This window comes from Eleutherodactylus coqui, chromosome 12 (genome assembly GCF_035609145.1).
Source record: "Eleutherodactylus coqui strain aEleCoq1 chromosome 12, aEleCoq1.hap1, whole genome shotgun sequence".
NCBI lineage: Eukaryota > Metazoa > Chordata > Amphibia > Anura > Eleutherodactylidae > Eleutherodactylus > Eleutherodactylus coqui.
The window spans coordinates 115,112,380-115,184,468 of NC_089848.1; the positions used below are offsets into that span (position 1 = coordinate 115,112,380).

The 72,089-nt window shown below is 42.7% G+C and overlaps 4 protein-coding genes across 8 annotated transcripts; 2 read left to right on the forward strand and 2 right to left on the reverse strand.

Moving 5' to 3' along the window:
- Positions 1-216: 216 nt before the first annotated feature.
- On the forward strand, positions 217-12,554 carry LOC136586778 (retinoic acid receptor responder protein 2-like). 2 transcript variants are annotated; one of them, XM_066584996.1, is made up of 6 exons: positions 217-479; positions 5,931-6,160; positions 7,342-7,449; positions 8,432-8,530; positions 9,923-10,044; positions 12,157-12,554. In XM_066584996.1, exons 2-5 carry the CDS (start codon positions 5,975-5,977, stop codon positions 10,031-10,033), a joined length of 504 nt encoding a protein of 167 aa, XP_066441093.1. In that variant the 5' UTR covers positions 217-479; positions 5,931-5,974; the 3' UTR covers positions 10,034-10,044; positions 12,157-12,554. The 2 variants fall into 2 exon arrangements, with proteins under 2 accessions (XP_066441093.1, XP_066441092.1); XM_066584995.1 differs by having other exon boundaries at positions 219-479; positions 9,923-10,029.
- Positions 12,555-15,047: 2,493 nt separating this feature from the next.
- Positions 15,048-23,932, forward strand: LOC136586660 (retinoic acid receptor responder protein 2-like). 2 transcript variants are annotated; one of them, XM_066584822.1, is made up of 6 exons: positions 15,048-15,204; positions 17,375-17,629; positions 20,382-20,486; positions 22,324-22,422; positions 22,836-22,952; positions 23,615-23,932. In XM_066584822.1, exons 2-5 carry the CDS (start codon positions 17,441-17,443, stop codon positions 22,929-22,931), a joined length of 489 nt encoding a protein of 162 aa, XP_066440919.1. In that variant the 5' UTR covers positions 15,048-15,204; positions 17,375-17,440; the 3' UTR covers positions 22,932-22,952; positions 23,615-23,932. The 2 variants fall into 2 exon arrangements, with proteins under 2 accessions (XP_066440919.1, XP_066440920.1); XM_066584823.1 differs by having other exon boundaries at positions 15,132-15,200.
- Positions 23,933-46,792: 22,860 nt separating this feature from the next.
- LRRC61 (leucine rich repeat containing 61) lies at positions 46,793-50,202 on the reverse strand. 3 transcript variants are annotated; one of them, XM_066584479.1, is made up of 2 exons: positions 50,112-50,202; positions 46,793-48,215 (listed from the first exon to the last, which is right to left on the reverse strand). In XM_066584479.1, exon 2 carries the CDS (start codon positions 48,036-48,038, stop codon positions 47,256-47,258), a length of 783 nt encoding a protein of 260 aa, XP_066440576.1. In that variant the 5' UTR covers positions 48,039-48,215; positions 50,112-50,202; the 3' UTR covers positions 46,793-47,255. The 3 variants fall into 3 exon arrangements, with proteins under 3 accessions (XP_066440576.1, XP_066440575.1, XP_066440574.1); XM_066584478.1 differs by having other exon boundaries at positions 50,079-50,149; XM_066584477.1 differs by lacking the exon at positions 50,112-50,202 and adding an exon at positions 49,828-49,925.
- A 13,303-nt stretch (positions 50,203-63,505) lies between these two features.
- LOC136586456 (zinc finger BED domain-containing protein 6-like) lies at positions 63,506-70,229 on the reverse strand. Its single transcript, XM_066584548.1, has 2 exons — positions 70,102-70,229; positions 63,506-67,039 (listed from the first exon to the last, which is right to left on the reverse strand). Exon 2 carries the CDS (start codon positions 66,847-66,849, stop codon positions 63,583-63,585), a length of 3,267 nt encoding a protein of 1,088 aa, XP_066440645.1. The 5' UTR covers positions 66,850-67,039; positions 70,102-70,229; the 3' UTR covers positions 63,506-63,582.
- Between the last annotated feature and the right edge of the window lie 1,860 nt (positions 70,230-72,089).

Below are 72,089 nucleotides of genomic sequence, written 5' to 3' on the forward strand. Positions count from 1 at the left end.
CGCAAATGAACATTCCCTGCAAGTGTAAAAGTACAGCAAAATACAACGATATGCACACATAAAAGACTCGTTCACAGCGCAAATACGTTGTTGCTGAGTTGCCTACAGTTGTGGATACGCCGTGTGAAGGAGCCCTAAGTGAATGCAGTCAAGGTGCTTTGTCAGAGACAAACAATGACTTCATTCTCACTTGATTTAACCCCTGCAGTGCCTGGGTCCACAGACTCTGCCAGTGACTCTACATGCTGCACAGGGGTGTCAAGATCTTCAGGGTTTGGCCTGATGCTACTTTCATTTGATCCTTCTTTCACTTTCTTGAGAATTCCCCCTCCTCCAGGTACTTTCCAGGAAGTCAGGTGGCTTCTTGGATTATATGTATCTGCGGTCCCTTATAAGTGCTATAAATATACCGAAGTCTCCACATATTAGAAAGTGACCCCAAGTCCTGATCATTGCACAGGAGGTTCTGCAGCTGCCAGGTAAGTTGACGGTCTTTATCTGTGATATTGATCTATGCTGTGTATATCCAGATCCACTTCTATATGATGCAGCCATGTCAGTGCCCTCTCTCAAGTTGTTAGTGAATAGAACCTATAGAGAGAGAAGGAGTGGGAAGGGTTGGGGACCCCAATAAGATTTTCATGGAATCAGAAAACCTGTTTAAAATCAGTATCTTCCCCTCGTCTTGTGATACTATATAATAGAGTTCCCTTCACAGATATAGATTAAAATTAAAATGAATAACTTTTTATTAATAACTAGTTAAAATTGGGGCCACATAAATCATATAACAAACAAAAACAGACGTGGACTAACAACATGGATCATATAACAAGACCCAGTGATCAGATGATATGAGGGTATCGATTCCCTTCTAACAGCCAGTCAGGTTAACCCCTATTGACAATATTAGGGGACTGGGTCACTGGTTTGTAGCGGTACGTCACGAAGCAAAAAGTTGGTCAGAATGTATCCGGTTTCCGGTTAGGGAGAATAGGGTACCTCCATTTATGATTAGAGGCTGGAAATCAGCTGACCTTATTTTTTGTCGCCGCTTTCAGTATATCTGAATACAGTAGGGATTCATGTATTTGATCAGATGTATATGTTACACAGTATGAAGTCCGTAGTCACTCAGGGTTTGGGTATTACAGCGTTGGTACTGGAAGAATTGGTTTATATGGTAAACACCCACTCAGATACTATTATGTGTAATCCACCGTTGACAATAGAGTGAATTGCTAAGCAGTCGCTCATGTGTGTTACGTCTATTGACGTTTAGAGATAAAGTAATTGCTCCAGACGTGGGCGACTGCTTAAAGTGTCTTAGCATATGACGACTTTTTACTGTGTTTCAACTTTTAAAGAATAGGATATTTTGCTTGCTCAATAGGGTAATTGCTTGCTCAACGCGTTTCTCCGCCTCTGTCTGGGGCGGTTCCTCAGGAGCAGGGCCAAGGGTTGCCCTAGGATTTACGTGATTATCCCTATTAGTCCTATCGTAGTAGATAAGACCCTTGTTGATAGTCCTTTCGATTAAGAGGGAATAAGACTATATCCCTGATAAAGATGGGGTTCTCCTATTGCTACTTCCCTCTTTCTCTTGGCTCAGAGACTTAGTTTAGAGAGTCGCTTTGCTATAAAGGTTCGCAAAGAGACCAGTGATAGCCTACAAGTATTAATCTGAGACCATTTTTCAATGCATCGAGACCGGTTAACATATATGAGTCTCGAGGCGAGAAAGTGAGAGTTAGATGTACCAATTCCCTTCCCCCCGGAGGAACCTAGGAAACCGATTCTCTCCTATGGCGCAGTATGTATCATGCCCAGAAATACTACAGGGCTAGTGGGATAGATCTGTTGGTTCACACCCACAGATACTGGACCAATGTCCTATTACAGCCTGCCGCCTGTAAAGGACTGTCTGTTACTTGGTCCCTAAAACAGGGATGGATAAATAAACCAATGCGCCTAATTGGGTTGGCAGCAATGCCCCAAGTGCCGGACAGAGCTGCTCAGCCCTAGTAGTAAGGGGGGGGGGGGGGGGGTATGTAGCGGATGGAAAAGAGGAGAAAAAGTATAGCGCCTGCGGCTCTGATGGTGAGCGGCTGGCAATGAAGTCCCAGAGCTCACAGCAAGGATTAAATAGAGGTGTGGCTCCTCCCATTTCCGGGGGCCTGTCCACAATTAACCAATGGGTTCCCTTTTGGGGCGGGTTCCACTTATCTAGCTGAATAGCAAATTAATCCATTCATCTTTGTACTTACCAGATCACTATTCTGGTATAGACTAAAGTCCAGACAATAGCGCTGTTCCAGATATGTGCAAAGCACCTAGCCGATCGTCACATGGGGTGCCGTGATCGGCCGTACCTACTCTCATATGTTACTTCCGCGTTCCACGCTGGAACGCATCCGTCGCTGCCGGGTGAAGTCACCGCGCTACTTGCGTAGGTAGCGCATTCAGTAGTGTGATACTACCGCGTTCCACGCTGGAACGCATCGCCGCACTGCCGAGTGACGTCACCGCGCTCCGTACGTCCCGAATGGACGGGCGGATGGCAGCGCGATGTCGTCAGTTGGCGGCTGTAACTATGGGCGGGGACGGAGTAAGGTAAGTCAGGAAGGCAGCATGGGAGTGGCTACATTGCTGTCTGAACGCCCCCTTCTCCACGGTCTGTATTACCAGTTACAGAGGGGGCCGTTCGTGCTCAAAAGAGTTTGAGTCTTATGATATCTATGTTCATATCCCTGACTGGGAAATATCACGGCCGAGTTTGCACAAAGTTGCTATGGGCAACGGACTATTATTAGTGGGGAGCCCAAACTATATTACCTATACAGTGATGATCTCTGGGATGTATATTATATAACATATGTATCCCCCAGGTCTTGATCAAATATAATTGTTTGCATGTAAGTAAGAAGAGTCGGTGTAAACCGGCAAGGTGTCTCAATATATACATGCTAATCGTAGCCAGATGCGGAGGTAATTATGAACAGTTATTCTATAAAGGGTTAATCCCATGTAATTCAATAGAAATATGTACTCTGAAGGATGCACAAATACTGTTGTATTCAATGCTCAGGTTGAACCCCTGTTCCTCCCATAATAGGGCGGGGATAGATCCGACATAAAGCAGGAATAAAATGGGTAGTGTGGTAGATGTTAAAAGACTCATATGGGTATTTGTGAATTCATCAGTACCAGAGGGTTTAGAGGAAGCAGTTGAAGTTAAGTGTTGCGTTTAGGCCAGCGGGGGTTACCGTATTTAGCCTAAAGATCCAGGCTGCTTCTTTTCTAAGAAGCATCTTGTCAATGTTGCCCCGTCTGACATTGGTTCGTAAATTTTCAATTCCTTGGAATTTCAAATCCGTCAGATTTCCGTTATGGACCGTTAGGAAGTGATCCGCCAGTGGTGTCTTTTCCCGGCGTCGGATATTTCCTACATGCCCCAGGATACGACGCCGGAACTCCTGAATAGTTTTCCCGACGTAGTTCCTGGGGCATGGACAGGACGCCATGTAAACGATGTTGCGTGTTTTACAGTTGATAAAACTCCTATTGGAGTAGGTTCTGTTGGTACTAGCACTGGTAAATGTATTGCTCTTCAATATAAAGGTACACGCCTCACAATCGTGACATGGGAATGTCCCACACGGTTTTAGGCTACCCAACCAGTTTTCCTTCAGGCAGGGGGTTAGGTGGCTCTTGACAAGATGATCCCTGAGGTTATGGCCCCTCCGGAATGTTATCATCGGGTATGCTGGTATAGTGTCACTCAGATCTGGGTCATTCGAAAGAATGGTCCAGTAGTGTTCCAGGATGTGCCGTACCTCCTTGGTTCCTGTATCAAACGTCCCGATGATCCTCGAAGTTCTTGTATTATCGCGTTGTCGGGGGGTTAGGAGGTTTTGTCTTGGTTGTGATTCTGCATGTTTCTGTGCGTCCTCAATTATGTTGCTCGGGTAATCCCTCTCTTGAAAACGTTGCTTAAGTTTTGCACTTTCTCTTTGGAAATCTTCGTCATTAGAGCAGTTCCGTTTAACTCTAAGGAACTGCCCTTTTGGGATTCCTTTCTTTAAAGTAAAGGGATGATGACTATCCCATTTAAGAAGGCTATTTGTAGCCGTTGCTTTACGATGGAGAGTAGATGTAATAGATCCATCAGTATTTTTCTGAATGAGTAAATCAAGGAAGGCAATGGATTTTCTGTTGATTTCCGATGTAAGTTTGAGATTCAAATTATTAGTGTTAAGCGTTTCAACGAATCTATGGAATGATGCCTCGGAACCTCTCCAGAGGACCAAGATATCATCAATGAAACGTAACCAAAGGGTGATATTTTCAGACCAATCTTCGTTCGGGTAAATGTACTTTTCCTCCCACCAGCCCAGGTAGAGATTGGCGTACGATGGGGCACAAGATGTCCCCATCGCCGTCCCCCTGAGCTGGTGGAAGTACTGGGTATCGAACAAAAAGAAATTGTGGGTCAGAATAAACGATAGAAAATTAAGGACGCACTGATTATGTTGTAAACATTGTGTCCCCCTTTGCTCCAAGAAGAACAATAGAGTTGTGTGACGCAATGTGCGACAATAGGAGTGTACGTAGAGTAAGTGGGCCCATTACAAAGATTAAATGGCACCCCCAACAGGTGCTGGCTATCACTACCTGAGGCAGGTATTTGGAAGAAAACACTGTATCCCTAGAGATATCTGGATTGTTTCTCCCCAGGAAGATTGAACCGTGAGCCGCATTGTAGTCATTATGGGAAAATTTATGAAGCGATTTACGTCAGCTTTCTGGCATAGAAAAGTCGCATATTTTCATAAATTTTGTGATTGAACGGGGTTAGGTGGGAGGGTGTCGGGTCACAGTAAGGGTGCATTCACACGAACGTATATCGGCTGGGTTTTCACTCCCAGCCTATATACGTCGTCTCTCTCTGCAGGGGGGGAGGCTGGAAGAGCCAGGAGCAGTGCTCTGAGCCCCCACCCCCTCTCTGTCTCCTCTCCGCCTCTCTGTACTATTTGCAATGAGAAGAGGCGGGATGGGGGCGGGGCTAATTCTCAGAACTTAGCCCCACCCCCTTTCATTGCAAATAGTGCAGAGGGGCGGAGAGGGGGTGGAGAGGGGTCGGGAGCTCAGTTCCTGCTCCTGGCTCTTCCATCCTCCCCCCCTGCAGATGAGGACATCGTATATAGGCTTGGCGTGAAAACCCAGCCGATATACGTTCGTCTGAAACCACCCGGGGGCTGCATTCAGACGAACGTATATCGGCTCGGTTTTCACCCCAAGCCGATATACATTGTCCTCGTATGCAGGGGGGGGGAGGATGGAAGAGCCAGGAGCAGTAACTGAGCTCCCGCCCCCTCTCTGCCTCCTCTCTGCCCCTCTGCACTATTTGCAATGAAAGGAGGCGGTATGGGGGCAGGGCTAAGTTGTGCAAATTAGCCCCGCCCCTGGCCCGCCTCTCCCCATTGCGAATAGTGCAGAGGGGCGGAGAGGGGGCGGGAGCTCAGAGCACTGCTCCTGGCTCTTCCATCCTCCCCCCCCCCCTGCACACGAGGACAACGTATATCGGCTCAACGTGAAAACCGAGCCGATATACGTTCGTCTGAATGCAGCCATAGTACAACAGATTTATTATAATTTATGCCAGAAATTAGTGTAAATTATAGCACAAATCTTTATATTCCGGGCATGCAGACGGCCAAAGATGCACCAGATTTATTAAGAGGTATGTGTGCCTCTTAATAAATTTGGTGCGTCCTACTCCACTGCACATCGGTTTAAGACTGCAGCATGAAACACCAGTCTCAGTAAATCTCTTCCTCTGTGATAACAATAAGGACGAAGCTCTAGAAGGACCTGGGATGGACTCTCCTTGGATTTCATACTTTTTGTACCTTGTTCAATTCTTCCAGAGTTACATGAAGATTTGGACCATTGTTGACTGGTGAGAACAACCATGAACATGAAGACAACCCAGAGAAGGTGGTGGATCTCCAGTCTTCTGGTGATGGCCATGATGGGGATTGTCTCCATGGATTCACTCACAGACCTTGGAAAAGAGGCAGTCAGATTAGTGAGGAAGAACTTCCACGAGACCAACAAGATGAAAAATGCTTTCCAAGTGTCCTCCACAGTGTATGAGGTAAGTGTTGACCATGCGAATGAACAGAGGGAGTCAAAGGCTCTTAGTCCAAGGGCCTCATCCTGGAGGACATAGAAATAGTGAGAAGTGACTCCCAGGCTAATATTTACTGGGAACGGGTAGAAATAGTGTCCATTAGGGCTTATTCAGACAAACATATATCTGCCGGGTATTCACGCCGGCCGATATACGGGGTCTCTCTCTGCAGGGGGAGGAGGCTGGAAGAGCCAGGAGCAGTGCACCGAGCTCCCGCCCCCTCTCCACCCCTCGGCACTCTTTGCAATGCGAGGAGGTGGGGTGGGGGCGGATCTAAGGCCTCATGTCCACGGGGAAAATCAGGCCCGCTACGGATTCTACATAGAGAATCCGTAGCGGGTCCCTCCTGCCCCGCGGACATGAGCGCTGAAAATAGGAATAAATGAGAATAAACTCACCTCCCATCCGCTCCATTTCTTCTCTTCGCCGCGGCGTCATCTTCTCTGCGTCGCGGCCGGATCTTCTGTCTTCGGCTCGGCGGATGCGCATGATGACGTCGGTGACGTGCCCCGCACATGCGCCGTCCCGAAGAAAAAAGATCCGGCCGCGACGGAGAGAAGATGGCACCGCGCGAAGAGAAGAAACGGAGCGTGTGAGTAAATCCCGATTTTTGTCTCCCGCGGATCCGGACGGCTTCCATAGGCTTCAATAGAAGCCCGCGGGAGACCCGCATAAAAATGGAGCATGGTCCAGATTTTTTCATGCTCCATTTTTAAAAAAATCCCTTTTATTGACCATCCGCGGGTATTTATCTACCCCGCGGGTGGTCAATGCATCCCTATGGGGTGCGGATCCGCGGGCAGGAGAAGAGTTAAAATCTGCTGCGGATTTTAATTCTTATTTTGCCCGTGGACATGAGGCCTTAGTCCTGGGAGTTGGATCTGCCCCATCCCACCCCCTCCCTTTGCAAATAGTGCTGAGGGGTGGAGAGGGGGCGGTAGCTCAGTGCACTGCTCCTGGCTCTTCCAGCCTCCTCCCCCAGCAGAGAGGGACGCTGTATATCAGCCGGCGTGAATACGCGACCGATATACGGTCGTCTGAATAAGCCCTTAGGTTGATAGAAAATTCAACATAAGATTCTTTCAGTCTTATTATTATCTCCCAGATCTTGGAGAATTTTCTATCATTATTTCTTCAACTTGCAGGAACTTTCTAATGAGACATTTGTTAAAGTAAAATTCAGAATGAAACAGACAAACTGCAAAAGGCGCGAATGGAAGAACCCAGACTGCACCCCCATTAAGAAAATTAAGGTGAGAGGCTCATATATTTATGTGAGTGTATTTATATGTATGTTAGTGCATGTACTTATAGGTGTGTTTCGGGCTATATTTATATGTACATTGGATCTGGAAAGTCTGCAGACCTTTTCACTTTTTCAACAACTTTTTGAACATTGTTATGCTATGCCTTATGCAAATTTTAAAAAATTCCAGTTTTCCCCATCATTCTGCACTCAATACCTCATTATGACAAACTAAGAACAGAATGTTAGAAATCTTTGTCATTTTTTTCTTTAATAAAAAACTAACATTTTGCATTGACATAAGTATTCACACCCTGCACTCCGTACTTAGTTGAAACACCTCTCCAGTCTTCTTGAGTATGCACCGCTGGATTTGGGAATTTTCTACCATTGCTCTCTGCAGATCTTCTCAAGCTGTCAGGTTGGATGGGGGCCGTCTGTGAACAGCTATTTTCAGGTCTCTCTAGAAATGCTCAATTGGGCTCAAGTCAGGGCTCTGGTTGGGCCACTCAAGGACATTCAGCAAGTTGCCCCTAAGCCACTCCTCTGTTCCCTTGGCTGTGTGCTTAGGGTCAAAGTCTTGTTGGAAGGTTAGCCTTCTGCCCAGTCTGAGGTCCCTTGCACTCAGGTTTTGATTAAGAATATCTTTGTACATTCCTCCATACAGCTTTCCATCAATCCTGATCAGTCTCCTCGACCCAACTGGATGCAGAATGATGGGGAAAATCTGATTTTTTTAAAATTTGTATAAGGCCACAACATAACCAAATGAAAGAAAGTGAAAGTGTCTGAAGGCTTTCCGAACCCACTGTAAGTGCATGTACAGTATATATGTATGTCAGTGTGTGTACTAATAGGTATATTTATAACTGTATGGATATACACGTATCTGTCTGTGTAAATCCGTCCCAGACAGTCGCAGCGTCAGCGCGTACCTGCTTTCTTGAATCTCTGTATACATTATTGTGTACATTGTATCTTTTTATCAGAGAGCGTTCAACTGCGTTGGATGCTTCAAGTTTAATTCCAGTGGAGATCTACTTAAGACAGGATATCAGAAATGTGTGCGCCAAAGTCGTGCAAACACGGTGAGTGATTCTGTAAAGCTAAAAAAATATTTGCATTGTAACCAGTGGACAGAGCTGACATAAATTGTGGTACAGTAACATTTCTTTACTCCAACTTTTGATAGCCTAGAAACTCTAATACTACAGGTGTTATTTCTATCACACAACTGCTAGATGGTCTTGAAGTTCTCTCCTGATATGGCTCTCTGTGACATCCAATAATTGCATAGTATTTGATAATCTGTTAGGTCTCTCTTATTCATATTAAGGCAACTCTCTGGTCATCCCAGAAATGAGGAGTACTATTACCTGCTGCCCTCCGTTTGCATTGCTCTATTGCAGATCAGTTGGCTTGCAGGCTTGCACTACTCTGACTACCTGATGCACATTGTGCATTGGTAGTGCATCAGTAGTCTAAGCCAATACACCTGCTCTCTGATTGGCCAGCCCTGTTCACATGAGCATTGCTGGCTACTCAGGTAGCAATGTGTAGTATCTTAAACTATGATGCACAGTGTACACCGGGTAGTGATAGGAGCCATCTCAGAATCAATGGAACAGAGGCCACAGATTCATTCTAGAGGGCCCCAGAGGGTGGCAGGTAAAATTACTCCCACCCCATCTATGGGCAAACACAAGATTTCCAACTTGATCCTCTTCTTATTTAAAAAGATTTAGAGGCTGAGTAGGAGAGACACAGGTGGACAACACTAAGACCGGCCATACTCATTATTATCAGGCTTTCTCTGACTTTGTACTGCAGTCCACCGTGGTGTGCTACTCATCTTCAGGCTCCTAAATACAGACTCAGAGCAGACCACCTAACTAAATTCAGACTCCATACCCTCTAAAAATAGATCCAGAGTAGACCAGTAAGAAAATTTCAGACCCCAGACCCCCAAAATACAAACCTAGACCAAACCCTGTAAATAAATTCAGACCCCAGACCCACTAAATACCCACTGAAAATAAATTCGGACCCCAAAATACACACCCAAACCAACCCCCCTAAGTAAATGTAAACCCCAGACCAACTAAATACAGACCCCAAGATCCAGATCATTGTGCTTGAAGTCATGTGACCTTTCTTTTAAAGATCCTTCTGCAGTTTCTGGGATCATTGCACAATGCGGTATTTTCAGCAAAACTCACAATACTGCTATGAGCTTCAAGTCTTTGGGTCAGGGGTCATCTTCACAGTAAAAACCTCAATAAACCTGCATTGTGCAATCTTGCAGGGCAAATACGGTCCTGTCTGCAGGGGGAAAGGGGATTCAGAGCAACTGGAAAACTTCCACCCCCAAAGTCCACCCCTGCAGCTAGACGCTGGACAAATCTTGTCTACAGGGCCATAGGGTTGCTTTAGTTGAATGTACTGCATGTGGATAATTTGTGCCCACCAACTCACTATAGAAAGAAGTTACAGAACAGAGACGGAAGGCATGCTCTAGACTGAGAGACAAAAAAGAGAAAAAAGAGAAAAAAACGGTCTACGATGTGGGTGTCTACAGCTTCCGAAGGTGAGCCCCCAGGATGTAAGTACGTGCATGGGGAGTGGGAGCAGGACTTCTGACTTTCCCTTCTTGACTCTCCAAATATTACTAATTCAGATGAAAAACAAAGTAATCTTGTAGATATGATACCTTTTCAATGGATAACAAAAAGAGATGTTACAGCAAGCTTTCGAATCTACTTAGGATTCTTCATCAGGTGTATATAGGTTATATCTGAAAAGGTAAATATACACATAAAAGGACGCAGACATGGTGTCATTAGTTCCCAGCAGGAGAAACCAAGTAATTTTGTGGAAATTATATCTTTTAATGATCGAGCCGGCGCTCGATCATTCACAGCCATGTAGTGGATGACATCACTGAAAGGCTGTGATTGGTTTATTGAGCGCCAGCTGTGATTCGCTGGCGCTTGATCCAATCACAGCGCTTACCTACACAGCGCTGACGGCGGAGGAATTCAAAGCAGAGCAGGGAGATGACAGCGGGGAGAATTCTCAAACAGCTTGCCCCACCACCGGGGACACAGACGCCGGCTGGTAGGTGAGTATTGCATTTTTTCTTTACCTAGTATATACTCAAGTATAGCTAGGCTTATAGTCGAGTCAATAAGTTTTACCAGTTTTTTGTGGTAAAACTTATTGACTCGGCTTATTCTCAGGTCGGCTAAAACTCGAGTATATACGGTAATGAGTCCACAGATAAGAATGTAAAAGTGTTATGGTCTCTAATTTGATGTCAGGGGGTGCCAAGGCCAGCGTGTTATCTCTGCTATCCATTTCTCACATTCTCCAATGATGCATGAAGCTACTTGCGATGTTGATTCCTGTTTTGACAGTGTCAAAGATGGTTATATACTTGTACTCCCAAATTATTCTAAGATGTTGAGATTTGAGGTTGCCTTTTAATATAGTAACTTTCATATATTCTATGTTGTGTCCGTGACTAGAAAAATGCTCAGCCACAGGTAACTCAGCTTTTCTTTCTTTAACTGTATGACGATGAGATCTCATCCTTGCTTTGCGTTTTTGTCCTGTTTCTCCAACATAAAGGGTCCCCAACAGGACATTTACTGCACAGGATCAGATGTAGAACATGTGACTGTCCCCGGGATCTTATAGTCCTGCTGTATGTTGGGTATTTGTATCCTGTCTGCGGTCAGTATATGTGAGCAGGTATTGCAGCTCCTTACCTTGCAGGGATAAGTTCCTTTTTGTGCAACAGAGTGCAATGCACTCCTGATTATAAAGTTTCTCAAATTTGGAGGTTGCCTGTAACATAGAAGGGGAGGGTTCGGGAATATTGTTTTCAGGTGGTCATCTTTGTGTAGGGTACCATGGAGTTTCACTGCAGTTTTCCTCACTACCTCTGGTTGTGGGTTTTAGGTTACTACTAGGGGTACACAATTCTTCTATTCCTTTTTTTTGGATTGGCGCAGTTGACTTCTGGGTATCCTGGTGGCTCTGGTGATTTGATCATCAACTGGATTGGGATGGTAACCCTGATTCATCAATTAAGGTGGGATGGTAGCCCTGATTAAGTAGATCCTATGAATCCTAGATTTGAAAGCTTGCTATAACATCATTGAAAGCTATCATATCTACAAGATTAGTCTGTTACTGTGAAAAATCCCATTTTGCTCAACTGGCTAAACAGGTGCCAAACTTTTTTCTTTTAATTCAGATGACCGTTGCTCATCCTGATCACAGGGGAAAAAGTGGCTCTCAAAGTACTAGGACACTAAATCACTAGTCACCTGTGACTATGGCATTAAACCACTGTGACTGGAAGACTAAACCTCTGACCAACAGGGATTGGGACACTAAACCACTAGAAACCAGGGTCAGAGACACTAAGCCACCAGACAACAGCAACTAATAGACTCCCAAAATTGGGACACTGAATCATTGAATACCATGGACTAGGTCATGAAACCGGTAGATGTGAATAGTTGGAACACAGAACCACTTTACGCCAGGGCCCGAAACACCTAGCCACTAGACACCAGGAACTGAAAGACTTCACAACTTCATAACAGGGACTGGGAGACTAAACCCGTGGACATAAGGGACTTAGGCACAAGTGATGGTGATAGAGATGATGATGCAGCCTCTGTCTCTTTCTTTCCTGTTTCAGAGCCCCTGAAGGACAATATGAATACTAACCCCAACCTCCACATGAGAATGTATATCTGGCTTCATCATATTATGACATATACACATATATGTTATCACCTGGACACTGTTACATACTTCTGTTAGCCGTTTAGTAACATTCATGGATATAACAGTTATAAGGAGTCAGAAGTGGAAGACATGGCCAAGGACCGTGGTGGGAATCCATCCAGAGCTCCATCTTCATGAAGTTTATATGATCTTCTCCTCGCATTCACCTGGGATTCACTCATAGTTACAAACTGGTAGATGAACTGCTTACCCTTGAATATTCTAGGTCTAATGTAGATTGTAAGCTCTGATCTCTCAGCAGGATATTCTCTGCACAGTGTAATAACAATAAAAGCTATTTGTATGAAATGATGGGAATGGCTGAAATACTGTATCTTGGACTCTAAATGAAGGAGAAATGAGAAAGCTAAGTAACAAACCAGTAGACTCTGCTTCATGAAGGACACCCCATATACATTCACTGTAAAAAAAAAAAATCCCTCCGCTATAAGGAGTTGTCGGAATCGAATGACACTTTGTATGTGTGATTGTAACGGTGATATAAGTAAGTGATTACAATATCAGAGCAAAAGGCAAATTTACAGAATATTGATCCCATGAAGGGAGGCTCTAGTACCCTGTTGTATTGCCTCTAGCTTGGATACAAGATGTGATACAGGTGGGCATGGAGGCTCTAGTACCCTGTTGTACCACCTCTAGCTTGGATACAAGATGTGATACGGTTGGGCATAGTGGTTGTAGTACCCTGTTGTACCACCTCTAGCTTATATACCCTAGACAGGGTCTTATATTAATTTTGTTCAAAAAGGTTTAACTTTTTTACATGTATAGCTGCCTGGACACTATTTAAATTGACTTTTTTAATTAACTGTTAGCAGGGCTTAATTTTGGAGTAGGGCTTATATTTCAAGCATCCTCAAAAAGCCTGAAAAATCATTCTGCATCCTCAAAAATTGTGGAAAGTCATGCTATGTCTTATTTTCAGGGTATGTCTTATTTTCAGGGAAACAGGGTATCATTAGTGGTTCTCAATCAGCATATGGGCTCATTTTATGCAGGACGAGGCAGCCAAAGTTATAAAAAACACATGCAATTCAAATAAGGTAAAAAAAAACAAGCAATGACTCATCTCACACCAGGGAAAACAAGGAGTGGCTGGAAACAAAGAACAGTGATGGGAAAAGGAGAAGAGGTAAGTTCATGAGAACATCTAGTATCACTACATTGTGTATTGGAATTTCTAAATTTCTAGAATATTCCTTGAAGACCAAAAATATTCTGGGCCTTAAGGTAGTTAAAGTAAAAAAAAAATAAAGGTTTGCCAACAGTTTAATTAAAAAATGCTCTGGAGTATAATACAGAATATAATTTAGGATTAGTACAGGATAAATGATGTAATGCATGTACACAGTGACTCCACCACCAGAATAGTGAGTACAGCTCTGGGGTATAATACAGGATGTAACTCAGGATCAGTACAGGATAAGTAATGTATGTACACAGTGACTCCACCACCAGAATAGTGATTACAGCTCTGGAGTATAATACAGGATGTAACTCAGGATCAGTACAGGATAAGTAATGTAATGTATGTACACAGTGATTCCACCAGCAGAATAGTGAGTGCAGCTCTGGAGTATAATACAAGATGTAACTCAGTATCAGTACAGGATAAGTAATGTAATGTATGTACAGAGTGACTCCACCAGCAGAATAGAGAGTGCAGCTCTGCAGTATAATACAGGATGTAACTCAGGATCAGTACAGGATAAGTAATGTAATGTATGTACACAGTGATTCCACCAGCAGAATAGTGAGTGCAGCTCTGGAGTATAATACAAGATGTAACTCAGTATCAGTACAGGATAAGTAATGTAATGTATGTACAGAGTGACTCTACCAGCAGAATAGTGAGTGCAGCTCTGCAGTATAATACAGGATGTAACTCAGGATCAGTACAGGATAAGTAATGTACTGTATGTACACAGTGACTCCACCAACGGAATAGTGAGTGCAGCTCTGGAGTATAATATAGGCTGCAACTCAGGATCAGTACAGGATAAGTAATGTAATGTATGCACACAGTGACTCCACCAGCAGAATAGTGAGTGCAGCTCTGGAGTATAATACAGGATGTAACTCAGGATCAGTACAGGATAAGTAATGTAATGTATGTACACAGTGACTCCACTAGCAGAATAGCGAGTGCAGCTCTGGTGTATAATACAGGATGTAACTCAGGAACAGTACAGGATAAGTAATGTATGTACACAGCGACTCCACCAGCAGAATAGTGAGTACAGATCTGGAGTATAATACAGGATGTAACGCAGGATCAGTACAGGATAAGTAATGTAATGTATGTACACAGTGACTTCACCAGCAGAATAGTGAGTGCAGCTCTGGGGTATAATACAGGATGTAACTCAGGATCAGTACAGGATAAGTAATGTAATGTATGTACACAGTGACTCCACCAGCAGAATAGTGAGTGCAGCTCTGAAGATTAACACAGGATGTAAGTCAGGATAAGTAAGTGGTGACTCTGCTGTTTATGTAGGTTTATGTATCCATTTAGTACTAAGATCCTGTCCTACAGTCTTCCATATTGTCAAATGTCTCCATGCTGGGAGTTGTAGTACAATAACAGCTTGATGGAGGTTACTGGTTTATTAACTGCAGGGTTCCAAGACAGTTTGTGTGATGCAAAGTATTATCGAGTGGAATTTCCCCATATTATTCAGCTTCCTCGGATATGTAGAACTTCTGCAATGCTCCTGATCAGCATACACTGCAGAGACCTTACAGATCTGGGGCTCCTCAGCGCACAGTCCTACCCTGGCTGCTGCTGTTGTTGTGAGGTCCCCGCTGCAGCTTCCTCTACCTCCCCAATCCCCTCCTATCGCCTGTTTCCTATTGTTATAACCCCCCCACCCCCTAGTCCAGACACAGAGGGTCCCCGGTACAGGCGAGAGCAGCGCTGCGAGGAGCTGTGTATGTATGTATTACATCTTTGTCTTGTCCTGATTCTCTACTACTCAGTTACTGATTCTGGAATATTCACTTTTGGATTATTTCCATCACTTCGGCAACTTTTCAGTTGTTTTTCCACGAAAACGAAAGTTGCTCTTTGCTGACAGCAACTGTATTACGTCCCTTGCCATAATTAAAGGGCCAGTGATTCTAAAGTATTCCGCTCATAACGGTGCAGGAGCGTTATAAGAGGAGGGACTGATATCAATCACATATGATGTAAATGTCTCTGTAGGTTCTAACACTATGTGACATAAAGTAGCAATCATGGGGGGGGGATTGCTACACTTCTTGTCACTCGTTCCACTGAAGAACACTGGAAGCCTGAAATGTCTGATAACAGGGAGCAATAGATTGTATTAATCTACCCTACATTCAGCCTGATCCTGCGTGTTATAGGTCAGTCAATCACAGTGTCATGGTTTCCATTATAGCCTATTCATATAATATTTGTAATGAAATGCTGACATCGCACTCCATTATACATGTAGATTGGCGCTGGTGGGCATGTCATATGTAGACTACCTCACTGCACCATCGCAACAACCATTTATATTCTGCTTGCTGTTACTGGAAACAGTCAGCAAGTTTGTGGGATGACATTTGCACTAGATGGTGCGTATTTTGGTGCAGATCTTGCTTTTTCCTCTACAAGAAAATCTACAGCAAATCCATCAGGTGTGAATGCATCCTAACAGGCCACACGGAGACATTTTCCCTCCCCTTTACACCCTCAATATTACCCACAAGGGGCTGATTTACGACAATCGCATTGAAGAAAATTGATCTTATTTGTCCCTATTAACCAATCACAGAGCAGCTTTCATTTTTCAAGAGCAGAGTATAAAACGAAAGCTGAGCTGTGATTGTTTGCTGGGGGCAACAAAGGCAGTTGTTCTTTTAGGCCGTTTCATATATGTCCCCCATATATGGTAGATTCTATATCATCCGCTCCATATTACACGCATATATTGCACAAACACAGGGTACGATGATCCCAGAAATGTTTGCACTCTACTGCCAAATCTGATCAAGCAGTTTCATGTTTAGAAGTTTAATGACGCGGCGCCCCTCGCTGCTGGAATGTGATCACTTCCTGTAAACAGCGACTAATTATGAGAAATGTTTCCTCACACCCCAACTCCACAGGCAACTGAAACAGTCCAGAGGCAGAGAAAAAAAAATGGTTTGAGCTGTTTGGGGATAAACAACTTTTTAACACTTTGTATCAAGATTTACAAAGACCCCAATCAAGCAAATATTTTATAATGCTTAGCATAGTTCTTGATGTTCTAGCACAATCCTGAATGCAGATCTGGGTGTAACTGGAGTATAAGACATTGGATAGCATGAGCACCCCTTAGGAATTGAGGGTTTTAGCTATTACCACTATGCTTCTAGTGTATGAGCATCAAGTACACTCATTGACAAAAGAAAATAATGCACCCAGATAGAAATGTCGGATTTCTGCGAAACTCGGCAAGCGGTTGCATCTCAGGCAGATACAAAGGCGATGACAGTTGTGGTGTGATTAAATGAATGGTCTTGCCACCAGAGGCAGTAAAAGTGCTTCCCTTGTTGCCCTATAAGAGGCTCTCGGAGGCTACTTATGTGTAGTGACTAGAAATGAGCGACCATACTTGCTAAGGCAAACTACTCGAGCGAGTAGTGCCTTATTCGAGTACCTGCTCGCTCGTCTCTAAAGATTCGGCTGCCGGTGCGGGTGAGCGGTGAGATGCGAGAGTGAGCAGGGGGGAGCGGGGGGGAGAGAGGAAGAGAGAGATCTCCCCTCCATTCCTCCCCGCCGCAACCCCGCCGCAACCCCGCCCCCTGCCGACTGCCGAATCTTTAGAGACAAGCGGGCAGGTACTCAAATAAGGCACTACTCGCTCGAGGAGTTTGCCTTAGCGAGTATACTCGCTCATTTCTAGTAGTGGCCTCTTCTTCTGCTTGTGTGGAGCTTGTTGACCACTAGACGTCTCTACAACGCAGAGAAGACATTTTGCCCAGTGAAAATGCTTTTGTTCAGGTTGTTTATTTTTGCACATTGAAAATCGAAACTGAACATCAAAAGGGAATCTTGTGTCTTCTGAAGAATCAGAACAAATAATCAATTTAATTTCTTCTTCTAAAAGACATAAAGAGAAAAAATCCTGATATCTTACCTGGAGCATCGGACACCGACCCAACCACTCATCACCATGAAAACAGTGGCCATAACATGGTGGATTATATCTGCTCTGATAGTTGTCAGGAGTGAAGGTGAAATCACAAGTGACTTCTCAGAGAACCAGAACAAATCGCTCCAACTGATCCTGGAACATTTCCATAACAAAGATCATATTAAGAATGGATTTAAAGTGTCCGACATCCTCAAATCAATCGAAGTGGTAAGTGTTCTACTGAAGGATTCAGGAGGTAGGAGCAGTATTATAGTAACTAAATCACTGTATATAGGAGCAGTATTATAGTAGTTATATTCTTGTACATAGGGGGCAGTATTATAGTAGTTATATTCTTGTACATAGGGACAGTATTCTAGTAGTTATATTCTTGTACATAGGGGGCTGTATTATAGTAGTTATATTCTTGTACATAGGAGGCAGTATTATAGTAGTTATATTCTTCTACATAGGAGGCAGTATTATAGTAGTTATATTCTTGTACATAGGGACAGTATTCTAGTAGTTATATTCTTGTACATAGGGAGCAGTATTATAGTAGTTATATTCTTGTACATAGGGGGCTGTATTATAGTAGTTATATTCTTGTACATAGGAGGCTGTATTATAGTAGTTATATTCTTGTACATAGGGACAGTATTCTAGTAGTTATATTCTTGTACATAGGGAGCAGTATTATAGTAGTTATATTCTTGTACATAGGGGGCAGTATTATAGTAGTTATATTCTTGTACATAGGGGGCAGTATTATAGTAGTTATATTCTTGTACATAGGGGCAGTATTATAGTAGTTATATTCTTGTACATAGGAGGCAGTATTATTGTAGTTATATTCTTGTACATAGGGGGCAGTATTATAGTAGTTATATTCTTGTACATAGGGAGCAGTATTATAGTAGTTATATTCTTGTACATATGGGGCAGTATTATAGTAGTTATATTCTTGTACATATGGGGCAGTCTTATAGTAGTTATATTCTTGTACATAGGGGGCTGTATTATAGTAGTTATATTCTTGTACATAGGGACAGTATTCTAGTAGTTATATTCTTGTACATAGGGGCCAGTATTATAGTAGTTATATTCTTGTACATAGGGGGCAGTATTATAGTAGTTATATTCTTGTACATAGGGGGCAGTATTATAGTAGTTATATTCTTGTACATAGGAGCAGTATTATAGTAGTTATATTCTTGTACATAGGAGGCAGTATTATAGTAGTTCTATTCTTGTCCATAGGAGGCAGTATTATAGTAGTTCTATTCTTGTACATAGGGGGCAGTATTAGAGTAGTTATATTCTTGTACATAGGGAGCAGTATTATAGTAGTTATATTCTTGTACATAGGAGGCAGTATTATTGTAGTTATATTCTTGTACATAGGGGCCAGTATTATAGTAGTTATATTCTTGTACATAGGGGGCAGTATTATAGTAGTTATATTCTTGTACATAGGAGGCAGTATTATTGTAGTTATATTCTTGTACATAGGAGCAGTATTATAGTAGTTATATTCTTGTACATAGGGGGCAGTATTATAGCAGTTATATTCTTGTACATAGGGGGCAGTATTATAGTAGTTATATTCTTGTACATAGGAGCAGTATTATAGTAGTTATATTCTTGTACATAGGGAGCAGTATTATAGTAGTTATATTCTTGTACATAGGAGGCAGTATTATAGTAGTTATATTCTTGTACATAGGAGCAGTATTATAGTAGTTATATTCTTGTACATAGGAGCAGTATTATAGTAGTTATATTCTTGTACATAGGGGGCAGTATTATAGTAGTTATATTCTTGTACATAGGGACAGTATTATAGTAGTTATATTCTTGTACATAGGGGGGTGTATTATAGTAGTTATATTCTTGTACATAGGGGGCAGTATTATAGTAGTTATATTCTTGTACATAGGATGCAGTATTATAGTAGTTATATTCTTGTACATAGGGGGCAGTATTATAGTAGTTATATTCTTGTACATGGGGGCAGTATTATAGTAGTTATATTCCTGTACATAGTGGAAGTATTATAGTAGTTATATTCTTGTACATAGGGGGCAGTATTATAGTAGTTACATTCTTGTACATAAGGGGCAGTATTATAGTAGTTATATTCTTGTACACAGTGGAAGTATTATAGTAGTTATATTCTTGTACATAGGGGGCAGTATTATAGTAGTTACATTCTTGTACATAGGGGGCAGTATTATAGTAGTTATATTCTTGTACATAGGAGACAGTATTATAGTAGTTATATTCTTGTACATAGGGGGCAGTATTATAGTAGTTATATTCTTGTACATAGGGGGCAGTATTATAGTAGTTATATTCTTGTACATAGGAGACAGTATTATAGTAGTTATATTCTTGTACATAGGGGGCAGTATTGTAGTAGTTATATTCTTGTACACAGGAGACGCTCTGTAATAGCTATAGGGGGTAATCTTCTAGTAATGTGAGGGAATTTGAGTGAAAAATAAGTTACTCTTAGGGCTCATTCAGACATAGTACTCGTGCTGCTAGCAGTGCAAAAAGATCGCTGCTACCAGCGCTGTAAAGATTGCGTGAATGGGCTGCTTCCAGCTACTTCAGGTATCCGATTTACACGATCGTGCACTATCCAGCTCCCAGTAGGCATCAATGGAAAGTCCAGTGTAGTACGCAGAAAAGATAGGACAAGTACTATCTTTTGTGCGCAGCACCAAGCTACATACGAGCAGCACTCACGTGTCCTATCTTTGTTAGGTACGCGCTGTTTCGCATGCCTAACATTCTCTTATGTGAACTCTTCTATAGGAACCTCACGGTTCCTAATAGAAGCGCATTTTGTGCACTACTAGCAGCGTGAAAATTACGTTCATGTGATCGAGCCCTTAGTATGTCACATATCTTACATAATAATGGGGCTTTTTTTTTTTGTGTGTCATTCAGTTACTCTCATTGCCTCTTTCAGGACTACAGCTCTGGTGTATTTGTGAACTTGGAGTTTGCACTAAAACAGACGACTTGCCATAAAACTCACAGGACTAAGACAGACTGTGAGCTGGTGAAAAATGGGGTAAGGTTCTCGCCCAGTTATAGAGGATGCTCTTGCTTAAACTGTGTGTCTATTCATTTTATGGTCAGCCAATTATTTGAAGGGCTGCCATGCAACACTACATTTTCCCTGCAAACGCTGTATGGGCAGCTTCTGTCAGCTAATTGCTGGGAATTGTATCACTGTATTCCCATATTTAGATCAATAGTAACGCTGGGTCTATTGGACAATTACCATTACATTAGTGGCTGAGGGTCCTTTTGCACAAGCAGATAAAGTGCTAATTGATGATATAGGGAGTCGATTGGTACTCATCTAAGGACATTTTACACTGGTGATGAATGGCCACACAAACAATTGCTCATGACTGTGGATGTTCGTTTCCTCTATTGCTTACAGCACATCTCCCTGTTTACATGGAGAGATATGCAGCTAAATTATCGTTTTTATGGGCACGTAATAGATGCGACAAGCCAAAAAAACACCACTTTGCTTGTTTATTGACTGATCGCTGGGTCAATCAAACGTTTGTGCGCCCGTTCATATGGCCTGGTGAGGACGGCGCAAATGCTCCAAGCTCACCAGGCCATCGCCCATTTCCTCTCCCTCCCCATCGCAGGCTCACCTGTCGTTCCTCCCCGCTTGTTCTGTGCAATCGGAAGGGGCGGGGCTGCGCGCTCATCCTCACCTCCTCCTATTGATGGCTATGGACAAGGGGCGGGAAGAGGGCAGGCTAAATCTGCGTGCCTATCTGCATACAAATGTTTATAATGTCAGATCCGCGGGGGGGACCCAGATCTGACACTCATTGTGTTAACAAATCCATTCTACTCCAGAGCTGTACTCACTCTTCTGTTAGAGTCTATGCCTGTAATAATCCGATGTCTGAAGGGTAACCTACAGTTGAAGGGCTTCTTCACATGATCGTGATTTTGTCGTAAAAATCCCAGCTCCGAAACAGGATGAGGCAAAACCATTCATTTCAATGGTTTCGTTTTTACTAGCGGGATTATGCGCGTTAATACTACGCGCTAGAAAAGATGGGACCTGCCCTATCTTTCTCACACGTAGGTTTTCTACATGCGAAAAAGATAGGGCAGGACCCATCTAACTACTTTTTTTCTCAAATATGAGCGCAGTAGTGCGGAGTTTGAATAGTCGGAAAAAAAACAGACAAGCCCTCCCATAGCCATGTTGTGGCAGAACATCGTGGCCCTATGTAACTATACATGTGGGTCATCCATTGGGCTTACTCCTAAAGCTGCCCTACTATCTATATTCCCTGGCTCTGTTTCCCATACTAGGAAGGGCCTCCTATGGTTTTTCGTCCTCGCCACTAGACAAAACATCCCCAGAAAATGACGTTCCTAGACCCTTCCTTCTAGGGTGATGTGGACGGACAGTAGAGAATGGGTAATGTAACTATTCCATGATGTTAATTGTGCTTTCCTAACAGATATTTGAGAAACTGCTGTCTTAATAAAAACTTTTTGAAGAAAAAAAGGCAAAAAAATACTGGTTGATAGGCTAATTCACTCCATAGCAACAAGCGTATTAGCAAATGCGCCCGTCTATTTAAGCCCAAATAGAGGGTTTTGTAGCTTTTAGAGATTGGATGCAGCATAAATTGCTCAGGAAAAAAATATTACAATACCTTATATCAGGTATTGCAGGTCTCCCCAATACACACACTTTTTATCTTCTCACCTGTTTTAAGGTATTTTAGGGTGAAATTCCTCTTTGCGATATCATTTTTATCATATCCCCCTCCTATATTTGCAGATTAGTCTTGCTACTTCTTATTTGCGGTTTTTCTTGTTAATGACAGTAATTTAGTTTTTTCTCTTTCCCTGTACAGAGGACATTTAATTGCTTCGCCTGTTTCAAGTTTTCTTACAATTCTCCTAAGATTCTGTCTCAGCTCATCGACTGTGTCAACATACTTCAAGTGGATTCGGTAATGTATTTGCTGTTGCATTGATTCATTTACTTGCATCCAGAGCCCAAATATGCTGCCTCTGTGCAATATATCATGCAGTGAAGTAAAAGGGTTTTGTGAAATGTTTAATTAATGATGTTATCTTGTTACATTGCATGCACTGGCATAACTATAGGGGATGCGGGGGATGCGGTTGCACCCGGGCGTAGGAGCCTTAGGGGGCCCATAAGGCCTCTCTTCTCCATATAGGGAGTCCAGTACTATGAATAAAGCATTGTAGTTGGGGGCCCTGTTACAAGTTTTGCATTAGGGCCCAGAAGCTTCAAGTTACGCCTCTGATTGTATGTCTTTGCTCTGATAAAGATCCTATTTTAGTATGTAACACGTGTGTAACAGGTCTAACCGTATATAATGCATCTCTATCCATGTAGAAGAGAACCAACAGAAGGAATCAGTCCTGCAAGGAGGTGGAGCTGAAAAAAGGATCTGAAAAAGTTGGAAGTTACAGTTTTCTGACCTCTCAGTGAAAGTCTGACCGCAGGGAAATGGTATGAATGAGTGAATCTAATCATGTCATGCGGGATACTGTCTGCTGATCTATATATTTAAAGGTGTTGTTCAGTTGTAAACTATTGATGGCCTATCCTTAGGATAACCAATAAATAGTAGATTTATGGGGGTCTGCTGTCTGGGACCCCTGCCGATAAGCAGTTCTTTTGGCTGTTGTGCTAGTGCACTGACTTGGCCAGACTTGCTATTACATGTAAAGTTACCATTGAAGTGAATGGGTGTAATACCAAGCCTTGCCACTAATGAGCGAATGTAGCTGTCTGCTTCCTGCTGAATTCAGCTCAGTGCATGAGCGCACCAGCCAAGGAAATAGCTGATCATCAGGAATTCTGAGCAGGAGATTGCCACTTATCTACTATTGATGGCCATCAATAGTTTACAGCTGGACAACCTTTTTAATTCTAACTATTATATGTAATACTGTCTGATATTGTCACTGAGTTCAAGTGGCATTTCCTTCATTTTGGTGCCATTCTATTCCTTTTAAAGTCAAGATATGATGAAGTATCCCAAAAATATTGTAGCAGTTGCTATGTACGATGAAAAGTTATGTGGGGTACGCTGCCTCATGCTTAGGGTATATGTTGGAAGGGAGTAAATATTTTTGCACAATCCTCCTATTTATCACTCTTTATTTCAGATGCCTTGTGGTATGTAGGAAACAAAGACCCCAATGTATGAGAGGAATGACAATTCATCCATAGCTGCCTAGATTCCATATTGTATATAGAATGCTATGCATCATTATAGGTATATATTGCACACTGAGCTATAGAGGACTTGGAAGAGCCCAGACAATGAAGTAAACCCAACGAACCCAAGAGAAGAAGAGATGTCGAGAAAATTCATCCTGGATTGTTTATATGACACAAGTCTGGAAGAATGTGCACTGGAAATAATAAAATATTGTAAAACATAGAAAATTGTGTCCGCAAAATAAATGTATGAAGAAGTCAGACCCCACTCATCCGGCTCTATTCAGGGTCATTTTATAAAGGCTATATCTTTTTATAGGTTTGGATGAGAGGTTAGGAGTTTGGTTACTTTATTAGACTCATATGTGTCCAAAATGATTTATTTAGGCCTCATGTCCACGGGGAAAATCAGGCCCGCCGCGCATTCTCCATGCAGAAACCCGCAGCGGGTCCCTCCTTTCCCGCGGACATGAGGCTGAAAATAAGATTAAACTCACCTTTCCGGATGCTGCGGATCTTCCTTCCGTCGCGGATGGACTTTCTTTCTTCGACCCGGCGGATGTGCTCGGCACGCCGGAAGCGTGCCGCGCGCATGCACAGGGCACTCAATTTTTTTTTGGAACTCCTGCTCTCCCGCGTGCGGAAAGCAGAAATTCAGTCGCGGGTGTACAGTGGATCCGGACGGCTTCCATAGGCTTCAATAGAAGCCTGCGGGGGACCCGCACTAAAATGGAGCATGTCGCGTTTTTTTTCCACACACACGCAATCCGCGCCTCAAGGGGAAAATGACATCCGCAGGTATTTAACTACCTGCGGGTGTCCAATGCATCCCTATGGGGGCGCGGATCACTCTGCGGGAAAAACGCTGCGGATTTTAAATCTTCTTTTTACTGTGGACATGAGGCCTTAGGGTGGAGATGCCCTTAAACCCCCATAACATCATTGCCAAAAAGAGAGCACATAAAATCAGGTATTAGCACCGAAAATGTTTTCATACAAATAAGGGTTGTTATAGCCCCATATCATTACTAGCTATGCCAGCCATCTACTCCTTTCTATCTCTTGCACTGCATCGATCCTTATGTTGAGCTTTTGCCAGTCAGTGTAGGAACATGCCGAAATGAGAGCCCCCCAACAACAGGTATTAAACCAGTAGACCATCAGGGACTAGATCACTAGGGATGTTACCATTAACCTCTTCACTATAATTATCCTAAACCACCAGGGATATTACGATTAACCCTATATTTATCCTAGACTATGCTTCAATCCTGCATTGAGCAGGGGGTTGGACCCAATGACTCTGGAGGTCCCTTCCAACTCTACCATTCTATGATTCTATGACTATCAAGAATGAATTATATTACTAAATGTAACATTAATGCCTAAGATCTCCGTGGTTGTTAAATTAAACCTTTAAATCAGACTAGGTCTTGGGGATTAAATTATATTCACCCTTGACAACTGGTAATATTTGATATTAACCCCTTTAGAGAAAATTGCATTCAGGTAATCAATCTTGCCAGAGTTTAACAGAAATTCTGTAGGTGGAATGTTGAAGTAACTGATCGTTACTGTGCAGACCTAAAAGAAATAACTGACATCAGAGGATGCTCTTATGGGTTCTGGGCCCTAATGCAAAATCTGTAACAGGGCGCCTACCTACTATAGCTTCTAATCTATAATAATGGAAACATTAGCAACCTTATTATATCCTCCCACTAATATTACATTACTATGCTTTACAATAGCATGTACTTAGTGCACTCATGAGAAAATGTATATTTATGTCAAAATACTGTAATATGTAGCTAATAATGTCTGTAATAATGTGTTGGAGGGTGGGGATACCTACTTATATGGGTACTACAGCAAGTCCATTACTCTCATGGTGGTTATCATTTCATATACAGTCATTTCATACACTGACTGAAGACTTTGGTTGATAACCAATAGCCTCTGTAGCTATCACAGCTATAGCTGCGTAGTAGACCAGTTTGGGTCACGGTGGCTGTCTAACTCTGACCCGGCGTATCTAGGACCTCTTCTCTTCCTCAGGGATGAAGCTATATTACCCCCCACCAAACTAGTTACTCATTTTACTGACCTCAGAAGGATGGAAGGCGGAGAAAGCCTTTAGTCGGCTACCTGAACCAAGCGGGGATTGAACCCGCCACCTTCAGGTTGTGAGCAAGAGCTCTACTGCCTTAACACTCTGTGCGACATGAGGCTTTTTAAGGCTAGGCTCACACAGGTAGATCCCGCAGGGGATTCTGACTGTAAGGCCGGCCAACAACCCTGCGTACATGAATTTTCTGTAATGCGTATGACCGCGATGGCTTACCGTTGGTCATACACAGTAGTTTTCAGGTTTTTTTAAATTTCCTGTGCTGTCACTAACTGATGACATGGGTACCCACGGCCCATACGCAATGTTAATTGTGTATGGGCTGCGGGGCGGACGGCCTCCATTGACCTTAATTGGAATCCACTTGTGTGAGCCCGGCCTAAAGCTGAGGGGATAGACAGGTATTGAAGAAGGATGAATCACTGAGGATATTCTGTTCCCCTGAATTACACTCTATGGTTCTCCAAGCACAAGTCCATTATAGACATTTAATTAGCATATTAAACAAAATACTCGCAGTAATAAACAGTATAACCCTTATCCCAAAATTTACATTAGTACTTTGAAGTTAAAAGTCTTACTACGGTTGTATTAATAAAAGGTCATAAATGTGTTCGCTGCTGATTATGGCGACAACTGGTACCATTTCCAGTGAAGAATTGTTCAGGTCAATGATCACTCTGGCAGGGAAAGGGGCAGGTGCCCTGGGTGCCAGCACAGATGCCACCGAGTAATAGCCTTATCCAGGGTATTCAGATGCAAGGTAGGACAGTGAGTATTTGCCCCGGTGAAGGAAGACCTAACATTGACTCTATGCCAGCTTAAAGTGAATGTCCATTCTTTAACATCATATATTTTGAACTAAATAGGGCTTCAATTCTGTGCAGAATAATTTCTTAAATTGCTCATACACCTTCATTGGCTGTTGGCTGACCGCTCTTTCAGCTGACATAGGGACAGTAGACCGAGCTGCAACCAGACAGCTTTGGCAGCAGCTAATCTCCAAGGAGGACAAAAGTATCAAGTGTCAAAATTCATCATGCCCCATCCTTCTTTCCCCCAACATCAATTTTTTGGGGAAAGTCAGAAAGTCCCATGCGAGAGTCGTCTTGTGGGTTAGAACAACTATAGCCTAAAATGTATGGGGGCCTTTAGATTATCTTTAGGGTAGGTGCACATGGTAAATGCTAAGGATTTTCAACAGTGGAATTGGCTCTGGAAATTCCATAGAAATTCCAAGAAATCCCATCCACAGGCTACAGAAAAAAATCTGCTGTATAAATTGACCTGTAGTGCGGATAATAAATCCACAACATGTCAATTTATGTTGAGGATTTTAACTGTGGATTTCACACCCTTTAATGAGGGAGTGAAATCCCCCTTGAATCTGCAGCAAAATGTGTGACACAATCTGCATCATGCGGTGTGGACTTTACTGCTAGAGATTCACTGTGGATTTTCTGCTGTGGATAATCCACAAAGCTCCCCCTAGAGGTACAGGCAGCTAAAATGTCATTATTTAGCTCATACTTTTCGATTTCGACTTGGTGCTCTCTGAAGATTTTGTCAATTGGCTCCAGCTCATGCTGCTTGGACATGATTTCCTTGATTCTATGGACCAGCACATCCACCATAATTTCAGAGGCATTGCACTGCATAAGGTTATTCTTTTATAAAGCAATATTTGAGGTTCCAGACAATAATATGAAGAACTTGTTGATGTCTTCCATTTTCAAATTCCACTGCAGCTCATTAGGCCTGTTGGTTTCTTTTACATCAGGGGAATTGTTATGTTGTGCTGCTGGGATCTGTAATACTAAGGTTCCTAGCAGCACAGCTCCTCAGGTGGTGAGTAATTGAGCTGGCTGGGTGTGGTATTTCCCAGCAGCCAATCTCCTTAAATCTGCATCACATATAAACCCAGCTTCTGTCAGTAGTTGATGCTGGTGTTTGTACTGTTTGGATATCTCTGTTTTGTTCCCACTCAGAGCTGTTTGCATGTAGGCCTTTTGTGTCTCTCTGCTTCCCAAAGACGGTTTGGACACCCGTAGTCCTTGTCTGTAGCACATGCAGAACCCCTTTTCCCTTCCCCTGACAGGTGTGGCCTCCAAACGTCTTATGCCTCCTCTGTGTGTCAGTTGGTGGATCCCTGACACAGTTCCCTATGTAAGCTCTGTGGCTGACTGTCTATCCCCTGGTATGACGACACTTTTAGACTTGCTGTGAGTTTCATCTATGTGCATGTAAGCTCTGGGTGGAGTCCGTGTGGTTTGTACTATATGTTGTAGTCTGCTGTAAGTCGTGCCCGTAAGTCAGTGCCCGTAAGTCAATGTTCTGTTGTCTGTCCTGTGCAGCTTGCTGTGTGACTTGTGTTCTGTTGTCTGTCCTATACAGCTTGCTATGTGACTTGTGTTCTGTTGTCTGTGCTGTTGCAGCTTGCGGTGTGAACTGTGTCCAGTGCCGCTGGACTCTTAGTGTAGGGACTAGCGGTATAGCCAGGAGTGGTGAAGTGGCCCTCTAGCTTCCATGTTTTGATCAAAATGTCATCTAATACCTGGTATTTATATTCAGCTTTACTATCTGCTATTAGTGGTTGCCTTTTGGCTGCTGTATGCTGCGTTTTCTGGCTCTGTGTGTCTTCTTGTTCTGTCCACTTGTTCCTGTCATGTGGCATGTTTATGTGTTCTGTTCTGGTGCGTGGCTCCTAGGATCAGCTAGGGCCTGGATCCAAAGACCGCTGGGCCGCCCTTTATCAGGGCGATGTCCCTGCTCAGGTAGGGCCATGTCATCCTCCCTGTAGGTCAGGGCTAGTTGTCTGAAACTCATGTATGCATCCTTTAGTCACTATCGTGTGGGCCACGTGCTTAGTTGCCCACACGATCGTAACATAATGCACCCCCTTTTGTAAGTGGGGAGGGCATTATGTTGCTATGTACTATGTTAGTATGTTCTTGTTATGTTGGTATGTTAGTATGTATGTTCTTACGGTATGTTGAGTTACGCTAGTATGTCGGTTTACTATGTTATGCAATATGTATGTTGTATGTTCTATGTTGTTATGTTGTATGGATATGTCACATATGTTGGTTCTGAGTACGTTAGTATGTTGTACGCTATGTTGCTTTGGCATGCATTATTATATTATGTTGCTATGTTGTATGGATATGTTGGTACATTATGTATATTGTGTTGGTCTGTTGGTACACTCAGTTGGTATGTTAGTATTATGATATGTTAGTATGTCTAAAGGGTCCAGAGGCCCCTTTTTTTAAGGGAAGGTGCCCCGGTCTATGTTTCCGTTTTGTTTGATATGTTTGTTTCTGATAGTCTCTGTTTTCTGTCTGTTATGACTGATCTAAGCCCGGTCCCCTTGTCCGTTGGTAGGTGGATGTTAGGGCTTTGTTTGGTCTGTTTCCCTGTCTGTGTCTGAGTTCCAGCTCTGTTTGTTACCTGTCCTGCGTTATGCAGTCTGCTTTCCTGTCCCGGTGTCCGTCCTGCGGCGAGGTGCACCCAGCGGACGTAATTTGCTATACACCCTTGTTGTATGTACCTGTGTCTTTGGCCTTTGGCTGTATGCTCGGTAATAGGCCCGTATGGAAAAGTCCTATGGGTCGCTTGTGTCAGTAGGGAGGGTTGCCATATTTTCCCCTCTGGACTAGTGCACTTTTCCTTGCAGCCTACTATGTCTGAGGCCTTTTGTGTAAGACGCAGTGGTCCCCGTTTTACGTGCACTATTTCTTAATCTCTCCCATTTTGCCATCTTTGCCTTGGTGTCAGGTCCTTTTTAGATAATTCCTGTACATGTGCACATTTTTGGAGGAGTTGCATAAGTGTTGTTTATGCTTAAAGGATCCGGAGGCCCCTTTTTTAAAGGGGAGGTAGTGTTACGTTGTGCTGCTGGGATCTGTAGTACTAAAGTTCCTAGCAGCACAGCTCCACAGGTTGGGGTTAATTGAGCTGGCTGGGTGTTGTATTCTCCAGCAGCCCATCCCGTTTAGTCTGCAGCACATATGAACCCAGCTCCTGTCAGTAGTTGATGCTGGTGTTTGTACTGTTTGGATATCTCTGTTTTGTTCCCACTCAGAGCTGTTTGCATGTAGGTCTGTTGTGTCTCTCTGCTTTCCAAAGATGGTTTGGACACCCGTAGTCCATGTCTGTAGCACATACAGCACCCCTTTTCCCTTCCTCTGTCAGGTGCGGCCTCCAAACGTCTGTGTGTCAGTTGGTTTATCCCTGACACAGCTCCCTATGTAAGCTCTGTGGCTGACTGTCTATCCCCTGGTATGACGACACTTTTAGACTTGCTTTGAGTTTCATCTGTGTGCATTTGAGCTCTGAGTGGAGTCTGTGTGGTTTGTACTATATGTTGTAGTCTGCTGTAAGTCGGTGCCTGTAAGTCAGTGTCCTGTTGTCTATCCTGTGCAGCTTGCTGTGTGACTTATGTTCTGTTGTCTGTGCTGTTGCAGCTTGCGGTGTGAACTGTGTCCAGTGCCGCTTGACTCTTAGTGTAGGGACTAGCGGTATAGCCAGGAACTGTGAAGTTGCCCACTAGCTTCCATGTTTTGATCAAAATGTCAACTAATACCTGGTATTTATATTCAGCTTTACTATCTGCTATTAGTGGTTGCCTTTTGGCTGCTGTATGCTGCGCTTTCTGGCTCTGTGTGTCTTCTTGTTCTGTCCACTTGTCCCTGTCATGTGGCATGTTTATGTGTTCTGTTCTGGTGCGTGGCTCCTAGGATCAGCTAGGGCCCAGATCCGAAGACCGCTGGGCCGTCCTTTATCAGGTCAATGTCCCCGCTCAGGCAGGGCAATGCCATGCTCCCTGTAGGTCAGGGCTAGTTGTCTGAAACTCATGTGTGCTTCCTTTGGTCACGATCGTGTGGGCCCCGTGCTTAGTTGCCCACACTTGGCATTTAAGACTCCATTATTGTTATAAAACCATTCCCTGATCTGCTGAGCAGTTGTCCTCACTGAAGTCACACCTTTCATCTCCAGAAGTCCATGAGTATCAATGATGGTCAAAGAATATGGGATTCAGAACTCTGGTTGGTGGTTAATCTGGGAAACCATGACCCTGATCTCTGATGCCTTCAAAGATAACTTGTTGCAACAGCACTTCCAAAAGATAACCAGTGCTTGTGGGAGGTGTTAGTAGTCATGCAAAGCTTAAGGCCTCATCATGTCCACTTGGTAAATGGATTCAGCACTGGACACCCACAGGTAAGTAAATACCTGCGGATGTCCTTTTTCCCTGCCACGCGGATCGCACGTGCGGGAAATCACCCGCATGCTCCATCTTCTGCGGGTTTGCCACATAGACAGCTCCCGCAGGCTTCCATTGAAAGCCCATGGAAGCCGTTCGTATCCGCAGTACACCCGCAGCTAAATTTCTCCTGCCGCGGGAGCAGGAGTTTAAAAAAAAACAAAACGTGTGCACGGCTCATGCACGCGGCAGGCTGCTGGCATGCCGAGCACATCCGCTGGGCTGCAGAAAGAAGATCCGGCTGCGACAGAGGGGAGATTGGCTGCGTCCGGACAGGTAAGTTAAATCTTATTTCAGGCCTCATGTCTGTGGGAAAGCACGGCCCCGCTGCGGGATTTGGCATGGGGAATCCGCGTGGGCCCGAATTTCCTAGTGGACGTAAGGCCTAAGGGTCCAGACCTGAGTCCAAAGTCCAGTAGAATGATTCCAAATTAAAGATGAATGATGAGCAGCACCCCAAGTGTCTTTGTAAAAGCAATCTGCATCCATGTGGATGCTTCTTTATTCAACTTGACAAGCTTGACAAAGACCCCTGATGGAGTTGAAACGTTGTATTATGTGTTCCCGGAGTCTTCAAACAATGAATATTTGCTGCTGATATTCTGCTGCGGAAAATCCACAGGAGATCCACCATGTGTGGACATTCTCTAAGGCCAGTCACACATCACAATATTTGGGCCATGTTTCGGCGTCTGTAATACAGACGTGCATCCTGGTCTGACCGTTGAATCCAAAGATTTTGATGTTCAAAGTTCGATTCAGAAACCCAACGGTCAGGTCGGGACACAGGTCTGTATTATGGATGCAAAAACGCAGGACTTGCATAAACAGCGCAGCATAGTCCGGTTGGCTGTTTCCATAAAACCCAGCCACCTCTGGCAGGAGGAAGTGAGCCATGACAGGGCTTGGAGGCAGGAAAAATCTGGAACTGGGCCCCCAACTATAAAGCTTCATTGATGGTATTGATTTGCAATATGGGGAAGAGAGACTTTATGGCCCCCTGGGGCTCCTGGGCCCAGGTGCAACCGCACCCTCTGCACCCCCTATACTTACAGCCCTGGTCAGAGGGGCTGTCCTGGAGATAGGTGCGAGACCCAGAGGTGGTATCCACATCTAGCCGGTGTTTATGATAAACCTTGCCATAAAAATCTAAGAATGAGATGGGAATACCCCTTTAAAATCAGGAAGTATTCAGTATGATGGAGAGGAGGTGGAAACTTTTTCCCCCCTCTGCATGCATGAGGGGAACTTTGAACAGACTAAACTTAAGCTGACCTTGACTTCTTCAGCTGCTCACATGTGAGGCTCAGAGAGGCATGTGAGACATCTGATAACAGTTTTGAGAAGCGTCTAGAAAGGGGTGTAGCTAAGAGGAGATGAAAGATGCGCAACATATATTGATGTGTGCCAATTTCTGGAGCAAAATATTGGTGTAAACTACGCTAGCCAAACATATCTAGTACGTTGCGACACATTTATAATTTTGCCTTTGCAGATTTCATAAATTTGGACAATATGTGGAATTTTTGCTATTTTATGAAATTATACATTTTACAACGCTCGCCTCTACGGAGCATATAAGCGTATGAAACGTGTTTTTTCTTTTGACTAGACAAACTCTGGACTATACTGCGCGAGTTTGAAAAAAAAAAAGTAGTAAGATATGCCCTGCTCTATCTTTTCTCGCACGTAGTATTAACGTGCAAGAATCCCAATAGTGAAACTGAAACCTTTGCAACCAATGGTATCGTTTTGTCCCGTTTTGCGGGCATGACTTTCATGGCCACAAAACAGGACAAAAACATGCCCATGTGTTTAGGCTCTTAGGCCCTTTTACACGGAATGATTATTATTCATAAAATCGTTGGATCGTGCAAATTTGAATGATCATTCAGCGTAAACACTACCAACGATTGAATTTGTTCACGTCTCGTTGGTTCATCACTTTATGCAGGCCTAAAAATAATTATTTGTTTGCATGTTTTGTATGTTAATAGCAATCATTGGTAGTGTAAATATGAATGACTAAACGAGCGAACAATATGTTAAAAATTTATTTGTCGTATGCGCAACTACGTAGTTGCACATGAATGAGATTTTTCTTCCCTCTTGCTGGCCGTTCAAACTCCCCACCATAGTGCAGGAGTTTAAAAAAAATAGTGGGAAGATAGGTCCTGCCCTATCTCTCCCGCAGGTAGGATACTATGTGCAGGAAAGATAGGGCAAGTCCTATCTTTTCTTGGCCATACAATTAATGGGCGAGAGTCCTGATAGTGAAAATGAAACTATTAAAATCAATGGAAATCAGTGGTTTCATTTTGTCCTGATTATCACGGCCCCATAACGGGGCTAAAACACATTAACATGCTTAGGCCCTCTGTCTTCGTTCGCTCCATGTTACGCCTGTGTCACTCGAACGTTTTTGTGCAGGGTTTTCAGCATGCAATCCAATTCATGCATCCAAAAATTTGCGCATATAATGCCCTGGGAATAGAACCCATTGATTTCAGTGGGTTCTTTCACATTAGAATATTTTGCACGCGTATCTCGTTTGTGCAAAAGAATACACAGCATGCTGTAGTTTCCTGCACATTTGCGCACAAAATAGCACATACTGAGCTAATTAACTCAATTGCCCAATAATGCAAGCATTTCGTGTATTTCTGCACATGCAAATGTGCAGAATTTGCACTCGAAAAAAGTACAGTAAAACATGCACATACAAATACGCAACACCCATTGCCAGCATATGTAGAGCAAATGCACACGTAAATGTGTTTACATGCACACTTGCTCTGCAGTTTTGCGCAATGAGTGTTACGTGTTTTACTGTACTTTTTGTGCACACACAAATTCTGCGCATTTGTGCACGCAAATAAACATGCAACTATGCTCCATTCATTGAAATGGGCAGTTAATGTAATTATTTCAATATGCGCTCTTTCTCTGCGCGAATGCTTAGGAAAATAGAGCATGCTCCATTTTTTCTTGCGCAAACGAAATTCGCTTGCAGAATGCGCTTATGTAAACGAACACATTTAAATCAATGGGTTCTATTCACTGCGTACTATGCGCGCTAAAGACTGCCCAAATATGCTTCGTTTTACACAGGCCTCACACTATCCTACCAAAAGTAATTGGACACCTGGGCAAGAATCAAAAGTAGTATTTTTTTCCATATGTTAATACTTAGTAGAGCTCTTTTGTCCCTAATGACATTAGATACTTTCTAGTAATGTCTGATACAGCTGGTATTTCCCTCCAGTCATCCTGCAAACATCTGAAGAGTTCTCTCAAAGATGAACACGGTTTTATTTCCTGACCTGACGTTCTAGTTCATCCCAAAGATGTTCAGTAGGGTTCAGATCGGCACTACTTGGGATTCTTGCTCGAGTGTCCAACTACTTTTGGCACGATAGGGAACATGTCATTGACAGTCTGTAGAACAATGGGTGAAGACCCCTATAAGTACCATACTGGCTGCTAATAGTGGTAGTCACCCAGCAACTGTTACCACTGTCAAGTGAGGTGAGGAAATCAGATGCCTAATGAGATAATGTTCAATGTCCCCTTCCTTCTTCTTAATAAACTTCCTCTAAAATTCTTAGTAGCCCCTGGGTAGAGAAAGGAGACTATTAAAGCAACTCCTGACACGATACCAGAACCACATGAGAAAGGCAATTTATAAATTTAGGGTTTTACAAAATTTCCATGATGAAGCATAGCTTTTTCATGTGATCAGTGTCAGGTCACAAACAAGAATATATTGTGACATTTGGGGGTAATTTAGCATGAAAAGTAGAAGCCTCCTTGACTCTACAGAGGTGTTTTGTGGTGCCAAGAGTGAAAGGAGGCGGGAAGGGGGAGGTGCTAAGTTCCCATGAATTAGCCCCGCTCCCGTCCCGCCTCTCCCCATTGCAAATAGTGCAGAGGGGCGGGGAGGGGGTGGAGAGGAGGCAGAGAGGGGGCGGGAGCTCAGTTCCTGCTCCTGTCTCTTCCATCCTCCCCCCTCTGCAAATGAGGATGACGTATATCGGCTTGGCGTGAAAACCGAGCCGATATACGTTCGTGTGAATGCAGCCTGAGGCCTTAGTCAGACGGGCGTTTTTTGCCGCAATTTGCGGATCGCATGACGGATGCGCATCCGCAAATCGCGTGACCGGTGCGCGCAAGTCGCCCGCAAATCGCCCGAAAATCTGCTCCTAGCCGCGTTTCATTAGAAACGGGCCGGAGCTGTCCAGCGCATTGCATTCAATGGAGACGGCAATACAGCCGTCTCCATTGAAAGCAATGCGCTGCGGGCGAGCCCGGGATGAATTGTCGGTAAGGGCTTAAATATATAAGCCCTTACCTGCAATCCATCCTAAAATGTGTTAAAATAAAAAAAAATTGCATTCTCACCTTCTGCCTGCAGCTCCGGGCAGCCGTCCTGCAGTGGGTGTGAAGGGGGTGTGAGTCAGACCTGCCCCCTGATTGGCTCAGCGCTGAGCCAATCAGAGGCATGCCTCACTCACACCCATTCATGAATTCATGAATGGATGTGAGTCAGACCTGCCCCTGATTGGCTCAGCGCTGAGAGGCAGCAGTCACTCACCCATTCATGAATTCATGAATGGGTGTGTGAGTGAAACCGGCCTCTGATTGGTCAGGCTGTGACCAATCAGAGCAGATCATTCAGCAGGCGGGGATTTTAAAGCCCCGCCGGCTGAATAGTGCCGAGAAGCAGTTCAGGAGAACTGACAGCGGCCGCGGCTGGACTCCGGCTGCAGCGGAAAGGTGAGTATACAATTTTTTTTTATTTTAACACATTTTAGCATGAATTGCAGGGAAGGGCTTATATATTTAACCCCTTCCCGACAATTAACCCCGCGCACGCCGGCAGCCCATTGCTTTCAATGGAGGCGGCTGTATTGCCGCTCCATTGAATTCAATGGGCAAACATCGTTCTTCTCTGCCACAGCTGTTACAGCTGTGGCAGAGAAGAATGATTTGTCTTCTATATGTTCTCAATGGGGTCGGCGCTGCTGCCGCCGGCCCCATTAAGCGCATATACAGAAGCGAACAGGAATCGCAGATCGCAGATAGGTGCGATCTGCGATTTTTTGTTCTATAATTTTTCGGACGAGCGCATAAAAAGCGCTCATGTGTCCGATACCATTGCGAAGCAATGGTTTTAAAAAATCGCCGGACGCATGCGCATGCGCAAATCGCGGCAAAAAACGCCCGTCTGACTAAGCCCTGAGACTGGAAGATGTCTGTAAAGTATCAATATTTGTCTAGTGAGGTGATCTATGTTGTCTATAAATATGAGTGATTTGGGTGTAGTAAGGTGAGAGTTAGAGATTGAGTCAGTCCATCATCTTTTGGGTTCCTGACTGAGAGTTCCAGCCACATGGGGGTACCTTTAACCCTCATGTGGTGAAGAATGGAAGAAGAGGAGCGGTTCCTGAGCATTTATATACCAGTAATTGTGAAGGAGAGAAAGCCAGATCAACATTCTCATTTTATATACCAACCTTTTATATAGCACAGTATCAAACACTTTGAAAATGTCCAGATACACAAGATCCAGTGACTCTCCATGGTCCAGTCTAGAACTTACCTCCTTGCAGAAGCTGATCAGATTGGTTTGACAGGAGCAACACCTCATAAACCCATGCTGATATGGAGTTATACAGCTATTTTCCTGGAAGTACTCCAGGATAGCATCTTTTAGAAACCCTTCAAACATTTTACCCATGATAGAAGTAAGACTTACCAGCCAGGTTCACTTTTTGACCCATTTTTGAATATTGGCACCACGTTGGCGATGCACTAATTCAGTGGAACACACCCCGTCACTATAGGGATATAAAATTCCCTGAAAACTCGGGAGTGTATGCCATCGGGGCCCGGAGATTCGTCTATTTTAATCTTTTTAAGGTGGGTTTGGACTTCTTCCTGGGTTAAACTGGTGACATTTAGTAAGCAGTATTATCATAGTTTTATTCTTGGACATAAGGGGGCAGCATTATAGTAGTTATATTCTTGTACATAGGGAGACAGTATTATAATAGCTATATTCCTGTACACAGAGGGTAGTATTATCATAGCTATATTCTTGTACATAGGGGGCAGTATTATAGTAGTTATATTCTTGTACAGAGGGGGCAGTATTATAGTAGCTATAATCTTGTACATAGGAGCAGTATTATAGTAGTTATATTCTAGTACATAGGAGGCAGTATTATAGTAGTTATAATCTTCTATATAGGAGGCAGTATTATAGTAGTTATATTCTTGTGCATAGGGAGCAGTATTATAGTAGTTATATTCTTGTACATAGGGGGCAGTATTATAGTAGTTATATTCTTGTACATAGGGAGCAGTATTATAGTAGTTATATTCTTGTACATAGGGGGCAGTATTATAGTAGTTATATTCTTGTATATAGGGGGCAGTATTATAGTAGTTATATTCTTGTACATAGGGGCAGTATTATAGTAGTTATATTCTTGCACATAGGGGCAGTATTATAGTAGTTATATTCTTGTACATAGGAAGCAGTATTATAGTAGTTATATTCTTATACAGAGGGGGCAGTATTATAGTAGCTATAATCTTGTACATAGGAGCAGTATTATAGTAGTTATATTCTAGTACATAGGAGGCAGTATTATAGTAGTTATAATCTTGTACATAGGAGCAGTATTATAGTAGTTATATTCTAGTACATAGGAGGCAGTATTATAGTAGTTGTATTCTTGTACATAGGGAGCAGTATTATAGTAGTTATATTCTTGCACATAGGGGCAGTATTATAGTAGTTATATTCTTGGATATAGGGGGCAGTATTATAGTAGTTATATTCTTGTACATAGGGAGCAGTATTATAGTAGTTATATTCTTGCACATAGGGGCAGTATTATAGTAGTTATGATCTTCTACATAGGAGGTAGTATTATAGTAGTTATATTCTTGTATATAGGGGGCAGTATTATAGTAGTTATATTCTTGTACATAGGGGGCAGTATTATAGTAGTTATATTCTTGCACATAGGGGGCAGTATTATAGTAGTTACACTACCGTTTAAAAGTTTGGGGTCACCCAAACAATTTTGTGTTTTCCATGAAAAGTCACACTTATTCACCACCATGCATTGTGAAATGAATAGAAAATAGAGCCAAGACATTGACAAAGTTAGAAATAATGATTTGTATTTGAAATAACATTGTTTTTACATCAAACTTTGCTTTCGTCAAAGAATCCTCCTTTTGCAGCAATTACAGCATTGCACACCTTTGACATTCTAGCTGTTAATTTGTTGAGGTAAGCTTGTGAAATTGCACCCCACGCTTCTAGAAGCATCTCCCACAAGTTGGGTTGGTTGGATGGGCACTTCTGGCGTACCATACGGTCAAGCTGCTCCCACAACAGCTCAATGGGGTTCAGATCTGGTGACTGCGCTGGCCACTCCATTACCCATAGAATACCAGCTGCCTGCTTCTGCTGTAAATAGTTCTTGCACAATTTGGAGGTGTGTTTAGGGTCATTGTCCTGTTGTAGGATGAAATTGGTTCCAATCAAGCGCTGTCCACTGGGTATGGCATGGCGTTGCAAAATGGAGTGATAGCCTTCCTTGTTCAGAATCCCTTTTACCCTGTACAAATCTCCCACCTTACCAGCACCAAAGCAACCCCAGACCATCACATTACCTCCACCATGCTTAACAGATGGCGTCAGGCATTCTTCCAGCATCTTTTCATTTGTTCTGCGTCTCACAAACATTCTTCTTTGTGATCCAAACACCTCAAACTTGGATTCATCCATCCACAACACTTTTTTCCAGTCTTCCTCTGTCCAATGTCTGTGTTCTTTTGCCCATCTTAATCTTTTTCTTTTATTGGCCAGTCTCAGATATGGCTTTTTCTTTGCCACTCTGTCCTGAAGCCCAAAATCCCGCAGCCGCCTCTTCACTGTAGATGTTGACACTGGTGTTTTGCGGGTACTATTTAATGAAGATGCCAGTTGGGTACCTGTGAGGCGTCTGTTTCTCAAACTAGAGACTCTAATGTGCTTATCTTCTTGCTTAGTTGTGCAACGCGGCCTCCCACTTCTTTTTCTACTCTGGTTAGAGTCTGTTTGTGCTGTCCTCTGAAGGGAGTAGTACACACCGTTGTAGGAAATCTTCAATTTCTTAGCAATTTCTCGCATGGAATAGCCTTCATTTCTAAGAACAAGAATAGACTGTCAAGTTTCAGATGAAAGTTCTCTTTTTCTGGCCATTTTGAGCGTTTAATTGACCCCACAAATGTGATGCTCCAGAAACTCAATCTGCTCACAGGAAGGTCAGTTTTGTAGCTTCTGTAACGAGCCAGACTGTTTTCAGATGTGTGAACATGATTGCACAAGGGTTTTCTAATCATCAATTAGCCTTCTGAGCCAATGAGCAAACACATTGTACCATTAGAACACTGGAGTGATAGTTGCTGGAAATGGGCCTCTATTCACCTTTGTAGATTTTGCACAAAAAAACAGGCATTTGCAGCTAGAATAGTCATTTACCACATTAGCAATGTATAGAGTGCATTTGTTTAAAGTTAGGACTAGTTTAAAGTTATCTTCATTGAAAAGTACAGTGCTTTTCCGTCAAAAATAAGGACATTTCAATGTGACCCCAAACTTTTGAACGGTAGTGTATATTTTTGTACATAGGAGGTAATATTATAGTAATTATATTCTTGTACATAGGAGCAGTATTATAGTAGCTATATTTTTGTACATGTGCCTCCTATGTACAAGAATATAACTACTATTATACTGCCCCCCTATGTCCAAGAATATAACTAGAATAATAATGCCCCCTGTGTACAGGAATATAGCTACTATAATACTGTCTCCTATGTACAAGAATATAACTACTATAATACTGCCCCCTATGTACAAGAATATAACTACTATAATACTGCCCTCTATGTACAAGAATATAACTACTATAATACTGCCCTCTATGTACAGGAATATAGCTACTATAATACTGCCTTATATGTACAAGAATATAACTACTATAATATTGCCTCATATGTACAAGAATATAATTACTATAATAGTGCCTCCTATGTACAAGAATATAACTACTATAATACTGCCCCCTTTGTACAAGAATATAACTACTATAATACTGCCCCTATGTACAAGAATATAACTACTATAATACTGCCACCTATGTACAAGAATATAACTACTATAATACTGCCACCTATGTACAAGAATATAACTACTATAATACTGCCCCCTATGTACAAGAATATAACTACTATAATACTGCCCCCTATGTACAAGAATATAACTACTATAATACTGCCACCTATGTACAAGAATATAACAACTATAATACTGCCCTCTATGTACAAAAATATAACTACTATAATACTGCCCACTTTGTACAAGAATATAACTACTACAATACTGCCCCCTATGTACAAGAATATAACTACTATAATACTGCCCCCTATGTACAAGAATATAACTACTATACTACTGCCCCTATATACAAGAATATAACTACTATATTACTGCCCCCTATGTATAAGAATATAACTACTATACTACTGCCTCCTATGTACAAGAATATAACTACTATAATACTTCCCCTATATACAAGAATATAACTACTGTAATACTGCCCCCTATGTACAGGGATATGGCTACTATAATACTGTCTCCTATGTACAAGAATATAACTACTATAATACTGCCCCCTATGTACAAGAATATAACTACTATAATACTGCCTCATATGTACAAGAATATAACTACTATAATATTGCCTCATATGTACAAGAATAACTACTATAATACTGCCTCCTATGTACAAGAATATAACTACTATAATACTGCCCCCTGTTTACAAGAATATAACTACTATAATACTGCCTCCTATGTACAAGAATATAACTACTATAATACTGCCCTCTATGTACAGGAATATAGCTACTATAATACTGCCTTATATGTACAAGAATATAACTACTATAATATTGCCTCATATGTACAAGAATATAACTACTATAATAGTGCCTCCTATGTACAAGAATATAACTACTATAATACTGCCTCCTATGTACAAGAATATAACTACTATAATACTGTCCCCTTTGTACAAGAATATAACTACTATAATACAGCCTCCTATATACAAGAATATAACTACTATAATACTGCCCCCTATGTACAAGAATATAACTACTATAATACTGCCCCCTATGTACAAGAATATAACTACTATAATACTGCCCCCTGTGTACAAGAATATAACTACTATAATACTGCCTCCTATGTACAAGAATATAACTACTATAACACTGCCCCCTATGTAGAAGAATATAACTACTATAATACTGCCTCATATGTACAAGAATATAACTACTATAATATTGCCTCATATGTACAAGAATAACTACTATAATACTGCCTCCTATGTACAAGAATATAACTACTATAATACTGCCCCCTGTGTACAAGCATATAACTACTATAATACTGCCTCCTATGTACAAGAATATAACTACAATAATACTGCCCCCTATGTACAAAAATATAACTACTATAATACTGCCCCCTATGTGCAAGAATATACCTACCATAATACTGCCCCCTATGTTCAAGAATATAACTACCATAATACTGCCCCCTATGTACAAGAATATAACTACTATAATACTGCCCCCTTTGTACAAGAATATAACTACCATAATACTGCCCCCTATGTACAAGAATATAACTACCATAATACTGCCTCCTATGTACAAGAATATGACTACTATAATACTGCCCCTATATACAAGAATATAACTACTATATTACTGCCCCCTATGTATAAGAATATAACTACTATAATACTGCCCCCTATGTACAAGAATATAACTGCTATAATACTGACCCCCATGTACAAGAATATAACTACTGTAATACTGCCCCCTATGTACAAGAATATAACTGCTATAATACTGACCCCTATGTAGAAGAATATAACTACTATAATACTGCCCCCTATGTACAAGAATATAACTACTATAATACTGCTCCTATGTACAAGAATATAACTACTATAATACTACCCCCTATGTACAAGAATATAACTACTATAATACTGCTCCCTATGTACAAGAATATAACTACTATAATACTGCTCTCTATGTACAAGCTTATTACTACTATAATACTGCCCCTATGTACAAGAATATAACTACTGTAATACTGCCCCCTATGTACAATAATATAACTACTATAGTACTGCCCCCTATGTACAAGAATATAACTACTATAATACTGCTCCCTATGTACAAGAATATAACTGCTATAATACTGCCCCCTATGTACAGGAATATAACTACTATAATACTACCTCCTATGTACAAGAATATAACTACTATAATACTACCCCCATGTACAAGAATATAACTACTATAATACTGCCCCCTATGTACAAGAATATAACTACTATAATACTGCTCCCTATGTACAAGAATATAACTGCTATAATACTGCCCCCTATGTACAGGAATATAACTACTATAATACTACCTCCTATGTACAAGAATATAACTACTATAATACTACCTCCTTTGTACAAGAATATAACTACTATAATACTGCCCCCTATGTACAAGAATATAACTGCTATAATACTGGCCCCTATGTACAAGAATATAACTACTATAATACTGCCTCCTATATACAAGAATATAACTACTATAATACTGCTCCTATGTACAAGAATATAACTACTATAATACTCCTCCCTATGTACAAGAATATAACTACTATTATACTGCTCCTTATGTACAAGAATATAACTACTATAATACTGCCCCCTATGTACAAGAATATAACTAGTATAATACTGCCTCCTATGTACAAGAATATAACTACTATAATACTGCCCCCTATGTACAGGAATATAACTACTATAATACTGCCCCCCTATGTACAAGAATATAACTACTATAATACTGCCCCCTATATACAAGAATATAACTACTATAATACTGCCCCCTATATACAAGAATATAACTACTATAATACTACCCCCTATGTACAAGAATATAACTACTATAATACTGTCCCCTATGTACAAGAATATAACTGCTATAATACTGCCCCCTATGTACAAGAATATAACTACTATAATACTGCCCCCTATGTACAAGAATATAACTACTATAATACTGCCCCCGATATACAAGAATATAACTTCTATAATACTGCCCCTATGTACAAAAATATAATTACTATAATACTGCCTCCTATGTACAAGAATATAACTACTATAATACTGCCCCCATGTGCAAGAATATAACTACTATAATACTGCCCCCTATGTACAAGAATATAACTACTATAATACTGCCCCTATGTACAAGAATATAACTACTATAATACTGCCCTCTATGTACAAGAATATAACTACTATAATACTGCCCCCTATATACAAGAATATAACTACTATAATACTACCCCCTATGTACAAGAATATAACTACTATAATACTGTCCCCTATGTACAAGAATATAACTGCTATAATACTGCCCCCTATGTACAAGAATATAACTACTATAATACTGCCCCCTATGTACAAGAATATAACTACTATAATACTGCCCCCGATATACAAGAATATAACTTCTATAATACTGCCCCTATGTACAAAAATATAATTACTATAATACTGCCCCGCTATGTACAAGAATATAACTACTATAATACTGCTCCTATGTACAAGAATATAACTACTATAATACTACCCCCTATGTACAAGAATATAACTACTATAATACTGCCTCCTATGTACAAGAATATAACTACTATAATACTGCCCCTATGTACAAGAATATAACTACTATATTACTGCTCCCCTATGTACAAGAATATAACTACTATAATACTGCTCCTATGTACAAGAATATAACTACTATAATACTACCCCCTATGTACAAGAATATAACTACTATAATACTGCCCCCTATGTACAAGAATATAACTACTATAATACTGCCCCCTATGTACAAGAATATAACTACTATAATACTGCCCTCTATGTACAAGAATATAACAACTATAATACTACCTCCTATGTACAAGAATATAACTACTATAATACTGCTCCTATGTACAAGAATATAACTACTATAATACTGCCTCCTATGTACAAGAATATAACTACTATAATACTGCTCCCTATGTACAAGAATATAACTACTATAATACTGCCCTCTATGTACAAGAATATAACTACTATAATACTGCCCCCTATGTACAAGAATATAACTACTATAATACTGCCTCCTATGTACAAGAATATAACTACTATAATACTGCTCCCTATGTACAAGAATATAACTACTATAATACTGCCCCCTATGTACAAGAATATAACTACTATAATACTGCCCCCTATGTACAAGAATATAACTACTATAATGCTGCCCCCTATGTACAAGAATATAACTACTATAATACTGATCCCTATGTACAAGAATATAACCACTATAATACTGTCCCTATGTACAAGAATATAACTACTATAATACTGCCACCTATGTACAAGAATATAACTACTATAATACTGCCTCCTATGTACAAGAATATAACTACTATAATACTGCTCCCTATGTACAAGAATATAACTACTATAATACTGCCCCCTATGTACAAGAATATAACTACTATAATACTGCCCCCTATGTACAAGAATATAACTACTATAATACTGCCCCCTATGTACAAGAATATAACTTCTATAATACTGCCTCCTATGTACAAGAATATAACTACTATAATACTGCCCCTATGTACAAGAATATAACTACTATATTACTGCTCCCCTATGTACAAGAATATAACTACTATAATACTGCTCCTATGTACAAGAATATAACTACTATAATACTACCCCCTATGTACAAGAATATAACTACTATAATACTGCCCGCTATGTACAAGAATATAACTACTATAATACTGCCCCCTATGTACAAGAATATAACTACTATAATACTGCCCTCTATGTACAAGAATATAACAACTATAATACTACCTCCTATGTACAAGAATATAACTACTATAATACTGCTCCTATGTACAAGAATATAACTACTATAATACTGCCTCCTATGTACAAGAATATAACTACTATAATACTGCCCTCTATGTACAAGAATATAACTACTATAATACTACCTCCTATGTACAAGAATATAACTACTATAATACTGCTCCTATGTACAAGAATATAACTACTATAATACTGCCTCCTATGTACAAGAATATAACTACTATAATACTGCTCCCTATGTACAAGAATATAACTACTATAATACTGCCCTCTATGTACAAGAATATAACTACTATAATACTCCCCCTTATGTACAAGAATATAACTACTATAATACTGCCCCCTATGTACAAGAATATAACTACTATAATACTGCCTCCTATGTACAAGAATATAACTACTATAATACTGCTCCCTATGTACAAGAATATAACTACTATAATACTGCCCCCTATGTACAAGAATATAACTACTATAATACTGCCCCCTATGTACAAGAATATAACTACTATAATACTGCCCCCTATGTACAAGAATATAACTACTATAATACTGATCCCTATGTACAAGAATATAACCACTATAATACTGCCTCCTATGTACAAGAATATAACTACTATAATACTGCTCCCTATGTACAAGAATATAACTACTATAATACTGCCCTCTATGTACAAGAATATAACTACTATAATACTCCCCCTTATGTACAAGAATATAGCTACTATAATACTGCCCCCTATGTACAAGAATATAACTACTATAATACTGCCCCCTATGTACAAGAATATAACTACTATAATACTGCCCCCTGTGTACAAGAATATAACTACTATAATACTGCCTCCTATGTACAAGAATATAACTACTATAACACTGCCCCCTATGTAGAAGAATATAACTATTATAATACTGCCCCCTATGTACAAGAATATAACTACTATAATACTGCTCCCTATGTACAAGAATATAACTACTATAATACTGCCCCCTATGTACAAGAATATAACTACTATAATACTGCCCCCTATGTACAAGAATATAACTACTATAATACTGCCCCCTATGTACAAGAATATAACTACTATAATACTGATCCCTATGTACAAGAATATAACTACTATAATACTGCCCCCTATGTACAAGAATATAACTACTATAATACTGCCCCCTATGTACAAGAATATAACTACTATAATACTGCCCCCGATATACAAGAATATAATTACTATAATACTGATCCCTATGTACAAGAATATAACTAATATAATAATAAATATAATATGAAAAATAAAAGGATTCCTTCTTGGTGTCATAACTGGATGGTAGATGCAAGATGTGGCCACACCATTGCTTTATAAAGTGCTAAATAATGCCTTCTCATTGTAAACCATGTCCCTTCTGGAATAAGGTAATATACATTGTAGCCTCAATTTCCGGAAGACTAGCATTGAGTACTATAATAAAAATTATTATTAAAAATTGCAGGCTAATCCTTCTCCATTGTAGACTCTACTTGTGCTCCATCTAGGGTATAGACTTACCAAAATATATCTTCTAAAAGTATATAGATCACAGTCACAAATACAGCATTGGTTAGAAGTATAAATACATTTTATTTCATAACATGCATTTACACTACGTTTTTCACTTTCAAATGAACAGAATACCAGAACAAGAGTGAAGACTGACACACAGGCCGCGCCGCAGGCTAGAAGGAGGAAAAAATATGTTACATAATAAATAAGAAGGAGCACATGACTTGATGCAGGGAATTATTTGTATGGAGTCGGGGGAAAGGTTAAACCCCCATATCATGGACTGAGCACTGTCCACTATTCCAGCTTTGATTGGATATCATACATATGACCTTATATTCAGGGGCACAAAGACTGAACTGATGGGTAAATCATGTACAGGTCACTGGACAGAAAAAGTGTCAAGATGCGTTAAACAGAACGTGTTAAGGTGGAGACTTTTTAGATCACAGGAGGAGAGGCCATCAAGAAAACTGGGTCAAGGGGATGGAATTTGAGCAGACCTTCTGACCATGAAAATCTAATTTTATACATATTTATGCCCCTTTAAATCCACACTCAGAAGACGTAGGAGTTGGTGTCGCTTCTTATGCTGAGCGTTTTTTCGGCCTGGGCAATGGCGTCATCCGCCCTCTTGCTCAGCTCCTTACACTCTTGTAGGATATCACTGAATTGTTTGTACGTCTCCTCTATAATGGAGCTCTGTGCGGGCTTCAAGTCCCAGTACCCTTCTTCCACCCAAGGTTTGACAGCCCCGGAGACCTCCACGACTCCATTGCCGATAAACTTCTTTAGGGAGTTGTCAATGTCCTTACAAAGGTGGTAAAGGTCACTCCCAGAACCGGTCACCCTCTCACCGTCAATGACTCGAACACTGGGAATAGTGTCCAACACAGCATTTCTGTATGACCCGTTGGCACACAGAGGGTTGCTCAAGTTATACACGGGATCGCGGAGTCGAATGCTCTCCAGTCGACGAAGACCCTTCAGGCATTGCAGGCTCTCAACGCTACACAGTAGATTACCAGCCACGTTTAGGGTCTGCAAGTTGTCGCAAGATGCTAGCGGTTCCAAGGAAGAAATCCGGTTGCAGGAAAGATTTAAGGCCACCATCTGCTTGAGGGCGGACAAGGAGGCCAGGTAGGTGATGTGGTTATTCGATAGGTCTAAACGTTCCAGGTTCAAGCATTCTCCTATGCAACCCAACTCCTGCAGCCCCAGATTCCTCAGTTTGAGGAACAGGATGGACTCGAGATCAAACTCCCCAGTTCTAGACTTCAACATCTCAGGGGTAATCCTGGCATGTTCTGAGTTCTGCTCCTTGTTGCTCTTAATTTCCATGGTCAAAGAAATTTTTCCAAACTTCAACTAGTTCAGTCCGCAAGATGCGTCCTGGATTAAGTTGTCTCTTCAGCTGGGGAGTAGTGATGTCTCATGTAGGAATTTATGAACCCATGTTCTGCAGAAGGTGGGAAGCAAGAATGCGTCACATGACTTCTGCGAGAGTCCAAAATATTTCTGGAATATACAAAACACACCAGTCATACCTCAGGATATACAATTCCTGTATTGATGGACTGATTTATCTAAGACTTCGTTCACATTAGTACTAGAATTTTCTGTTGTTCAGCTCCGTCATATGAGCCAAACAATGAAAAAAAAAACATGTGCTGCATCCAGAGCATAATCAGTATAAATGACGCTCATTGGAACCTATTAACTATGATGGAGTTAATTGGGTCCCTGTCATGCGTGCCGGCATATTACTGGACAAAATCGCACAAAGAAAAACGTGTGTGAAAAAACACATGAGAATAACAAGAAAGTAGCATGAAAATCGCATGGGAAATGGTCAGTTATCGTTGACCAAAATCACACTCACCCATGTGAATACAGCCTTGGGGCCCCTTCACATGGGTGTATTTGTGTGCGTAATATGCAGAGAATAGAACCCATTGATTTCAACAGGTTTGTTTAGATTTCCGTATTTCTCACGCATTTCGGTCGGGCAGAAAAAAGCGCAGCATGCTTCACTTTCAGCACACCAATGGTCCCCATATAAGTCAGTGGGTGGGCACAAATGCGTGCGTAATATGAAAGGAGATGCGTAATACGCTGCGTAATTCCGGTTGAAGAAAAACACATGTAGAACCCATTAGATGAATTAGCCATTTTAAGCGTTACATTTGTTTACCGGCGCAAATGAACAGGACGCAAAAAGTACAGTAAAATATGTCAATACAAAAAAAGCATTGTCCGTTCTGCGAAAATGCAGCGCTGACACACGTGAAAATGTGCATACGGCCGTGTGAAGGAGCCCTTAGTTTATCATATTGGATATTATCTGGTATATCTAATCCTATCATGTGTGATACTGTCTGCTGACCTGTGTATCTAAGCGCCTCATATGTGATACTCTCTGATGTCTTGTAACACAGAAATAATAAAATAAAGTGGGAGCAGAGATAGGGACTAAATTGGATTATTGTAGTGGTTGTTATCAATGTTACATCGTAAACACTAAGGATTAGAGATAAGCGAACGTACTCGGTAAGGCCAATTTCGAAATCGAGCACCGCGATTTTCAAGTACTTCACTACTCGGGTGAAAAGATTCGGGGGGCGCCGTGGGTGAGCGGGGGGTTGCAGAGGGGAGTGGGGGGTGGAGAGGGAGAGAGAGAGAAGAGAGAGCTCCCCCCTGTTCCGCGCTGCTACCCCCCGCTCCACCACGCCCCGGCGCCCCCCGAATCTTTTCACCCGAGTAGTGAAGCACTCGAAAATCACGGTGCTCGATTGCGAAATCGGCCTTACCGAGTACGTTCGCTCATCTCTATTAAGGATGTAAAGTGGCACGGAGGCCTGGGTATGGCGGGCACACGAGCGTGTGTATCTCCATCCACAATGTAGGGGAGTCAGAGCACACATTGTGTGGATATGTAATATACAGGGCTGTTATATGTCATCATATGTATCTGCTGCTTGTCTGCAGCATCACAATTATGCTGCGCGCAGCGGCTGACGTGAGATGCATACGAGCTGCGTGCAGCTACAATTCTGCTCCCATTTCTGTTTGATGCCCCCTATAGATAATACACAGCATTGTACTGGCCTATAGGCGCCATGGTACTTACTGCGAGCAGAATGATGCCGCCGAGGCCGTTTGTTCTCTGCATCAGCTGCATACACAGACCCTCCCCCGGAGCACGCAGCAGACTCCCCCCAGTTGCACGTCACAGCCCATACATCCAAATGTGCGACTAAGCGTGTATCTAAGCCTAGCATATGTGATACCACTGGAGTCTCAGCATCTGTATGCTACACCTATGAATTCATAGACCTGCTATTATCCAGTTATTACAAGCTACAAGAAATAATATCTCACAGAGTTGGAAGAGAAGAGGTTAATGGAATCCACCTGTCAGTCACACAGAGGTTCTAGAATCTCCCCCAGAGGGAGGGCTTAGATCTGCTGCTGCCTGCAAGGCTTGGCTCCAGACTGCAAAGCCAACAATGTCACCATGGCAACATGATACTTTCACATTTAAAGGGACAGAGAACGTAGCAGTAAAAGTATTCTAAAAGTAGAAAACATAACAAAAACAGCAAAACTGTAACAATCTCGTAACCACACACAGCAAAAATAAGACCCTACACCCACGGTTCATGATCCATAAACACAAAGATTTTGATCAAATCAGTCCAAATCAAGATTGTTTTCATATTACCATACAAACACACACAGCATATATGCTTTTTTAAAGAATAATCTTGCATCTAATCGCTGCCGCCCGCGATAGGACTTTCTAATGTTAAAATCGCAACGTCCAGTGGTCACAGCCGGCCCCTCTGATCAGTAATAGTCTTGTGTAATGTACAGACGTGTGTGATAAAGTGACTACTTCCCGCTGATATTTGTCTGCTTACCGTCAGCCTACGGATCCGAGGACAGAGGAATTCTAGAATTATTATTCATGTGGTAAAGCATCACGAACGCCGCGGCACAGATCGGATTCTAAGTTCTGCCGTCATCTTTTCAAGAAAAACTCCACAAAGGAACGTGAGACGTTGCAGCTCTTTGTGGAAGTAATACAGGAATAAAAATCAAATCATGGTATTTGTATAGCACCAACTTATTCCACAGCACTTTCAGGTAATTATTACCCCCCACCAAGCTGGGTTCTCATTTTACCAACCTTAGAGGGATGGAAGGCTGAGTCAACCTTGAGCCGGCTACCTGAATCCTGCAGGGATTGAACTTGCAACCTTCAAGTCATAGGCAAGAGCTTACACTCTGCACCACACAAGGCTCATATCTGTTGATATTCTGCTATAATTAATGCCGCCAAGGAAGAAAGGGCGAGCTGGTACTATTCATTGTCACCCAGAGAGTTCGCTGTTTGTGCGTTGCGCTGCGATAGAAAGGAGGCTCCATAGGGAAACATGGGAGATTAAAAAAAAAAAAATCGCACATCGCAGAAAGATAGAGCTTGCCGCAATTTTTTGTTCTTTCTACATTGCATCACTGAAAACTTCACTAATGGGAAGGAAACCATTAAAAAACACTGGTTTCATAAAACAGCTTTTTTACTGACTCTAGAATCGCGTGATTTATCGCCTGTGTGAAAACACCCTAAGGCCACTTTCACACATGCCCTTTTTAGTGTGGCCTTTTGAACGCCATGCTAATTGTGGTACTAAGCTCCCATTGATTTCAATGGGGCTTCACAGACCTGTGCTCGAACATGGCGTTTTCCAACTTTGTGATTTTCAAGCACTGTCTGCTCTATTTTAGCATGTTTTTTACGCTTTTTAATGCAGCTCATCGCCCATCAGAATGATAGAATGCGTTAAAAAATGCTGTCAAACACAATATCAACATAAGTAAATACACAAATACTAACATAAATACTAAGCCAACCGGCTTACAGTGAAACTAGGTAGATTTTTTTATGGTTCCCAGTGTGTCCCGGGGGCTATACATGCTCCACCAGTCTGTGCCCAGATTTCAATGTTCAAGACGTGCCACACTAGGGCTCAAGGCATGAATCCCACCCCCCAACTCACCACGCAACCTACTTATCACCCAAAATGTGAATATATACACTAGCGTATCACTAGGGGTTGCAGGACAATTGCGACCCAGCCCCTTAGCGAATGTAAAGCCATATGCAGTCCCCCTGCTGCGGCCCGTGGGCCCCCTGCCATGTGCCGCTTCACCATCATGGCCTGCGGGACAGCTGTGGGTGGCACTGAAAGAGGGGAAGGGGCTTTACCAGGAAGACGGCAGTCAATTACAGGCTGCAGACTCCCCGGTCGTGTGCTCCTCCATTCCAGGGCTGCCATTGCAGACTGCCTATCAAGCTATGCCTGTGGCGTGACTTGATAGATTGCCCCTCAGATCGAGGTATAATGTAACACTGTGGTATTATGGTATCACACTGCAAGAGCAATCAAACCACTGCAAGTTCTTGTCCCCTCAGTTTAAAATAGTTTTAATTATTAAAAAAATAAAACAAAATAAGTTTTAAAAAATCGTACAGAATGAAGTTATCATGTCATTTTTGCTGCAGTATGTACACTGTAGAAACAAGACCTCCCAAAGATGGCAAAATTGTGCTTTTTTTTTTAACTTTTCACTTCATTTAGAATTTTTTGAAAGTTTTTCAGTACATTATATAGTACATTACATGGTACCATTGAAAAATACAACTCGTCCTGCAAAAAACAAGCCCTCATACACAGAGGTGTAACTTGAAGCTCCTGGGCCCTGATGTCTTCCCTTCTTCACGGCCGGATCTTCTTTCTTGGGCCCGGCGGATGTGCTTGCAACGCCGGCTGTGTGCCACACACATGCGCCGGGCACATCCACCGGGCCGAAGAAAGAAGGTCCAGCCGCGAAGAAGGGAAGACACGCATGGCCCGCAGCAGGTGAGTTTATTCTGATTTTAGGTCTCCCACGGATCCGTACGGCTTTCATAGGCTTCAATAGAAGCCTGTGGAAGCTCTCCGCGCAGGAGACCCGCATGAAAATGGAGCATGTCCATTTTTTTCCCGCACGCGGTTCCACGCCTGACGGGGTAAATGACATCTGCAGGTATTTAACTACCTGCAGGTGTCCAATGCATCCCTATGGGGCGCGCGGATCCGCGTGCGGGAGAAACGCTGCGGATTTAAAATAAACATTTCCCAGTGGACATGAGGCCTTAGGCTAGCTAGTAATAAAATGCAGCTTTCCCTGCCACCAAGACCTCTGAAAGCTTCACTCCACATAGGTGAGGTTTGCCAGCTGAGACCAGCCTATGGTGGCATATCTCTGTATTAAAGGGGCATTAAAACAAGAAATGTTCCATGCTTTCCAGCAGGTTGCTACATTCCTGATGGGGGCAACCCCTATCAATGGGAAGCCCGTGCTTCAGATTACCCCTTACATACAGTCTTCCATGAAAGCAACACCAAGTCCCAAAACTTCAGGGGAACCTGGGTTGAATTCAGTAAACATAACCCTCCTTCCAGGTCTTGGCTTGGGCAGTCCTTGAGCACTGGAGGCTTCTGGAAATGCGTCAACAGGACTCTGTTATTGAGATGCCTCCTCGTCAGAGTCCTAATCTCTCACATCCCCAGACCACACTGGCATATAACCTTCAGAGCCAAGGTAACGTAAGCCGGGAGATATCCATGCTGCGTGCGAAGGTTCTTCACTCGCCCTCCTGTCTCCCATTCCTGGAACCATCCCTGGCAAGAGTAGACCCACGGAGGGGCCCTCTCCTGCCAGAGGTTGCCTATGTTGATCTTAAAAAAGGTGTTTACAAGAAACACCACGGGGTTTACCATAGATAACCCCCCTAGTCTCCTTGGACAGCATGTAACATTTCTCCTGATTAGGTTCAACTTATTCTTCACAAGACTAGCAAGAACAGGTTGTAGACCCGAGTCCAGAGAAGTACTGGAAAAATGCATACGCTGCCCAGGTAGATGAATAAAGGGAGCAGGTATGTTTTGATCAGGCTAATTCTTGCCCAAAGGGTTATAAACCAACCTTTCCACTGATTCGCCTTCTGAGTGGCACTATCCAGCCTGTCTACCCAATTTTGCATGGGGTAATTCTATTGGTGTGCCTTAAGTATCCCAGTCCAACACTGACCGTACCTTTTGGACAAAATGAATAGTACATAGCATTTAGGGCTAATATCAGATGCTAACGGATAAAAAAAAACTCATGAACTAACAGAATCAATTTTGTAATGCATTTGGTTAGGTATAGCTGTGGGGGAGAGGCAACATTTTTGTAAGGTAGAGCTCTGTAGAACAACTCCACATTGGCTGTCATACTCCACATTGGCCACTAGATGGAGCATTTGTCTAAATTGACAGTCTCCCTACCTGGAATACGAACTTCTCATCCTTGTAGTGGCTCCTCCTCCTGCGGATCGGCTACTGGGCCATCTCTTTTTGGTCGTAGATCCTACTCCTATAGTTTGGCCACTGGATGATCTCCTTCTGACTCTTCCTCTGAGGGTTGGGCAGTCTGTGCTCACAATTTCCAATTGCAATTTGATGTCAGGGGATATTTTTACACTAACCCCCCAGATATTTGGAGCTCTCCTAAGAATCCTTACCCCAACTATACAGTGTATATGTGCATATATGTGTAGGGTGTCTGTCCAGTGTGTGTAAGGGCTCACATAGCAGCAGACAGCCCATACCTGGCCGTAATGCCTGGGATGGAAGATAACTCAAGTAAAATTCTTACTTTGTAGCATTTTTTCCACACCCGCCTAAGACCGAATGCCCACAGATGCATTATTGCTGTGGAATCCTCGTTCAGACACCCACCGTGAATTCCGCAGCAATGTCTGTGCATAGACATACTGTGTTAAACGATTCTCCCCTGCCCACGAGCGGAAATTAACTGTGATTTTCCACTCGCAGGGGAGAACTGCAGCACTTTCTATTTTGTGTGGAAAATCACACGGATGACTTCCATTGCAGTCAATGGAAGCCGTCCACTCCACGATACGTCCGCTGTGAGCATTCCAGAAGTATCGCAGGATTCCACGTCACAGACCAGCGCTGGCCCGTTGTGCCCTGTGCTGCACATGCTTGCTGGCGTGCCAGCCAAGACACTTGCGGTGGATCCAGACAGGTGAGTATAGGGTCTCTGGGGGGTGCTGGGTCTGATTCTGCTACAATATTTCGCTGTGGGCATGAGGCTTAAAACTTTTATACATGTCACTATGTATTTTTTTTTTAAGTTTATAACTTACTGGAATACAATGAAAGGTAACCCCCTTATATTGGTAACACGGGATCCACCATTCACGGTAGTTGATGGTATTAGAATTTGCGGCCAGCATCTTACCTTACCTGTACGTGGCCGGCACCATGCTGACTGTCCATCAAATCTGTCCCCCTCCAATCCCTGACCACATCTCCATCTATCAATCACCTTCCCCACCACCACCACCCCGTATGAAACAGCTTTCTCCTAAACTTTGAGTCTTCTGCTTCCAGTTACATGTGTTTGTTGTTTGCTCCGACTATCTGATCCTGATTCTGGTTTGTTCTGGATATTTTGCATTCTCCATTACTGACCTCAGTTACATTTATTGGATTTTCTCTGCCAGCAGCCTGCCCCGACTCAGACTGTTTATCATATTGCACCTGTCCCGCCATTCCTGACCTCTTGCCGGACTCCTAAACTGAACTTTATGCTGCCTGCCCTGACCTCGTTTAAATCTCCTGGTTGCATCACTGTTCACAAGTTCAGTTACTGTGTAGTCTCTGTTCGTGTCAGCTGCCACACAGCCAAAACCAAGGTGCGGCACAGTGGATCCACATCAATTTGCTGACAGATGGGCACAGCTTACCACCTCCCGCTCCCTGCACAGGTCAGACAGCATGCCTAGGATATCCTCTCATTGAGTCCCCTTGAGTCTATAATTTCTTTGGTCAATGAGGCAACTGTGCAGAACAAGAAGTGTCAGACTATTATCCGGCTGAGTGAAAACTGCAAGATATTAGGATTTTTTTAAAGTATAGATGTGACATGGGAAATGTAGAAAAAAATCACCCAAAACAAAAAAAAGATAAAAACTTGATTTAAACAATAAGTCATTTTCTGATGCTATATACTCTGTAAAAAGACAATTTTGGAGCGTTTTCAGTATATTCGGTTATAAATGATGCAGCATGTCCTGAAATTGGTCCTGAACATTCACAGTGAGCTAACGATGGTAATTAAAGGGGTTGTCCCGCGTCGAAACGGGTTTTTTTTTTTCAACCCCCCCCCCCCGTTCGGCGCGAGACAACCCCGATGCAGGGGTTAAAAAAGAACACCGCACAGCGCTTACCTGAATCCCCGCGCTCCGGTGACTTCTTACTTACCTGCTGAAGATGGCCGCCGGAATCTTCTCCCTCGGTGGACCGCAGGGCTTCTGTGCGGTCCATTGCCGATTCCAGCCTCCTGATTGGCTGGAATCGTCACGTGATGGGGCGGAGCTACACGGAGCCCCATTGAGAAAAGCAGAAGACCCGGACTGCGCAAGCGCGTCTAATTTGGCCATTAGACGGCGAAAATTAGACGGCAACCATGGAGACGAGGACGCTAGCAACGGAACAGGTAAGTGAATAACTTTTGATAACTTCTGTATGGCTCATAATTAATGCACGATGTACATTACAAAGTGCATTAATATGGCCATACAGAAGTGTATACCCCCACTTGCTGCCGCGGGACAACCCCTTCTGCATCCTTCAAATAATCTTCACTGTGTGGACTTTGAGACTATGGTTTCTTTGCTTGAGCCAAGTCGACTAATTAATAGTCACCAAACATAAAACACAACAGTGGCTCATAGTGGTTCTAAAAAGTTTCGTTTCTGGATTTCTACATAAATTTTACCTAAAATATGATAAAGTTTTCATCTTTGTAATAATAAATAGAATTCAATACCTCGAAGCCCATATATGTATTTTATTCCATATGATCTGTTAGAACTTCGCTGCTGAAACGGCTCCGATTAGCAGGACAGAGGCCGGTGGTCCAGATGTGCTGCAAGCTGCCATTAGGCTGGACATGGCCTCTACTGTACCATTTATGTCATATTGAGGTATATGGAGGTATAGAATCTGTCAGAATAGAAATCGAGGCATGCTGTATTGGGTGTTGTATGTATGGTCTATATTGCTTCTCCATACATACAGGACCTGAGGCTTGGCCGAGTGCAAGAGCCCTTATTGCGAGTAATATCCTGTGATAACATTATTATCTATTTTACTGAGACTGTATTTACAATGGAAACAATGACACAGATATGAACAAAGGCAGTGACGTAGCAATGGGGGTCACGGTTGTGACCCGACCCTTAATCTAGGAGGGGGCCCTCGCCACCCAATTCAGTCCCTCCGTCCCATCCAGCGGAATGAACAGTGAGGTGACACTTCTGGTATCATCACACAGCAGTACGGTGATCATGCTGCTATGTGATGTGCAACCTGAGGGTAGAACCTCACCTCCTCCATATGTCCAATCACAGAAAATGGCCGTTACTTACTGGGTGAGGAGTGCATATAGATGCATCCTCCTCTCACCATGCAGGTAGCTCCTCCATATGTCCGGTTCATACCGTTAGGCCAGAAGGAGGGATCGGACAGGGAGTGAGGGGTCCCTCTAGCTTAGGGGCCGGGTCACAACTGTGACCCTAGTGACCCTTATTGCTACGCCACTGGCTATATCTATGGGTCGACAGGGGTTCTAATACTATGTAGAGGCACAGGGGGGCTCTATTAATATATAGGGGCACAGGGGGGCGCTGTTACCATATAGGGACACAGGGGGACTCTATTACTAAATACGGGCACCAGGGTGCTCTATTACTATAAAGAGACACCGGAGGGCTCTATTACTATATAGGGGCACAGGGGGGCTCTATTAATACATAGGGGCACAAAGGGGGCTGTGTTACTATAAAGGGGAACAGGGGGGCTCTATTAATATATAGGGGTACAAAGGGGGCTCTGTTACTATAAAGGCACACGGGGGGCTCTATTAATACATAGGGGCACCAAGTGGGCTCCGTTACTATAAAGGGGCACAAGGGGGCTCTATTACTATATTGCGGCACAGGGGGGCTCTATTAATACACAGGGGCACAAAGGAGGCTCCGTTCCTATAAAGGGGCACAGGGGTGCTCTCTTACTTTAAATTGGTTATCCAAGATACTTTTTTTTAAATCCCTCTCACCTATGTATAAAAATAATCGTATACACACCTCTCCCATGTCCACTGCAGCTCCAGCGCCGCATCTTCCGATTTTTACCATGATGCTGTGTTCACAGACTATTCTCACATGAAAATAGTACACGCTCATGTACATTAACCCATTGAAAAAATCGGTCATTACGACATACGAGGTCTGTGTCTCACAACAGAACTCACACGTTACTCTTGGCCAGGTAACTATGGCGTTAGAGGTCCATTTAGTATAAGCTGTTAATTTCTTTACCCTTTCAAAACCAGAACATTTTCTGTCATAGGAAAATTCTTAATTTTGGCACACACCATACTTCCAATAGAATTGGCGGATTTATTTTTCTTTTCTAGTCAGGATTAGTCAGAGGGGGCGGCGGGGTCACCATTGATATGACAGATTAACTCTTAACTTACTCTATTGATGTACCACTTAATAAATTTGGTGCATTTTACTTCAATGTGCTTTGGTTTAAGATTGGCTTATGAAATACCAGTCTTACTAAATTGTCCCCACTGAACCCAATAATAAGACAGTATGCAGTAATTTTCTATTTCCGCTGTAGTGGTGACTGCAAGCAGACATGTATTACCTAACTTTATGGCTGTGCAGAGGATATGGAGCTCCGTATCAGACAACACTTTTATACCTCAGGTGTGACTATAGCTCAGACTGGCTGTTTGGTAGTTGTTCATAATTAAAAGGGTTTTGTCATTAAAACGAAATCCTGTCCCCCAGCAGGGCCCTGCCTAAGATAACAGGTGAGGGTATACTTACCTCTCCTGGAGCCGCGGGACACAACGGGCATCGGCAGGGACTTCCAGCTAGATGGCCCGGGCAGAAGTATTGGTGCTCCTGGCATCAGTGCTCACATCCTGGCCCCCATGATGTCAGGAGTTTGGGGACGTGATGCTGTGGCTTCTGATTGGCTGCAGTGGGGACATGCTTCCGCCCAGACTATCTACCCAGAAGCCACCGCCGATGCCAGTTGTCAACTAGGTCTTGGGGCCCCAGGTGAGGTGAGTATGCCCTATTTAGGCAGGGGGATGGGGTTTTATTTTAATATCAAAACCCCCTAAAAGTGGTTGTCTTGGAATGTAGCTGTAGCCTGGAGAAGAGAGGGCCGAAGAGGCAGATCCATAGGTTACACTCAGGGTGGGCGTTAGGGGTGTGCGACCTGTGTTGCGCCTGCAAAGGTCGCAGCACCCTCTCAAAGTGCAGGGGGCGCCATCATAGCACCGCCACTATCCACCTGAAGAGTGCTCTTACCCCTCCAGGGCGAAGAGCTGAGTAGAGACCAGGGATGGAAGACCTGTGGTGTGAGAACGAGAGGGGTGGGTGAGTACTATCATGACATGGGGAGAGATAGTGTGCTATGAAAGAGGGGAGAATCCATATTGTTAGGAAGATTACTACATATACACATGCTATGGAGGATATATGCGGTGGATGGTGACGTATACTGTGAGTGGAGATATACTGTGGTATAGACTATACTGGTGGGGAGAAAGATATAGCATGTGGGAGTTATGCTGTGGGGGGGGGGGGAATATATACTATTGGTGGCAGAGACAGTATGGGGAATTTTTTACTGTGAGGGACAAAGTACGGAGGGAAATATATACCACTGGGAACGTACAGAGGGAAATATATACCACTGGGAACATACAGAGGGAAATATATACCACTGGGAACGTACAGAGGGAAATATATACCACTGGGAACGTACACACTTAGCAGAAAACCTGCACTAATATCTGCATCAAAACAGTGTCAAAATCCCAATCGTTGCTGCGGCACACTTCACCCCTTCAACTAGAAACATCAAAATCCGTACCAGCGGTGCTGACTTTGATGTGCTTTTGATGCAGATTTTAGTGCGGGTTTTCTGCAGCGGAAAATCCACACCTTTTCTACTTCATATGAACGAACCCTTGGGCCGCTTCCACACGGCCATGACACTCCCGCGAGATCCGTGTGTTGCGAGACGCACTAAGTTTGCGCAACTATAAACTCCATTCTTTTGCATCAGATACATGAGCGATGTTTTCCAGCATAGTAGTGTGGGGAAAAAATCACAGCATGTCCTATCTTTTCGCATTTCTCGGAACACATCGCCCACTGATTTCAATGCGACCTTTAATGTGAGGTTTCCAATTTAAATCACTTCTGACCCTTTACTGCGCATGAAACTCTTGCGAGAGGATCAGAATTTCACAGATGCGATGAAAGTTGTTTTTGCCTGAAAAACGCCTCGCATCCTTGGGTAAATAGCACAATAATGAGCGCCATATCGGGCTGAGTTTCACAGCCTAATATCAATCTCGCCCATGTGTAGGTAGCCTTACAGTGATGAAGATAGTATGAAAGGGAGATATATACTGTGTAAGGAGATAGTATGGGGGATATATATACTGTGGGGGGAGATAGTATGGGGGAGTTATATACTGTGGGGGAGATAGTATGGGGGATATATATACTGTGCGGGGAGATAGTATGGGGGATATATATATACTGTGGGGGGAGATAGTATGGGGAAGATATATATACTGTGTAAGGAGATAGTATGGGGAGATATATATACTGTGGAGGGAGATAGTATGGGGGAGATATATACTGTGTGGGGAGATAGTATGGGGGAGATATATACTGTGGGGGGGGAGATAGTATGGGGGAGATATATACTATGGGGGGAGGTAGTATGGGAGAGATATATACTGTGGGGAAGATAATATGGGGGATATATATATACTGTGGGGGAGATAGTGTGGGGGAGATATATACTGCGGGGGGAGGTAGTATGGGGGAGATATATACTGTGGGGGGAGATATATACTGTGTGGGGAGATAGTATGGGGGAGTTATATACTGTGGGGGAGGTAGTATGGGGGACATATATACTGTGGGGGGAGATATATACTGCGGGGGAGATAGTATGTGGAAGATATATACAGTGTAAGGAGATAGTATGGGAGATATATATATACTGTGGGGGAGATAGTATGGAGGAGATATATACTGTGTAAGGAGATAGTATGGGGGATATATATACTGTGCGGGGAGATAGTATGGGGGATATATATATACTGTGGAGGGAGATAGTATGGGGAAGATATATATACTGTGTAAGGAGATAGTATGGGGAGATATATATACTGTGGAGGGAGATAGTATGGGGGAGATATATACTGTGTGGGGAGATAGTATGGGGGAGATATATACTGTGGGGGGGAGATAGTATGGGGGAGATATATACTATGGGGGGAGGTAGTATGGGAGCGATATATACAGTGGGGAAGATAATATGGGGGATATATACTGTAGGGGGAGATAGTCTGGGGAAGATATATACTGTGTAAGAAGATAGTATGGGGGATATATATACTGTGGGGGAGATAGTATGGGGAAGATATATACTGTGTACGGAGATAGTATGGGGGATATATATACTGTGGGGGGATAGTATGGGATATATATATACTGTGGGGGAGATAGTGTGGGGGAGATATATACTGCGGTGGGAGGTAGTATGGGGGAGATATATACTGTGGGGGGAGGTAGTATGGGAGCGATATATACTGTGGGGAAGATAATATGGGGGATATATACTGTAGGGGGAGATAGTATGGGGAAGATATATACTGTGTAAGAAGATAGTATGGGGGATATATATACTGTGGGGGAGATAGTATGGGGAAGATATATACTGTGTACGGAGATAGTATGGGGGATATATATACTGTGGGGGGATAGTATGGGATATATATATACTGTGGGGGAGATAGTGTGGGGGAGATATATACTGCAGTGGGAGGTAGTATGGGGGAGATATATACTGTGGGGGGAGATAGTATGGGGGAGATATATACAATGGTGGATTTATACTGTGGAGGATTATACTATGGGGGGGGGGCCTTAGGATAAAAGTTGATATTTAATGTGGGGGAATATATACTGTGAGCGATGAAGATGAAAGTAGGAAAGATATACACGGTATTATTGTATCTTGTCACCACCAGGAAGCTAGGGGTTTGACAGGGCTTCCATGGATGAACGCCCCCGTCACACATCTTGCTTCCGATTGGTAGGCATTTTCCAGGTCCTGGAAGGTCCTAAAAATGAGGGGATCTTGACCCCGTTGCTCTCCAACTCACACTCACCTCATTCCTGCTATAGGCAATGTGCTGTCCTGGTCTGCGTGGCCGGTGATCGCTGATGTTCAGCGCTGGACTGGCTCCCCACTGCTGTTCTGTCTCCCCGGACAATGTGCAGCGCTGCTTACCAATCCTCCGTCACCCCGGGTATCTGCATTGCTGCACCGCCGGCTACAACTCCTCCTTGTTCCGCAGTTAGAGGCCAGATGCCACTGCTGCTGGCTACTCCGCTCCCCTGCCTCCTCTCCCTTCAGCACGTGTCAGCAGTGCCGCTGCTGAGAGGCAGCTGTGGATCAGAGTAGCCTTCAGCGCTACAGCGGCGTCGGGGTGTATGTTACCCGGGTGAAACACTGTATTGGCGGCCGCCTGCCCGCCCTGCCGCAAAACATTATGTAATGTACACTATGGCGGAGGGCAGCGTCGGTATACATTTTACCGTGCCCTGGGGGGTTAGGGATTAGTATTCCAGTTAGGCGTAGATTATAAACTCTCAATGTTTCCATCTTACAGTGGTAGCATGAAAGCATTTACAGCAAATATTCTAAGCCTAACTTGAATTCTAATCCCTAACCCTCCAGGCCACAGTAAAATGTATACCAACACTGGTAGCACCTTCCAAGACCTGAAAAATGTCTACCAATTGGGAGCTGGGGGTGTGACAGGGGCGTTCCTTCATGGAAGTCTTGTCAAACCCCTAGCTTCCTGGTGGTGTCAAGATACAATAATACCGATATACACTAGGGATGATAGATACTGAGGGAAGATAGTACTAGTGGGGAGAATGGTGATATGACAGGAGTAGATGATATTGGTATTTAATTACTGGATTTTACCCCCTTGTTGTTTAAAATCGTTGCTGATCTTACATGCAGACAGCTTTTGCTGGATGCGCATATCACTTATGTGAAATCCCTATACCACTTCTAAGGAAGCGGTGCACGAACTGCAGTGTCTATAGGGGTGCCGTCTTATCAGCATTCCATGCTCTGGAGACAGGCTTGCTCTGTAGCATCCAGCACTCTGCTTGTGTCTGCCATCCATGTCCATTCCTACAGAGTCAGCAAAACCTGTCTCCAAAACGTGGAACAGGAGCAGGAAGTACTGCCATGAGGTCACAGAAGCTCCTTTCATACACAGCCTGCAGATTGCATGGAGAATCCACATCAGGAAATACGCAAGTGGATTTGCGCACCTGAATGCATTCCAGTGCAAAGCTGCAGATTGCCGCTCCATTTCTTGAAGCGGAATTTATGCAGAAAAACTGACAAGGATTCCGTCCATGTGAACATACCTGAAGCAGTTCCATAATAAATACTCAACGAAGAGGTTTGTCCAGAGTAGACAACCATTTAAAGAATTTATAATTTGTATATTTGACACCAAGTAATATCCATTAACCACAGATATATTTCCATGAGGTTCAGGACTTTATTATTTCACATTCACATTGTCCTCTACCTGCACTTTTGCCACATATATAAGTTTAGAACCCCTCATCACTATCACTTTGTTCTATCTCGTTGTCGGAGGAGAAGATAAGAGGTGGTGGGTTATAATTGGGGAAGTTTTCCAGGTTGACCTTCAGAAATACAATGTGTTCCATCCCCTCCATGATGTCTGGACGACGTTGTGTGTTCATGAAGGGCCGAGGATACTTAAAGACGCGCTCAGCAAACACACTTGATGGAGGACATGTCAGGTACGTAATGGCCAACTTGGTTAGTGCTGGCCAAAGCCATGAACGTTTTTGCCAGTAGACCAAAGGGTCATCCTTTGCGCCAATGGTTTTGTTGTCTTGGAGGTACCGCTCTACCATGACGCATGCAGAATGGCTCTCTGTTGACAGGGAAGCCCCGGTTGACTTGGAGGCCAAGAGACCAACACTTTCTAAATGTTCAATTAATGATTTCTCCTTGTGGATTAAAGGAGGAGCTGCCATGTTTTTCCTCCACTGCGATGCCATAGACATCACACTGGGTTCTAAGTCGAAATGTTTACCAGATAATAGATTGGACTGACAGTCTTCTCTAATCTGTGAAGCCGAGTGGCTTACCTGGGAAGGTGAGTAAATAGAAGAAGATGATGACATGACATCTTTGACTTTCTTAACAAGAACCTGTTTCCAATGGTCAATATCTGAGTCAGAAGGCAATATTGCTTCAATTCTTCCTTTGAAACGTGGATCCAGCAAGGTGGCCAAAACAAACTCTTCTTTCTGGAACATTTCATTGACTCCATAGTCCGTGGAAAGTTTAAGAGCAAAACTATCAGCAAGAACAACCCCATTAGCATCTCCTTTGCTTTCAAAATGTCCTCTAATTTGTTTTAGGAAGATATGGAGATAACGAAGTTCTGGCAACACCTGGCTTAGAGATGAATGACTGGCATTGACCTCTCGTATGGCCATCTCAAAGGGCTGTAGAAGATCTACCAGTGATGCCATAAGGTTCCAGTGACTAGAACTTAGGTGGATGTCCACAGTTTCCACTTTATGCATCACCAAATATTCTTGGACTGCTCTTTGCTGTTCCAGGAGCCTCTGCAACATGTAGAAAGTGGAGGTCCAGTGAGGTACATTTTCCAGCTTCAGAGAATGCTTGAGCAAATTATTTTCAAACTGAAGCTCACTAAAGATTCTTTTTGCTCTGGAGGAGTGAATGAAGTGGCTGCACACTTTTCTGGCCATGGTGAGCATTCCTGCAATGTAGCGATTATTCTGTAGGAAATCCGTAACCAGCAGGTTAAGAGAATGGGTAAAGCAAGGTACATATGTGTAATTTGCCCCTTTAATAGCATGGATGAGATTGAAATCTCCGCTGGAGACAAAGAAACCAGGACACAAAGCATTGGGCAAAAGCCACAAACTAACCTGTCGAATTAGCTCCTGTTGGATATTGCCCTCTGTATATTCTTTGGGAAAGCGTTTAATGCATATGACAGCGTACTTTCTCTCTGTAGACTGATCAGTGTCAGGCCTCAAAATTGCCCAGTGGGCTGTTAAAGCTAAATAATCCATGGTAAGGTCACTGGACCACACATGGGCAGTAATATGGACTTGAGGACATCCTGACATCTTTAGATCAGTGACTATCCTCTCGCACACTGCCTCATACAGCTGAGGAACAGCCTTTCCAGAGAAAAAAGATTTTGTAGGAACTGAGTAGTGTGGGTCAGCCTGTGCCATAAACTTCTGGAAAGCTTTAGAGGTAATGAATGAGTAGGGGAGGGCCATTTCACACATTAGTTCAGTGATACTCCTGTTCCAGCACTGGGCCTTGGGGTGCTCTGAAGGATACTTTCCATTAGCTTTGAGAATTATGGTGGTTGGATCCAAAATGTTTTCCTTAAAAGAGATCCGAATGCTATTCCGCCTATCAAGATCTTCATTTTCATTGTCATATTCTATGGGCACAGTGTGGAGTGTTTGGTTAAGGTCACCCAACATCTCAGGAGGATACATAGAGAAACCAGTTGGCCCAAACTGACCAAAAGCCGATTGAGGATACATAGCTGGCTCATCTGTGTCATCATCCTCCTCTTCCTCAGCTTCGATCACACCAGCAATCTTTGACTTATTAATTTTTCCTCTGCTCCACTCTAAGGGATGCTTTCCTTCAAGATGCCGCATAAGAGCTGAAGTTCCAAGATGACCTCCCAGTTTTCCACGACCAACACTTGCATGGCACAGATTACAAATGGCTCGACAAATGTTTGTACGGTCAAGGAAGAAGAACTGCCATACAGCAGAAGTAGACTTTCTTCGGCGTGCTCCTAGTGGGACAGGAGAATAATCAGCAGAGCTAAAGGTCTGTGACACTATGGGTTGCATTTTCTCTATCCTGAGTGACGGGTGAGGAGGGTCTTTGGTATCAATGTGAAAAATGGAGTCAGAATCAAAATTGTCAAGGCTGCCAGCCTGTTCAGGTCTCTTTCTTTTGCTGTTCATCCCTTCACTAAATCTTACCATAACATTGTCTACTCTTTCTTTATCTTCCTCATCGTCGCTGGAGTCAATGATTTCATACATCTTGGGGGAGCCATGAGCCACAGAACATACAAAGGCGGCTTTCTCAGATGGCCTAGGTTTTGGATAAAGGAACTGCGCAATGGCCTCATTGAATGGATTTTGGAAAGATTCATCTTTGTCATCTTCATCTTCATATGTTTCTTCCTCTTCCTCTTCGCCCTCTGGCTTTTGCAGCTTCATAGACCTCCGCTGTGCCCATTGCAAGGGATGTTTACTCTCCAAGTGGCGTTTTAGAGCAGTGGTGCCAAACCTTCCCCCTAGCTTGCCTCTGCTGACACTCATTCGACAAAGACTACAAACAGCTCTGGAGATGATGGTTGGGTCACGACAGAAAAATTCCCAAACCTCTGAGGTGGACTTTCTTTTCCTGGTTGGCCGGACCACTAAAGGAGTAGCATTCTGAGTACTAGTGATCATTCTCAGAGACCCGTCTTCTTCAATGTGGCCTTTTCCTTGATCACCCCTTACTTCCATGGAGTTTAAGTTAGTTCCTTTTCGCTTCCTTGGAAAAGGTAAAGACCATGAGGAAACTTCATCATCGCTGGATTCTAATTTGATTTCGATTTCAGGGACAATTTCATTGTGTGATTTTTTTATTTTACTCATTCCAGAATCTGAATACTCCTTAGCCAAAAGGTCCACATTGTCTGGGTCCATGGGTTGAGGGGGCTGGTCTTGGACTGAGTCACACCCTGCAAGGAGTCCTTTAATTTCTTCTGACATGTTGACTCTAGTGATGGATATTCACTACAGCTCTATGTTTACGGTTCATACACTGGGACATCAGTTTCATTTTTGACAGTCCATCTAACTTCTTAAGTAGGATTATTCTGGTCGCCATGATTTCTCAAGCTGATACGGTTATTGGAATTTTCAAAATTATTTATTTGCTGAAATGTTTGCAACAGGACAACTGTAAATAGAGAAACATGTCTAATGAATGATCATGTCCACTTTAAACATGTTTATAAATAGTATTAATCTACATAAACAGTTGCATCACTGTGTACATACATTACATTACTTAGTTTCTACTTATCTTGAGTTATAGCCTGCATTAATCTACAGAGCTGCACTCACTATTCTGCTGATGGACCTAGTGTAGAAAAATTACTTATCCTGTACTGATCCAGAGTTACATCCTGTTTTATACTCCACAGCTGCACTCACTATTCTGCTGGTGGAGTCACTGTGTACATACATTACTTATCCTGTACTGATCCTGAGTTACATCCTGCATTATACTCTAGAGCTGCACTCACTATTCTGCTGGTGGAGTCACTGTGTACATACATTACTTATCCTGTACTGATCCTGAGTTACATCCTGCATTATACTCTAGAGCTGCACTCACTATTCTGCTGGTGGAGTCACTGTGTACATACATTACATTACTTATCCTGTACTGATCCTGAGTTACATCCTGTATTATACTCCACAGCTGCACTCACTATTCTGCTGCTGGAGTCACTGTGTACATACATTACTTATCCCCTACTGATCCTGAGTTACACCCTGTATTATACCCCAGAGCTGCACTCACTATTCTGCTGATGGTGGAGTCACTGTGTGCATACATTACTTATCCTGTACTGACCCTGAGTTACATCCTGTATTATACTCCAAAGCTGCACTCACTATTCTGCTGGTGGAATCACTGTGTACATACATTACTTATCCTGTACTGATCCTGAGTTACATCCTGTATTATACTCCAGAGCTGCACTCACTATTCTGCTGGTGGAGTCACTGTGTACATACATTACTTATCCTGTACTGATCCTGACTTACATCCTGTATTATACTCCAGAGCTGCACTCACTATTCTGCTGGTGGAGTCACTGTGCACATACATTACTTATCCTGTAGTGATCCTGAGTTACATCCTGTATTATACTCCAGAGCTGCACTCACTATTCTGCTGGTTTAGTCACTGTGTACATACATTACTTATCCTGTACTGATCCTGAGTTACATCCTGTATTATACTCCACAGCTGCACTCACTATTCTGCTGGTGGAGTCACTGTGTACATACATTACTTATTCTGTACTGATCCTGAGTTACATCCTGCATTATACTCTAGAGCTGCACTCACTATTCTGCTGCTGGAGTCACTGTGTACATACATTACATTACTTATCCTGTACTGATCCTGAGTTACATCCTGTATTATACTCCACAGCTGCACTCACTATTCTGCTGCTGGAGTCACTGTGTACATACATTATTTATCCTGTACTGCTCCCGAGTTACATCCTGTATTATCCTCCAGAGCTGCACTCACTATTCTGCTGGTGGAGTCACTGTGTACATACATTACATTACTTATCCTGTACTGATCCTGAGTTACATCCTGTATTATACACCAGAGCTGCACTCACTATTCTGCTGGTGGAGTCACTCTGTACATGCATTACATTACTTATCCTGTACTGCTCCTGAGTTACATCCTTTATCATACTCCACAGCTGCACTCACTATTCTGCTGGTGAAGTCACTGTGCACATATATTACTTAAGGCCCATTTACACACAACGAATGTCGGGCAAACTATGCCCTACACTCGTCCCTGTGTGTACTCGCCCCTGTCCTGCTACACAAGAGTGAGTAACGCTGGCTCGCTCACAGAGCAGCCAGGAGAGGGACTGGTGCGGCTGCAGGAGATTTCTCTCCTCGCTCTCCCCCGGACCTCTCCATTCATTTACACTGAACAGTCATCGCTCAGCAGTACTGAACGGCCGCTGTGTTAAGTGAATGGAGAGGGGCAGGCGAGGGCGAGGAGCAATACCTGCGAGTACACACAGGGTCGAGTGTCGGGCATTTTTTTGCTCGACATTCGTCCCGTGCAAATGGACCTTTAGGCCAGTTTCACGCGGGCGTAAGTGCAATTATGTGCACCTCAGCGCTACAATTTTGCACGCTGAACTAGTCTTTTTACACACACATCAGCGTATTGCACTGTACTTTCTCTGCCCACAGGGCACGCTCCTTCGCACTCGGCAAAAACAAAACGCACTGATTAAAATGGCTAATTAGTTGCACATGTATTTTCTTCTCCAGCGCACTTACGCAATGTTTCACATTGCTCCTTGCGTCTTGCGCACCCCCCATTGACTTCCATGGGTACCTTTGGTGCGCAAACATGCAGAAACATAGAACTTCTACTAGCTTTACTTTATTTGCTCTGCCGAAATACGCGCACAAAATACACGTATGCGAATAAACCCATTGAAATCAATAGGTTCCATGCAGTGCGTATTGCGCCCACAAATACACCCGTCTGAAGCCGGCCTTAGGGCGCCTTCACACTGGCGATAAAATCACACGTTTTTGAGCGATGCGAGAGTGAGCGAAAACGCAACATTATGAAACTCATGATTTTCAACGGTTTCATTCCCCTTTGCGAGGTTTTCACTCATGCCATGTGGAGTGAAAAAAAATTGCGCCATGCCGCTTCTTTCTGCGTTTTGCTTTTTTTTTTATTTCCTATGTTTCCCTATGGAGCCTCCTTTTTATCGCATCACAAAAAGCATGAACTTGTGATTTTCGTGCGATGCGTTTTTAACATTAGAAAGTTCTGTTGTCCATCATGAGAAAAAAGACGCACGAGAAAATCGTAAGCGGCAGCGACGTCTTTGCAAGAAAAAGCATCGCTGAGCTCAGGCATCTCATGAACACAATTGCGCAATTTTCTCGTAGCAAATTGGCATTCGCCGCTGTGAAGGAGCCCTAGATGTCCTCATATAATGGCGCATAAACAGCCTCACCCTGCATATTCCGCGGTCTATTAGTCCGGCGATGCTGTTGGTGTTTATTACGCTACTTCTCGTCTTTTATTACTGTCACTATGTTGCAGTGTAACGTATCCGTGTTTATTTACCTAATATCTGACTCCGTTACATTTCGTCATTTTGCTCTATCCTGCGCAGAATATCGATAACGGTATAAATAACAGATTCTCTGTGTTTTTACCTGGAAGGCTGCGAGCGGTGCGACGCCATTATTCCTCCCTCCGACCACATCCTTCCTGGATCTGACCACCTTCCTTCAGCAGACGGGGCTTCTCATAAAGCTTTCTCTACTTTCAGAGATGAGAAATCTGAGAGGCAGGCAGCATTCCCTATCCCCCCCACGGCTCAGTGTAATGGTACGGCCCTTTAGCTTGAATGTAACCTTTTCCTGGCCTCCCTGTTTGTCAGCAGTGATATAGTCCTTCAGCCTGACAGCAGCACGTTCCTTCTCCCCTATAGTTAGCCATAGTGGCACAGTCCTGCAAGCTCATGTTAAATTAACCCTTTCCTCCCAGAACAGTGTTAGGGGATAAATATTTCTATGGCTGGCTTCACACAGGCGCAAGCGAATTTGCACGTGCCTAAGCGCTGCTTTTTTTTTTGCACACGCATCAGCGTATTTTACTGTACTTGGCATGTTCAGATGCACTTGGCAAACAAAGATGTACCGATGTGTTCTTTTTTTTCCAGTGCAATTACGCAGGGTTTCATGCATCTTCTTGCATATTGTTTGCACCGACCCCTCCCCATTGACTTCTATGGGGTGGGGTTGGTTCGCAAATACGCTGAGAAATATGTTTTTTCTGCGCGACCGAAATGTGCTTGCAAAATATGAAAGTGTGAACTAACCCAATGAAATGAGTCGGTTCTATTCTCTGTTTATTGTGCATGCCAACCTAAGAAAGTTGGTACATATAAATCTAGATCTGGGTATATATATATATATATATCACTTCACTTGCTGAGAACGAGTTTTGCACAATGTAAAGACCGCCATTAATTTGAGCAATATCTCTTTTTTTAATTGTCTCGTGACTCATGTGATAAATGTCTCTGATATGAACGGAACAAGCAGCGATTCCTTTACCTGCGCAAACCTGCTATATTTACAGGCTCCCATATACTGTATGACAGTTATTCTGATCCAGCCCTACTGCGAATGACGCCCAATATGGCTGCCATTACAGAGGTTGTCATTCAGCTTTCTCAAATTCCTAAAATCTGTCAATGGAATAAAGTTGAGTAGGGATAGGTGGCCATCAGCAGAGAGCAGTTAGTAATGTGATATTATATTCTATTACGAACTGCTTTCAACTGATGAGCACCTATCCCTATACACCATTTTATTGCATAGGCATTGATGCCGGAGTTTCAGGCATTGGAGTCGGCTGCACATCATGGAGTCTGCCTGCTCTTCCTGAAATACTACTTGGAATTTGAAATTTTTCTGTGGGCCAACTTGGGTTAATTGGTATCATGCCATCCGGTGTCTCACACCCGGTTGGTATACTCATAGAATATCCCCTATGTACACTCCTGTGGCACTTATTATTGGATTTTACTGATTATCCAAATCTGTCAAATCTGCCTAGTTATGCAGCAATTAAGAAGCTCATGGCGTATTACCATCAAGATCTTCAAAAGCTAAGTGAGAGCTTATTCACACGAACGATATTCTCACACATGTTTTTTGTGATATGTACAAAACTCACACAAATATTAAATCCATTTCTTGGATTAGCGAGAACACAGTTCTGGGACAGATTCACACCAAACTTTCAATTGCGGCTATGCAAGGTTTATATAAATTTAGTTCTAAATGATTTAACTGAGCTGCGTGTTCCTGCCCAAATGGTGGCTGCAGACAGACAGAATTTTCTAGTCTAACTTATTTCAATAAAAGGCAAGTGTGCTTTAACCTCTTAAGGACTAAGTGCAGTAAATATACGGCACTTGGTCCTGGGCTTAATCCCGGATGATAGCAGAAATATGGTGCAGGATTAAAGCTAGCAATCTAGCAGGAGCAGGTCAGATGCTCGGCTGTCAGATACAGATGAGAACCCAGAGGAGAAGGGACAAGCCTCCCTACTCTAAGGAGACAACCACCACATGAAAACCTGCCTTCAAGCAGGGCTATCGTCCCAATAAGGACGACCCCGAATTGGAACC

Coding starts and splice junctions, on each gene's coding strand:
- LOC136586778 (XM_066584995.1), top strand. CDS start 5,975: ATGAACATGAAGACAACCCAGAGAAGGTGGTGGATCTCCAGTCTTCTG. Junction 6,161..7,341: donor TGTCCTCCACAGTGTATGAG/GTAAGTGTTGAC, acceptor TTCAACTTGCAG/GAACTTTCTAATGAGACATT. Junction 8,531..9,922: donor GCCAAAGTCGTGCAAACACG/GTGAGTGATTCT, acceptor AACTCACTATAG/AAAGAAGTTACAGAACAGAG.
- LOC136586660 (XM_066584822.1), top strand. CDS start 17,441: ATGAAAACAGTGGCCATAACATGGTGGATTATATCTGCTCTGATAGTT. Junction 17,630..20,381: donor TCCTCAAATCAATCGAAGTG/GTAAGTGTTCTA, acceptor TGCCTCTTTCAG/GACTACAGCTCTGGTGTATT. Junction 20,487..22,323: donor GTGAGCTGGTGAAAAATGGG/GTAAGGTTCTCG, acceptor TTCCCTGTACAG/AGGACATTTAATTGCTTCGC.
- LRRC61 (XM_066584479.1), bottom strand. CDS start 48,038: ATGGAAATTAAGAGCAACAAGGAGCAGAACTCAGAACATGCCAGGATT.
- LOC136586456 (XM_066584548.1), bottom strand. CDS start 66,849: ATGTCAGAAGAAATTAAAGGACTCCTTGCAGGGTGTGACTCAGTCCAA.